The 67,383-nt window shown below is 47.4% G+C and overlaps 1 long non-coding RNA gene across 1 annotated transcript; it reads left to right on the top strand.

Annotated features, from left to right (window-relative positions):
* Positions 1 to 17,010: 17,010 nt before the first annotated feature.
* Positions 17,011 to 28,474, top strand: LOC139052725 (uncharacterized). The gene is made up of 3 exons (XR_011510031.1): positions 17,011 to 17,149; positions 25,017 to 25,259; positions 28,264 to 28,474. It is a non-coding gene; the product is annotated as an uncharacterized lncRNA (long non-coding RNA).
* The last annotated feature ends 38,909 nt before the right edge of the window (positions 28,475 to 67,383 follow it).

Below are 67,383 nucleotides of genomic sequence, written 5' to 3'. Positions count from 1 at the left end.
GCTCTTCCTGCAAGCTAGAACTCTGACACTCTAGTGCTACGCTCTCATTGAGCTGGTCAGCTGGCAGGCTCTCCTCAACTGTTCTTTTGTCCCTCGGGCCTAGCTCGGATTCGGGTATTGAAGTTATCCCCTTTTCTGCTTCCGCTGGAGGAGCTTGAGCATTTTCAGCCGAAAGCGCCGCGATCTTACGAGCTTGGCCTCGGGTCAATGCCTGTACTATGCCCTCTCCCAGTTTGAGCCCTCTGTCACGCAGTAACTGATTCGAACAATTCGAAAAGATGTAGGGATACTGCAGACACAAAAATTTGGAAACTGCAGCCTCAGTCTCTAGCTCCCCGAATGGTCCACTGATTTTGACTTTGGCCATGGGCAGACACACGCTGTGTTCTTCTACAACCGGTTTTATCCATGCTACTTCTCCGGTGAAGTCATCTACCATCACGTAAGACGGATGGACAATGTCCAGCGTGGCGGCACTGTCTCTTAGCACTCGGCATGGCTTTCCATTAACTTGAAGGTCGTGGAGATATGGACTTAAAAGTTCCATATTCTCATCTTTTTCCTCCACGTAGGAAAAAACTACGCTAGACTTCTCGCAGTTTACAGCTATATGTCCCAGTTTGTGGCATTTGTAACAGCGAATTGGTCTAACAGATTCGAATTTTCTTTTCTGTTCTTTTTGTGCGGTTTCTCCGTTAAGTTTCTCCTCGCTCTTTTCTGCGGGCTTTTCCGCCATGTCTACGGGCTCTGATCGTCTAGTTTGCGCACCCTTTTTGAACGGAAATGGTTTCCGCGGTCCATTTCGACCGTCCCAGTTTCCCTCCTCGGCGTTCAATTTTCTATGGGTTGCGTACTCTTCGGCTAATTCAGCCGCCCTTTCCACAGTGTTTACATTACCTCTGTCTTGCACCCACAGTTTCACAGCTTGGGGGATGGTTTTGTAAAACTGCTCTAGCCACATGCATTCAATGATCATGTCTCTGCTGTCGTACGCTTCCGCGCTTTTAAGCCACTCGACTAGGTTGGCCTTTAAGCTATATGCAAACTCCGGATAGCCCTCGCTATCTTTCTTGCCTGTGCTCCTAAACCTTTGCCGAAAAGCTTCGGCTGAAAGGCGGTATTTCTTCAGGAGACTAGCCTTAACTTTTGCATAATCATATGCACCCTGCACACTCAATCTGGCGATTACTTCCGCCGCCTCACACGGCAACATAGACAGCAACCGCTGTGGCCATGTACTCGGGCCGAAGTTCATCTTTTCGCAAGTCCTTTCAAAATTGCTGAGGAACAAGCCTATGTCGGTCCCGAACTCAAATGGCTTTAATAGCCTGTCCATGCGGTACGATTCTGCCTCACTTGATCGACCCAGAGCGCCTTCACTTCCTTGAAACAACTCCAAACGTCTTCTTTCAAGTTCAAGTTGCATTTTTCTTAACTCGCGATCTTTATCGCGTTCCTCTCTTTCTCTTTCCCGTTCTTCTCTGTACCGTTCTTCTCTCTCTCTTTCCCGTTTCTCTCTCTTTTTCAGAAGTTCCAATCCCATTTCAATATCTTCCTCACAGGCCTGATTGAAAATTAGCTCCAATAATTCTGATTTGAGCATTTCCTTGCGTACATCTAGGCCCAGTTCCTCACCAACAATCAACAACTCGTCTCTCAGCAGTGTCCTTAACTCCATGACTGCTGCTTTACTGCCTTGATTCTGCTCTCTAAATCTAGCTAGGAAAACACAACCTAGCTAACACACAACAATCTAGCTTCCCTACTGTTCTAAACAGAACAACCACAAAATGAAGCCTAGAGAGTCAAAGCAAAAACCAAGCACTCACCGCAGATACAGCACCATGTCGCAAAGTCCATCTCACCGCTGTCAGCCAGTTGTCAGGATTGGGGGCTCAATCCCATCGTCCGTGGTCCTTTGCCAAGATTGGAGTACGGCATGAATTCGAAGGTAGCTGGCCCATGCCGTCGTCCAACTTATTTACGCTGAGATCATTGATGAAGTGAAGAACTGTTTGTCATCGAGAACGAGGAAAAGGGTTTATTTACAGAAACTAAATCAGTCTAACATGACTACTTGAGAAAAAGAGTATTAGTCCAACAGGACTGCATGAGAGAAGTGACTCAGTCTAACATGACTGCTCAAGAGAAGTGTCCCCAGCATTCGCACAACAGTTTTTATACACTCGGTCCGCCGGCCATACGAGGCGGCGACTGTTCGATTACTCATCACCAACTCGCCGCTGCTCCACAGATCAGTTTACGTACACAAAGGCAACCGCGTTCTGATGCCCGACGCCGGCGTTGGAGGGGTGCCGTTCCGGGAAGTATCGGCGCCCATCGTGAGTAGCTCATTGTCTTGCGCCTGGACGAGCATGAGAAGCACCAAAATACGGCTTCCCCACGGCAGGTTGTTCATGCGTGTCATATCAGGTCCACGTTGGGGAACTCCGAAATCATTGTTCACACACCGAACTCGTCCCGTCAGAATGTCGATGGGGCTGGAGGAAGGAGGCGGTTTCCAGCACAAAGGCCGCTTCTTCGAACGCCACCTAGCTGCAGTGACGGAGAGGGCGCGGAATGCGCGTCTTGCCCCCCTTGTCGTAATCGGGTGGCAATTTTGCCTTGTAGCTCGCCATTCTTAACACCGTGTAGCGAGGAAGGAGTTTTTCAGAAAGGCCCGCCCGTCGGAACGGGGAAGGGCACTAGGAGCAATACGTTCGTTGTGGCGTCGCTGACCGTAAAGGTGCTTCTGATTGTATTGGGAAGCAGAAGTCTACTACGGGCTATGTGCCGCGCGTAATCAGCTCGGCCAATGGCGTTGCGTTCACATTCACTAGTCGAAGTGGCAGGGGAAGGAAGAAATGTGTTCAACGGTAAAGCTGGTTCACGTACGAGCAAAAGGTGAAAGAGAGAGTATCCAGCAATGTTGTGGCGGGAGAAATTATATGCGAATGTCACATATGACACAGCAGGGTTTTGACCACGGTGTCAACCGACACGTATTTGGAAAGCATATCTATTAAGGTCGGATTCAAGCGCTCGGGGAGCCTTTTCGTCCGGGGATGGTATGACTTGGCGATCTTGTACTGTATGGAGCAGCAGCGCAGGGCATCGTCAACGACTTTAGACAAGAAGGTACGGCCTCGGTCGGGCAGCAATTGTCGTAGGGCACCGTGTACTAAAATTATGTCACGAAGGAGGAAGTCCGCCACGCCTGTAGCACAGCTGGTCGCCGGCGCTCGTGTCGTTGCATAGCGCGTCGCCTAATCGGTACCGACGGCAACCCATTTGTTTCCTGACGCAGATGTAGGAAAGGGTCCGAGAAGGTCCAAACTGACATGGAACAAGGGCTCAGGTGGGACGTCGATAGGCTGATGGGTTATTTCTTGAAAAAAAAATGCATCGTGTTTGTCTTTTTTTTTGCGTTGACTATATGAAATTGAAATAAAGTAACACTTTTGCTCGAAATGTGGCGCATTGATAGCGCCAGCAAAGTATTACACAACTGCGCCAAGAAAGGCTTACTGTTTTTTACACCGCAAGAATTTCGGTAAACATTCGCGTCTTACGTCAACACGCATGGTGCCACGCGCACACAAGCAAACGTGAACGGATTTTAGTCGATGACTGCGCGCAGTCCCTGTAGGAACGTAGGCTCGTGGGGAGTGAGCTTGCCTGTCCAAAAGCGGGACACTGGTGATGGCTTCACCATTTCAACTGAGTCACCTCGCCAAACGTGACCCAAAAGTCTAGGCGCTTGGAAAGACATCGCCTGTGGAACTAACGACCATCTCGGCTCGTGCCGTAGCCCATGCCACCGGCCCTTAAGCATCTCCAGCATAAGGCGCGCAGGACGCGTATGGGCTCGGCCGTGCGGACAGCCATGCGCAGCCACGACCGGGTTAGATGACGAGATACGCCCTCCTTGCCTAGCGTGGTCTCGATAACGTGACCGCCAAGGTTGGGCGCGCAGTAGAACGGCACACATTAAGACACCATCTTTGTTGGCCTAGCTACAATCGCATGCTTGCCCTCGCAGCATGGAGGCACGCGGGCCGCTCATTTTCGTTTGAACTTTATCCCAATATTTATTCAGAATACTTTATTCAGAATATTCAGAAGACTTTATTCAGAAGTGGCCCGAGGACCGGTGTCCCCCAGGGCACGGTCCTCGGGCCATTTCTGTTTTTTGATATATATTAACGACTTACCCCTTCAAGTGTCATGGAAAGTGCGCCTCTCGCCGATGATTGTATTCTATACCGCCCCATAACAGACTCGACCGATATTTCTATCCTCCATAACGATCTTCATCACATTGAAGAGAGACGGAAAACTTGGTTAATGCTTCTCAACGTTAATAAAGCTGCAGTAATTTCATTTCACCGTCGTCGCAACTTTGCAAATCCTGACTGCACCATTAACAATTGTCCTATAATTCCCGGTGACTCGTTCAAATACCTCGGTGTACGCATATCTCATGATCTAACTTGGACCAATCGTGTTAATCAAGTTACTGATTCTGCAAACCGTGTCTTGGGCTACATCCGTTGCAATCTCGCCCTTGCACCTTCATCTGTTAAGCTCTTGGCATACAACACACTAGTCCGTTCAAAGCTAAATTATGCCAGTACAATATATGACCCTTTCCAAGTAAACCTAATTAAAAGACTCGAAGCAGTCCGACACCAAATGGCTAGATTCATCTTGAGTGAATATTTTTACCAACTCTAGCATCACAGCACTAAAATCACTTTTTCTACCCGCCCTGGCTCATCGCCGCAGAAATTCTCGACAAAATTTTTATCACAAGTTCTTTCACTGTTTGGTGTCTAAAAATAAACTCATCGTTCCCGCGCATCGCATGCCACGCCACACCCATCCAAACGGCGACGTTACTCCACGTGCCCACACTTCAACATTTCGTCAATCATTTTTTATTCCTACTGCGCGCGACTCGAATCGCCTTGCCGGACACATCGTTACGATCACCGAACCTGCAGAATTCAAGTCTGCCGTCGAAGAAATCACACACATTCACGTTAACCCATAGGATTACCGTGTATACTGCTACACATCGTTATATTATTTATCATGCATTGTATTCACTAACTCATTTGTATTGATTTAACCTGTATGCACCTGATTTTACGCTAATTACGTTATATCCGTCGTACCCACCCCTAATGTAATGTCCTTTGTCGGATCCTTGAGGTGTAATAAATAAAATATCACGGCGAAGGCGAAACTTCGCCTGTAATGTCCGTATATTGCTATTGCAATAACATCTACAGCAGCGCTTGACGGTTCAACATTAGATCAATTCCACCGACGGCAGGTTTAGCGCTCACGCTTCGCGATGTGACTATGGGTGTACAAGATTAGGAGCATTGTAGTACCTGAATAGCGCGTGACACTTTTTGTCGCCATTACTTACGCCACGCACCCTCAGCCTCTTACGACTCCCTTGGTTAGCTCATGCCAACAGGTGTACTCGGGTTGGCTGTTGGCTATCCACGCGAACACGCATACTTATTCACAGTTCCCGGTGTCAATCTTTCGCCGGCTGACAAATGTTCAAAGTTATCGCCTAGAGCAAGGCGAGTCTTTACGTATCGGAAGTTTTTCGAACGTTATCGCTGGTTCTATCTGTTGTGTAGTCGCCGAGCTAGAGCTGTTATCCGGGCACTCAGACGATAACATCCGGACATCGTTGCGAGCGCAACACGAAGTCATCCACGCAGCCAGTCAAAACTTAAGAAAATGCGGTCTCGCGTCCCGTATACCCTTTGCACAAGACCACATTAGATACGCTAGTTAATGCCCAAACAAATTACAAAAAATTCTGCCATTCCACTGTTTGAAGTTCGATCACCAGCGGAGCTGTATATATACGGTGATAAATATGTCTATAATAAATATATTGACTGCAGAAAAAAAGACACATACCGCAACGAATTTCGTTTTTTCACGATTTTTGTTGCTATTTTAGTAAAGTGCATACTCAATACTTTTCTTTATTTTAACCTTCTTTTTCTTTGCTTGCTGGATTTATTATTTGACCGCCAAGGTGACTATAGCTTTATTATCGCTATGATATACGGCCAGTGGCTCTGTGGAGACATGCGAAGGTTTTTGACCAACGTGAGGTCCATACACGACCGATGACGCGTCGTGGGCACACTGATATGTCTGTGTAACATTGAACGTCGACCATTTCCAAGAGAAACGCCACGAACCACTTTCCGTCTGGCCGAGATACGTTTATGTTGAAATCACCCACAATTACTGTGGAGTCGGCAGGGCTGATCCAACAAAAGCTGCATACGCTTGGCGTCTGCGGCACGATCCTCGTCCACATGCCACCCGTCGCCGCCGCGCACATTACCACTTCCGTTGACGACGGTGTTCTTGGTAGGCGCGCTGTTCTTCCGCAGTCTTCACCGCATGCGGCCTACCTATTGCACGGGTGGAAGAGAACCGAGATAAGATTACGTGGTTTGACCATAGAGAAAAAAATTTCAACCAGAGCGGACACTCCCATAGCGCCCAGCGGCCGAATTGACTGTAGCACACCAAGCGGATGGTATTAATTCCTTCCGGTTTCGGGCGCGCGCGTTTTGAACACCAGTTGGTACACGCCGCGCCGGCTCCGCTGTTCGGCGCGGCATTTTTATTTTTTTCGCTTCAGCTGAACCCCGCGTGGCCTTGGCGTGGAATCGTTTCATAATTTAGTAAAAATGATTGCGAACGACCTTTACAAGACTCCGCCGAATCCGTCAGGTGCAATTTCATAAAGAAAACGCAAGACGTCTTCTGAAATGATGAAATGTTTATTTTGCTCTGTATAAATACTCGTTCAGGGCTTCTTCTACATTCATCCAAAGTTGGGGCACTAGGTAAGCAGCAGTCGTTGCCGTACAGTCGCGATCAATTGGAAGGTGATCGCTCAAGCGGCGACAAACTAGGAGCAGCGCCACAGTACGTCATTGCCGTCAGTCGAGAGGGAAGCATCAAATAGCTCCCCTCTCTCTTTTGCTGTTCCCTGAGCAACTGTCCCTCCCGTCGCCCTTCGCGAGACAACCTGCGAATTCATTTCGATTACCTTATCAGCTTTTGTACGGAGGCGTCATTGTTAGCCAAAATATGCATGAGACATCGACGCACACACATCATTGCCATGAAAGGGAAACAAACAAAAATGTTGCGAGTTAGTCTTGGGGGTGACGGTTGCAGCCTGGAAGAGCATAAAAGGTGAAGAAGGCAGCGAATTTTTATCTTCGCAGTTCCGAAATCGGCCGCTATGCTGCTTCGAAGGCCCGCTGGTCGATGCTCGCGCGATCACCTTCAAATTGATCGCGACTGTACAAAGCTCCACCGGATGCCATCAGCTGAAAGAAAGTAAATTACAAGCATGTATCATTTTGGTATATTGGCCTAACAGGAGTATTGCATGTAGAGGCGAAACGCGCGTAAGTGCTGAATGAGCGGCATTACAGATAAATTCACTTTTACGTAGATTTCGCAGCAATGACTCCTCCCAAACAATGCAATAAAATCTGAACAAAACAACCGATTTTCAAGCATCCCTCCCTTCCCGGGCATTATTTCCTGCACTTTAAGTGCACAAATACACGGGTGACTGCGCGTTTCCAAATCCACTTGGCCTCAGTCGACGCGATGGTACGCCAAGTATACACAGAGGTGGCTACAACACAGGCTCAGCCAGACCATGGGCGCTATGCAGGATGCGCCGAGTTTGGCGAAACTCGGGATCTTCACGAGCTCTGGCGACACCCCAAAATGAAAGCACGAATGGTACCGAGACACAGTTTATCTTTCGACAAGCCTCCAGTTTCATTGGTTTATCTAGATTCACTCTGGCTGGCTATCATTTCTTGGGCGTTGCCTTCTGGGCGGTCGACAAACTGGGGCTCACGTGATCATACCGTCGGTGCATGGTCTTGCCTTCTTTCACTTGTTTGTCGTTCCACCGAGTGCATTACATGCAGAAGCAAGTTGTAAAACAAATGCATTTAGTACAATATTATTAGTTACTTTAACGTGGTTTAGAAGCATTTTGAAGCTTACGAGATGTGCACTGAATGCGTCTTAGACTAATTTGTAATTTAGTACGCTTCGCATTATACCACGAGGGAGCGCTGTAGTGGCGTCATCACATCCATTCACCGGGCAAGCATGGCGGCTAAGCATCAGGGAGGCCCAGTGTAAACAAACCCATACAACGAGCTTGCAGTGCGCGACGTAGTGATCAGGCTCGACGAAGGCCACTATTTCTTGGATAGTTCTGTTCCTCCGTGGGCAATCTTCCCGTGCACCCGGTAAGACTGCCAATAGCTTCGGCGATTTTACAGATCGCAACGCGCACCTACTGTTCACGGCGAAGTGCTGAAGAAACAACTTGTCCGGTGCTGCTTCTGCGAGTGCGCCGAGTTCCTCCACTCTGCGTGACTGCGAGCGTCACGAACATTACATTGTGTGGGCAAAAGGTAGACATCCTATATAGCTACGAAGCGACGAGGTGGTACCGACGATGGATCTCGCTACCAACACAGTGAAGGAGACTTCGACAAACTGCAGATAAGTATATTTCTACTGTTTCATATTTAGCATAATAAGAGTGCACGGATTAAGTCACTTTCGTAGTAACGAACTGAATGTCCAGCAGTTTAAAGAAGGCAGTGAGAACCAATGAGTGTTCGTGCTTTTACGTGCAAGTGGGCCCGCGAAAATATGGAATAGATGAAGGTAACCTCCACTAACTTGGTAAGGCAACAGAAATTCATGAGTGACATTAAGCTAGAAAATTTATGGAAGAGTATCTTTATCCAAGTGAAATATCAATAGCAAGTACTGATATAAAGCAGGAAACTTATACAAAAATTTCATGGGTTGAACAGCACATGGAAGGCATTACCGAATCGTGATCGCCACGTTACCGATATCCTTGAAAAAAGTCTAGAATCATTGCATTCCACCGGTTATGCAATATGGGACATAAACCTGGAGGTTAACAAAGAAACTTGAGATGTCAAGGACTGTGTAGAAAGCGAAGTAACAAAAATTGTTGCAGATAGCATTAAGGCAGGAAGACAGTGGCGTAGTAAACCGTGGCAACTGATATGCTAGTTGAGATTAAAAAAGAAAGGAATCGGCAGGCAGGCCATGCACGTATTCGATAACTTGTTGCCAATTCATATCAGGTGATTACATAAGCATTACAGAATGAATGTCAAGGAGAGAGAACTACAGCCAAGGATGGTAGAAAATTGCGTAATGGGACAAGAATATGATGTTTGTAGGCATAGGATGCAATCAGCTCGTATAAGACGGGATTGTAGGGTGAGGCATTTGTTTTGCAGCGAACAAAAATAGGTTTGTGGTGCTGACAGTAGAGACTCGTGAAGGTGCAGGGCCACCTCAGCTGCTGGCACACTAATCAACATGACAATTGGCTCTGAAAAAGAAAACCCCAGTTTTGAAAAATAAAGCAATGTTGTCCCAACGCATTGTTTTACTATGCATACTACACTAGAGGCTTCCACATTTAAGGGCACTTGGTACTAATAGTGCAACGAGCATTTTTCTTTGTAAATAATGGTTTGTACGTGGCTGATTCATTCCAATACACTTTTTTGCAGCAAAACATTCTGCTGCTGGAGCCACTCAACCGCCTGGTGGCAGTAGGCGAGCGCCAGGCACGTGCTCTTGAGAGTGTGGCAAAGGTCCAGAGGGCTGCTCCGCAACAGTAGTATCGGTGCCCTCACTGCTCTCCTGTCGAGCCCACAGAAGGCACCTTATAAAGGAGCTTTCAGTTTAATATTTTGTTTATTATTCAGGAACATGAATAAAATTATTGCAGTAAACATTGTGCTGTGCATATTAGGAGACTTATAACATGCACTTTGTGTCCCTTCAAAATAGGCAAAAACGTAAGACAACCTGTGCCACTCTTGGACCATGTAAATAAAAAATACACTAATGCAGCATACACGTCATCATGCTGTTTGTTCTTTCTATGTGCAAGAATACAGTGCGTGTTCATTAGCCACAAGATGAACGGTGTGTGTAATTCACAATGAAGAAAGGAAACAGCAGGAGCTTAATAATGCTATCACCTATAGACTGTGCATATGACTGCAACACTCCCCAATTCAAATGTGCCATGCATTTACAAATTACATGCATGTTCGATACCACATATTCTTTAACATTGTCTTATAATTGCATGTACCATATTTCACACATCTTAAGCCCTTGCATAGCACACTTCTGATGTATCCATTTCATAGGCCAAATAATTGTACACTTTGTCCTTTTGTGTTGTATGAAAAGCAGCATCCTTTACAGTCGGATAAAACTTCAGAAGACAGGAGAGGCCCCACCCAGATGACCAAAGCGCAGCAGCCGATTGCCTACACGTCTAAAGAAATAGTCCCTCTCCAACGAGAGAGAGAGAGAATCAACTCTCCAACGAGCAATATTAGTCTGTCTGGCGGCACGATATCAGTCTCGAGTGCGTGCCCATTGGTGCAGGCTTGTGTTCACCTGCCTTAAAGTGCAGATTCCGCAGCCTCCTAAAGTTGTATCCGACTATAGAAACACGTAATGCCTTGCACCAGTTGCATAGGCTTCTGCAATTTGATAGCACACAATGATCAGGAGCAGAAATCTATAAAGGCATCCAAGCAAAGCTGGCTGGCCACACTTCCATTATGAGGGGCTGAAAAAGGTCTCGCCAAATATTCCCATGACGTCCTTGAAAAAGAGGTGGTGTTTGGCACTTCTTTAGAATCAAAAACAGATTACACTGAATGTTGTGTAGCACGTCAAAACAAACTGAGCTTGGTTATTTGCACAGCATGTAATGGGAGGTCGAGCTTCACATAGGAAACAAACTGCTCTGTCCAGTACAATTTTGAGGCCGGTATGGCACCTATTATGGCACCGGTATGGCACCTATTATGTCAACAGTATCTATATACAAATTACACTTTTCACAGGCCATTGATTTCACCATTATTTTTGTGTGATGGTTCTTTCAATCAGCGCTTGTATTACATGAGCAGGTGGATTTGAAAGCAAAGCTTTGTTTGCAAACCTTCCGACTTCCATAAGTGTGTGGCAAGGCACTGGCATGTTGTCGAATAGCTCACACTTCCTCGGTCCTGCACCAAAGAAGCCCAATGCTCTATTTTAAGTTGGATCGCACAACAATTCAACGGCACACAAAGGAGTGTAACACACACAGCAAAGCATTCTGCTGTGTGTATTTCTCTTTGTGCCCCGTCGAATTGTTGTGCAATTAAACTTCAAGCTTCTATACCAATACACCGTCTTCAACCTCACCAATGCTCTAGTTATTAGGCCACAATGGTGCACATCTTTGAAATTTCCCAACACAAATTAGTTCTCCAAAAAATCACAAATGTTAAATTTTGCAGCACAGCTGTATGTATGGACGTGCCATATTCTTTACCACTAAACTCACAGGAATCAAAGAGGCAAGCATTAACGAGCCTTGCTGCCGCCGTTACCATTATCATCATGACACCAATGGAAAGACAGTGCCACGTTTCAGTAAAGGGAGTGCTGGAGGGAAAGGTGTGACAGCGAGGGCTTACAATAAAAATAACAGTTACGAGACATGTTCAATGCCAACATATGCTGCATGTCGCTCAGCCTACTTTGGCAATGCGGCAAGTGTTTACTCGTTTGGGCATATCACGTTTTGTGTAGTTATTGCTCTAAAGCTGTACAAATGGTCTATTTGCTCTGCAAGTTTTATTTTTATCATGGTAGGTTAAAGACCCACTTTTCATTGGCATCTGCACCACATTTCTCCCGATATGTGATAATGCCTTGGTGGTTCATGACATCTTCACGTACAGAGAGTTCTGCAGAGTATCGGATGTGCATTGTTCTAATGCTTAAGAATTATAGCCCCATTATGAGACGAAAATATACAATTTATCCATCCAAAATAACGCCGCCCCCCCCCCCAAAAAAAAGAAGATGCACTGAACCTCTGGCACATGCATCGACAGTGAACAGAGCAAACAATCTGAAGTATTTTCTTCATGCAAGCCAACACACTAAGATTCTCAATGCATTTTCATTTCGCCACAAATGCATAGGCACAACCGGCTTGGCGCAACATCCACATCTCGCGCTGCAACAAATTGTGCAATGCCTCGCTGTTTCATAGTGCGGCCGATAGATTACGCATGACCAAAATTCAGCATTGTGCATACTTAGTAACTTCACCAATGAAGAACCCCAAGTTCTTTATGAGATTAGGATTCATAGGTTACTTCACACAATTAGTGATATCCATTTATCTATTTATACTTAACCCCTTTCCCAAGAAAGTGAGCCATTTGGAAGGCACCCTGACAGATAAATAGAACAATCGACAAAAAGTGATCAACCAGCGAAAAAGTCTGTTAATCACAGTAACGCTGACATTGAAGGCGCCTTAATTCCTACGTGCGTTCCTTCGACACACCCGACTACGTTCGTAATGTTCCCACGAAGTGGGAAGCATTCTTTTATATATGCCAGCTCCGCCGCAGTATTCTGGAAAGCTAGCCACCGCTTACGCACTGCCGCATCGATAAGCGCGTCAGACACATCTCTGACACAGTGGCTAACAGTAGTTTGATGGCGTCCGATGTAACGCTCGGCGCCGACGCTTCCCTGAAAACTCCCAGTCCCGTAGAAACGGAGGGCACAGATGACTTGCTCTAAGACGGTGAGCGAATGAAGCCCGCCACGCTGTCACCGCAGACGAGAGTCTTCGCCTCGCTCGTCACACAGCCAGCACACTGATGTCTTCGACAGGCGAAAATGACGCTGAAACTCCCCGCCGGTCATGCAGGTGAACGGGTCCGGACGGTCATACTGACGCTTGCTGCCGCTGGATGCAATGCCGCTGCCGCTGCTGCTGCCGCCGCCATGTTCCCGAGTTGAACTCGGAGGGGGTTTCGCGATGTACGAGTTTAGCACGAGTTCGCCTGTCAATCAAAACCAGAGGTCACGCCCCGCGCGAGGCATGTAACTATTGCGCGCGCACCCACTACAGTTGGGCCACGCCCAACTTATCTGCCGGCAACAGCGACGCGGTGTCGAGCTGAGAGGCATCAACAATCTTGACCGCCGACATAAAACACGCACAACGCACTGTCATCGGTGATGTACTGAGCACCACTATCGAAAACAAAGCGTTGACTGTCGCTGGCACACATCTTCTCGGGCTGAGATGGCCGCACAACACGGTTTCATTGCCTGCATTGCGGCGCGTAGCGCACAGTAAATAATTATCGGCACGTCACTGTAGGTGCTTGCAAGGCGTCGAGGGGGACGACGATGCTGAGGAGGGCTTATTGCAGCAGTCGTTTCAGATAGCTGCTCTGTCATCGGTGATGAAACGGAGCCACAACGTCGTAAACACGATCAGCGTCCGAGAATCGCTCGCTCTTCTAGGCCCAGTGCAATGACATTTCTTCATCACAAGCACTGCGCACTCAACAGTTCCAACACATCTCTCCGTTCGAAATCTGATTTCATAACTGCACACAAGAGTCCTCACCTGCCAAAATGCGAGTGCTGCGGTGTCGTTACGATATCCATCTGCGATCGCTGCTGGCTCCAGCAGAGGTAATCCGCAAGCACCTTCGACTGCACAACACACTCATATACTGCGTACGTGCGCTCAGAGGCGCCTTCACTGGGCAAGCGATGACCAGCGATGAATTCTGTCGCTGGGGAAGCACGCACGTTTCGCAATGTATCGCAAAGGCTTCGCGCACAAAGATAAACTGGTACATTTTCACTGAACTGCGACACTACGCACTCTAAAATAACATACCGCCATTTTACAGCGACAGCTGTTGTGTCGTTTTTAGTTGGTAAAGCGGGGGCCTTAATAGCCTAGTGAAGCGCCTGCGATGAACAGCCGTACCGCGGCGCTGCGTTTCTATTCCCCTAATAGAGAAAGAGTGGCCATGACCCTCCATGGATCATGACCGACTTTATTGAGAATAGCACTGCAGCGCCCCTAGGCGACTTATCACCGTATGAACGCCCTCGTGCGTGCGACCCGTTTCAATGTACCGCTTCTAAGCTTTCGCCTCCCTGTCGCCACTCACGGCAAGATGTGCAAAATTTAATAATTTGCTCGATCTCCGTTTATCATCACAAATTTCTAGCATTGAAAACGAAAAACAGATACCTAAAGAAATAAAAATGTGCGTTATTTTATTTGTCGCATTTTAACGTATTCGTTTGAGTGAAAGTGTAGGTGCAAGAATGCGCCGCATGTACCCCGTTCGCATTCGATGGAGGATAGATAGATAGCGCCCGAAAGATGAGGCACGCCCTTGACGCGCCCGGGAAAGGCGTGGCAAACGGCTCACGGCAAGTGTGCTGACAGACAGCGGGGCAGTCACGGTATCGCTAAGTTGCGATAATCCGTTGATAACAATACGCGGCGCTGGTGCGTTTCGTTGTGCAGCCTTCTGCGCTTGAAACGTGGAAGCAGCGTGCCGCGCAGGGTGCGCTCATGTTGTCATACGCGACTTTCTGTCTACATATTTTTTGCCTGCACCTTCGGCCCGTTTCGCGCTATCTCCGTTCACTGACTGCCGTCGAGCAAACTCGGGCAAAACTCGGGTGAACGAGAAACTCGGGGCATCCTGCATAGCACCCCATGTTACACGCTCGCAGAATGTCTTCTAGTCGCACTCAAGACAGATTCGTGGGTGCAAAGCCTGTTTTCAGTCGCTCAGAATACGTAAGTTCTTGAGCTCCTCCGTGTTATCATTCACGCGTCCTGCCGGCGCATGTAACGCTCCCGTGTTATCTCTCTCGGCAATCGCTCGTCGCGTTTTCGACAAGCGCGAGTACTGAAATAAGGTATATGTTGTTGCAGGGCTATAAAATGCATCACAAACTTGTCCCACTAAAATTCAGTACACGCAAAACTAACTCACTATGGTCGGCTTGCTTTTTGCTAACAGCTTCACAACCTCAGGCGCGGTGAGCATGCCTCGAGATATCCCAAAAAGCTACCAATTACAATACTTTTTCGGGTCAGAGAATGCGTCACGAACTTTTACCAGTGAGATCCAGTACACGCGAAACTAACTGCGGCACACGACCGAGCTGCTTTTCGCAAACTGCCCCACTACGCCGACCGCGGCCACTGTGCTTGAAAAGTACTCCAAAAAGTAGTGAAATTAGTTACCATAATGTCTGGGGTCAGAGAAAGCGCCAAAACTTGTCCCGGTAAGATTCAGTACACGCGAAACTGCGTCACACAGCCAAGGTGCTTTTCGTCGGAAAGCAAGGTGCGGCGAGCGTGCCCAAAAACTACCGAAATAAGTTATAATAATGCTTTGGCTCATAGAAAGCGTCGCAAACATCTCCTAGTACGAGTAATTAGCTCATTAACTGGGCTTGAACTGCGGAGCTGTTTTTCGATAACTGCGTGACTATATAGGTTCAGTTTTGTGCAGTAAGCCTAAATGTGCTTGACGCGCGTCGCAGACTGTAAAACAAAATTCCTCACCTTGCTGTAGTCCAGCAGTGCAGCGGTGCCGTGTCGAAATGCAGACGGAACACAAGAGAATGCCGGGAGCCCCAAAAACGGTCTACATCCAAAACAGACGGGTCGCCGAGCACGCGAGCTTCACATGCGCAACCGGCCTCGCTCACTCCTGCGGCTTGTCTGGCGCATGACGTATGCACGCGCGTCTGGCGTGCCGCTAGCTTGTTGCGAGGCAACGCAATAAAAATAAGTTGCGAAGTATAAGTTCATTTACACGCAAAACTTTTTCACTTTTAGTGGGCAAGAATAAAAAAAAAATAAAACGTTGTCTGGAAGTTCATTTCACATCCTTTTTTCTGATGCTCGCGTCAGAGCTAACTAACGGATGGAGTTGAAACTAGGCGTGACGTGTTTCCTGTTGCCAGTTTTCGAAGAGTGTCCCCTCTTGTTGAATTTCTTTCTCTATGGTTCGACTACAAAGCCCGTGATATCAATGAATTTCTTTCTCTATGGTTCCACTACAGAGCCCGTGATATCAAACTGAAATCCATACTAAACAGTACGTATTCCGGTTTTACTTCTACATCTTTTTTTCATCACAGTACGTTTTGACACTTCTCACGATTAAACACAGCTAGGGCATACCAGGTGATACGCTTTTGCTTTATGCTATAGCTCTGGGGTGGCCGCCATCTTTTTTGCCTACGCACACAAACCGCGAGAACCTAGCGTAAAACAGCTCCGATGTAAAAATATTGCTTTCGACTCCTTCTGCAAACGTTTGTTCACAATATCACTCAAGCTGTAACTTGTAGTTTTATGTCATTTCTAACAGCGACGTTCAAAAGGCAGATACAGTGCACCATACACTGGATTGTCATCTTTAATTGCAGAGACAGGATTGCCTGTGCTCTTTTCAACGCCAACGACCCGTGAGTTGTATTCCGTGAGACCAGCGATAGCGCGTCGCAAGTACCCTTGCTGGGAGAGCGCAATAATCATCCAGCTTTCGTCTTCCGGTGCTATTGCCATAATGCATCCTTGCAGCTGCTCCTAAATCGTTGCCGCCACGAACCTATTTACACCTTGCTCTCGGAATCGAGGTAGCATACAGACTTCATTGCTTTGTACAACAAAACGCAAAGTAAAATGATATACGTCATTGTGCAACGTTTACCGTTTCACGCGCTTCATAAGCACGGCGGTAATCATCGGTACTCAACCACACAACTTACCCTTACACTCTCTATATTTGCACGTAACAGATGAAACGAAGCACGAAAAGCGTATCGCTGACGACGCAGAAGCCCACCGGTGACGTAAGACATGCGCCGACAGTCAAAATTCGCGAGTCATGTAATGCGCATGCGCTGCAGTATGGCACCTGAGAAAAATCTATTTAAATTCACGCGCTCGCGAATATAGTCCCGCGCTGTCGGATTAATACCGTCAGTAACAGTGCATCGACAATGGAATCGATGCTGCGCTGGCTGCACGTCTCACCGGCGCCAAAGGGCAGCAATGCAGCTGCCCTCACCGATTCCGTCGACGAGAATGTCATCGAGGTGCTGAGCGGTAACCGTAACAACAGGCTTTCCACAATAGCGTGCCGTCTTGTCCTTGCTACCGGGTCGAAATTACGGAAGGCAAGCAAATTGTAGGGGTTGTTTATTGATTACCCGGGCGAGTAAACGAGCTGACTGTGCCTTTTCTTACCCTTTCGGGCCTAATATTATACCCTCACGACGAGCTTAATATGAGAGGAAAAGAGAGCTAAACGTCCGGCGAAGTGGATATGCTGGGGCTTGCTAAATTCGGCGGCCGCATGTAGGGAAGAGCACTAGCAAATTAAGGTTGAGGCTTTCAGCAAAGATCCGCTCGGTGCCAATATTGATTCGGAGCCTTATACGACGGCATCTCTCATAGAAAAGTGTGCAGCTTTCGGGGGCAAAGTACAAGGCGGAGATAGCAAAGCAAGTGGGAGTCACGAAAAGACTGCTGCTGGCTTGTAGAGTTTTCGTGCCATCTTCCCGTCAAGCGAACAAAAAGCTTTCGCATGTTCCGGTAACATACGAGTAATTATCGAATTATGTCGTAATCGGTACTCTACCTGTGAAAGCACTTGGTAAATACCCTAACTTCAAAATTACAATGTGCATCAAGTGAAGCCTAAGAATAGTGTTCTGCTGTACGTCGAATGGTACAGTGCAAACCACTCATTGCCCCGACGTAAGCTTCACGACAGCACGTATGGGGACGAAATTTATGGTATCTACGACCGCGTACAGAACTGCATTCCTAGCGCACTCCACCAAAGCAAATTACTCTCTTCGGCACACTGCACTGCACAAGCTTCTCCGCGCTCGCTCGCAAGCTCAGGATTCCATTTTTCCCCCTCCTAATCTTGGTTGTTAACGTGCGCCCTCGGCACGAGCCTTCTTTCACTCCGCCCCATCGGAATGCCGCTAGTAATCGAATCCACGGCCTCGTATCCAGCTGCAGAAGGGCATAGCCACCGAGCTTCCCAGGCGGATCAAGTCCCGTGCATAGCACTGCATTTATTTACGCGTAGCTTTCTGTCGACGTTGCGCCGTCTCGTACAGCGCTCAAGCATAGTCAAGCTTCGCAGATTTCTCCGGTTGCTTTCACGTTCTCCGCTCTCGCGGGTTATCGACGTTTTGCCGTTTCTTTGCAATGCTTGCCTTCATTTCCACTTTGTCAGCTTAGCAATGCAGAGAAATGGCAATTGCAATGCGTTTCTACTTAATCGATAAAATCCTTTCTCACTATAGTCCATGACTGGCGCACCGCGATCACGACACGGTAAAATAAGACATGTCCAGTGATGCCTAACAACTTAATTGCTGGCACTGTGTGTTGTCGCCTCTTTTTTTGTAGGCCCGTCGTGGTACACATACACACACACACACACACTCGCGCGCGCGCATCCACACACCAGTCAACGGCACGGCAAGATCGGCGGCACTCTTTGCAGTCGACCAAAGGTTCTACCCGGTTGATTGCCGTCTGCTACGCTGTTCGCTTCACGAGTGCTAGCGCCGTGCCTTTGTATTCTGCGAGGTCCCATCGCGCACCGCCACGATCTAGCGAGGCCGCGCAACTTCAAGTATTCGCGATCGTCGCCTCTGCCTCTTTTACACCTCGCGTGTGCTAATAAATCCCTTTTTTTTTTCTTGTGATTGACGTTTACATATTTCGAAACATTCATGATTTGTGGAGAACTGTTGTCTCAATAATACGGAATATAATACGGAATATTTCCAATGATTCGATAAAATCGCAAACTTAAACCCAGTGGCACATACCTATAGTTGCTCCTGTGGCACATAATTTCAGACTGCACTGTCACCGCGATCGGCTCATTAGAACGGTGATAGGCTCGCCCGTTTTGCAGTGGCTGCACTGGAAGAATGCTCCCCCCCCATTAAAAATTGGCAGCGCATCGCAGATTCCCTATCTTATTCTACATTTATTAATGCGCCGCGTTTTAGAAAACAGGACTACGCAGATAACCCTGGCAGAGCGAGCGATGCGAATGGCGTAGCATATTATTGCGCATATTGGCACGTGTACTTATTTATCCTTTTCTCGGTGATTGCATTTCCCCCTCTAACAAATTCATGTTACCGCTCAGCGCGAGACGCGCCTGCATCATTGAAACTTGCATGTTATCGTTGGTTTTGTTCTAGCAAGTTATGTTCTAGCATTGGAAGCTGTGCAGAACCGTACTGCCCGATTCAATCATTCCTCATACTCATATGACGTCAGTGTTTCATCCTTGAAAGCTACATCCGGACTGTCACCCCTCTCTTTTCGTCGTCGCATTGCTAGCCTCACCCTTTATCACAAATTCTTTTATTCTCCTCTCAATCAAGCACCGTATATCGCCGCCGCGTCACGCATATCTCACCGCACCAGTCATCCCCTTCAAGTTGCCCGCCCACTATCACGTACTACTACGTTTTCAGCTTCGTTATTTCTTCGAGCAGTCACGGACTGGAACGGCCTACCCCATGACATCGTCGCCATCGTTTCAACACCTGCTTTTCAAGAACGTGTAACAGATCACCTTCAATGTTAAATCACCATCGCTGTTTGTTTTCCTCACTACAAATGTAATTCCACCCCTTATGTAACACCCCCTGAAATGGGGGCCTTTAAGGAATAAAACTGAACTGAACAAACTTTGAGTAATCAGATTGTAGGCGCGGTACGAATTGTGTAGAATGCTTTCTGGAACGCACGTTCTGGATAGCCTTGTGAAATGCGAGCGGAGGTTTTAAGGGCGTCTAACGCATCCTTTCCATTTTTGTCCCCACCCGTTCGCTAGGCGCTGTTCTGGTGCGACTGCAACTGTGGGAAGCTTCAGCACAAGGTGTTTACCGAGTGTCCCAGCTAAATTAGACCAAGACTTAAAAAAAAGAAAAAAAAACGATTTCTGGTTATCGTACCAACTGCATATTAGCGGTAGTCGTGTGTTCTTTACAACTATTGTTTTATCACTAATTATTTGTCTTCATTTGGCCAATTATAAATTTCCAGAGCGCCTTAATTAAGCTGGGATTGAAGTAGTTTGTGTGTGCTGAAAGTTACCTGGTTTTCGCCAAACAAAGACATGCGAAATACATAAAAACCACGTGATGTGGTGCTTGCGCAACTACTGTTTCGCTGAGTACAATCGACGAGCAAGCACGACGAGTTTCACTGTGCAAATTCACGCTCTCGCGTTTGGATGAGTTCACCCGACGTAGGAACTTCTCAGGTCATTTTTACCGAACGCGCACATTACTGTAGCGGTAGTCGCCTTCCATAGTTCTAACGAGCTCCGCCCTTTCCTTCGTTGCACTTGAAGGAAAAGCCGTTTCCTTCTCTTTCGCAGTCTTGGACGCTATATCGCATCCTCAGCGCTCGGTCAGTGGCATGCTTTTCCTCTATTATGCGACATGAGCCGAAGGCCCCGAGGCCCACAACCAGCGTAGCGCCCAGTCACTTCCCCGTGACCACAGTCGGGCTGTGGTCGGGCTTATTCACCCATTACACACGAGCACAGCACAACAGCAGTCGCGCAAGCGCCCCATCGCGTTTTTTTTTCTTTTTCACAGCGGAACTTGGATCCAAAAACTCGAAACTCCGTATCCAAAAACTCAACCAATCACAGCGGGAGGCGCGCGCCGTGTTCTCCGCGCCAGTGGCGCCGCCGGCCTGTGGGGGAAGAAAAAAAAACATCGGTACCCTTCCACTCTGTGAAGGATGACCAGCGTAGCTGGATGTAGGGCCCTTAATGGCGAACTGCACCTCGGCCGCGGGTCGGCCCGAGAATCGCAGTATCTTCAGGATCGGCCCGCGTATGCGGAGTGCTTAAAGCCTGCTGCTCCGCCGCTGCTCGCGCCGCGGCCCGATATTGCACTATCTCGTGGTAGTGACGGCCAAGAAAACGGTAGAAATTTCCAAAGAGCGTTGGTGTGCGCAGCAACTCGGACAGTTTTGCGCCAATCCGGGACGACAAATCGAAGAGCACTCGCTGCGAAGTACGTACATTTGGAGGACATACCGGGTGACGGACGTGAATGTTTAAGGTGGTGGCAGCTGTAGGTTGCGAGGTCTGCAAGCAACTGTCAGTGAGGCAGCAGGAGACGCGGATATGCTGCGCTAGCAGTGGCGGCGGAGGAGGCGGGCGTGGCCACCGATTCCTTGACCGAATTGTGCAAGCTCCCACTGGAGCTAGGGACGAGTGGATTCCATCTTTCGAAACGGCGCGCGGCACAGAAACACTTGCCCATCGCTTCACATCCTCGAGCCCTGCGAGGCCTCTCAGTGGTTGCCTCCTAAAACCCCTTAAACTTCGTAAAGTAGTGCCACGCTTTGAAGAATGCCGCCTCCTCCTCCTCGCCCGCTCTGGCCGAGGCCGCCATGGCGTCGCTATTGGCCTAATAGCATCATGGGGGGGGGGGGGGGGGGCCTCGAGCCTTGCTTCAGCGCCATTTTTGCTCGAGAAGCGTCTACGGAGTGGCGAGGAGCGCATGTTGGCGCCGTTGCTACGCTCAAGCAGTGCAGGTGGCGCCACGGTCGCGGAGGCAGCGTGAAAGTGAGAACGAGGAGGAATGAAGGTTATCTGGCGAGAGAGGTGCTCGCCAGTCTCTTCATAGATTCTGTGAACGAGTTCTTTTCCTCTAGAAAGAGCCCCAGTACTCTGATGGTGGTGACCTGAAGTACTTCTCTACCGATTACGATTTGCAGTGTAGTTTTGATTGCCTGCGTTGTTTTGCCGGCAATAAACAGTTCTGACTTGGTAGAAGAGCATGTGAGGCTGTTGCCGGCCACGTAGGTTTGTACCGTGTCGGCTGCTGTTTGCAATGCCTGTTTGACGGTTGCGGCATTGTCTTGCCTCGTCCAAATGGTAACATCGTCCGCATAGATGGCATGGTGGATGAGCGGGATCTTGTTAAGTTCTTCGGGTAGGTTCCTCATTGTACAGTTGAAAAGCAAAGGAGATGGTACTACACCCTGGGGTGTACCCCTATCGCAGAGATTGATCTGAGGGCTGTGGATACCTCCGATGTTGAAGGTGGCTGTCCGCTCGAGAAGAAAGCCAGTAATGTATCTTTGCGCCCGTGCCCCGGCATTCATGTCCGATAGGTTTCCGAGTATGGCCTCGTGTCTGACGTTCTCGAACCCTTTGTGCACATCGAGCCCTAGAATCGTGCGCACTGACCCCGGGATTCCGGCATCCACAACGTCCCTTTTGAACATTTACATGTCTTGCATGGACGGCGAGGCGTGTTAAAACCACGTGCTCTAATGGTTTGCCCAGACATGACGTAAGTGAGACAGGGCGGAGATTCTCCAGTTGCAGCGGTTTTCCAGGTTTTGGAATAAGGACTGCGGCAGCCTCCTTTCACGGCTGTGGTAGTTCCCCGGTGCGCCACACCTGATTGAAGAAGCCGGTTAGGCTTCTAATTGTCCGGTCATCGAGGTTGCGCAGCATTTTCTTCGTTATGCCGTCCGGCTCCGCCGCCGAGGTGGTTTTTAGATCGGCGAGCACAGCTCTCACCTCAGCCTCGGTTATGTCGACATCTATGCTGCCATTCGTTTCGACAGTGTACTCTGCGTACGCCACCTCATTTCTTTCTGTATTAAAATAGCGGCTGTTGAGCTCCTGTATGATCTCTTGCTCCGAGGCCGGATGCGCACGAAGGAGCCGATTGACCTTCATGGCCGTTACCCCTCAGCTGCTATCTGGATCGAGCAAATGTCTAAACAAGAACCAGGGGTTCTTCGAGCCGAGCTGGCCATTTAGCCTGTTGCACAGCTGCATGCATTGAGCCGAATTTAGTTCGCGTGAATACTCCAGTACTTCCGCCTCAGCCTGGGCCAGTGCTAGTTTGAGTGTGCGGTTACGTTTGGGCTTCATCCATTCTGCATGGATAGTCTGCTGCTTTCCCCAGAGGCTGATCAGCTTAGAGTCGGGCCTGGGGCCATCTTCCTCGGTGGGCGCCTCGATCGTGGCTTATTTCGCATCCTGGAGGAGCTGCGCCATCCGCTTCGCTTAGGTCTTTAATCTTCGTTGCTGCCTGACGGTTGCGTTTGAATCTGGTCCCACTTGGTATGTTTGACGAGCAGTTTCTTCTTTTTATTATACCCCACTGCAGGTATTCTATTTTCAGGACATAATGATCACTGCCCAAATTGAGGCCTGTATTGGACACGTCGCTCCCTCCACTTGCCGGACGAAGATCAGATCGGGAATGGTGTTTCGTGGCACGCTGTTGTCAATACGTGTCGGCTGCTTGGGATCTATGAGCAGGGTCAAATGGTGGTTGTTGGCTCCATTTGGTATCGACATTCCCTTCTTAGTATTTCGCGGGTAGCCCCACATGGTATGGCTTACATTAGTCTCCCAGGACGACGAGCTGGACTTGTGCCGCCTCTTTCCTCGCCTTTGTCATGATTGTGGGGAAGCTGATTGTATGGCACTTTGGCGGGCTATATATGTTTAGTATACAGAGGCATTTACGCTGTCTGTTTTTGGGCATTAGCTGCACAAAGATGTAGGCAGATTTTCGATTTTTAAGTCGATTTGCATTGCGGTGGTGTTTCCATGCACAGAAATGGCTGTTCTGGCAGTCGGTTTCTTGCTTGTCGAGAGCTCATTAAAGCAGGTATATCCCGTTATTTTGATTGCGGATTCTGTTTCCTGTAGCGCGATGACATCGACCTTGGGGTCGAGGTCCGCCATTGCAAACTGTAGCGCCTCCCTCTTTTTGGCAAACGACCTGCAGTTCCACTGTAATATCCGAACTTGTTCTGCCATTCCCTCTGCGGGATGCCCTGGCGTCGGGCGCATCTGTGGCGATGCTGTGCCCGTCGTGAGGTTATCCTGCGTGACTCGTAGCCATGTTCAATGGTGGGAGCGAGGATTGCGGAGTTTCTGTGTTGCTGCCTAAGGTGGGTAGTGTGCTGATGATTTCGGTTTTAAGCATGTCATGGAAGGCTTTGAGTGTTTCTTGCATTAAACACTGTATTGTGTTGAATGTTTCTTCCTTGCTTTTAGCAAGGCTTGTCATTCTTTGTTCTACCGCTTCGACTCTTTGTTCGAGGCTGTTCGCGAGTTGTGCAGTGAAGTCTATATCTTCCGTTAATTTCCTTTTAGCATTAAGTGCCTTATCCACCTCCATGCTCGCCTCTACGTTCCTGTGTACGGATCCATGCACACGACGCGGGCTACTGTGGCGTCATCTCGTAGCCATCGTCGCCGCAAAGCCCGCCATGCACTTCACTACGATTTTCTTCTCGCGCTTTCGTCATCCCTTCCGCTTCCGCTGCACCCTCCTCCTGCGCTTTCCTCCTCGCGCTCTCCTCTTCGCGCTCTTTTCGGTTTCCGTCTTCCATCTCGCGCTGTGCTCGTTCGCTCGGTTAGTAAGTAGGACGCCGACGCTCGCCGCAGGAACGGGCGCCTAAGAGCTGCGCTCTAAAATTGTGAATGTCTTTCACATCGTCGTGAGCGATGCTGCAAACGCTTCTTGATTTGTTCCAGAATACCAGCGTTTATTGGTAGTTACCTTGTTTTCGTTAGTGCCGCTCCTTTCATTATATTTCGGATAGTACACACATGCTAGTTGCACAAATGCCCATGCGTACAAACGGCGAGTCTGTCTTACCCGCTGCTTTTTCATACCTATTCCAGGTGACAAGTCATTCTTTACAATTACTTCTACTCAGTTTTCTGAGACTTACAAGGTTATGGAAATGTGCTCACAAGGATGGTATAACGCTGAAACATTCACTACAGAGCCGTAATTAGGTTAGGTGTGTTATTTAGCTACACGGCGAGCCCCTCTAGTTTTTACTTTCCTGTTTGATTCCTCCCAATATTTCGTGTTTTCAGCTAACGGCAACATTTTCTTGCCGTAATTCGTCGCAGCCCCCGTACCAGCAGAAGTGCGACCCGAACGAGCGCTTCACACTTTCCGAGGAGTGGGACAGTGGTTCACCGCACCGGAGTCATGTTGTTTCGGCAACACGTTTCAAGAAAAAGCAAGCCTGGCAGCGACTCCGGGACGTACTTTTTCATCAGAAAAGCAAGGATCCTTCGAAAGACGACAGCAGTGGCGAGTTCGCCTCCTTCCTCGCGGGTGTCACCTACACCTCCAGCCCTTGTTCGGTGGTATGGTTGAGCGCTGTCGAGCTCGCATATTTTTTCTTTATTTTTATCCCTGCTACCCTTCCTACCGTGCCAGGTAGCGAACCAGAAATCCCTCTGGTTAAACTCCCGGACTTTCTATACATTCAATCTCTGGTAATTTATCGTACCCCATTGCTTGATTGCTGGTTGAACTGTTCCGAGTGATCTTGTAAACCAACAGGAATTCATTGGAATTCAGCCGAAGTCGCAGCAGTAAGCATGGGTTTCTTTTCTACCCAAAAGTGCGGATAAATAAAAAGCTGATCGTGCAGTCCTACTTATGGCATCTTATGTGGGGCACTTGCCTCTCTGTTGACAGCCTCCTTTTCGTACGCATTGTGTATGTACAGAACTGTCATTTCTGAGTTGAATAGCCTCATTGGTAATTCAATTACATTTCATTCACTTCACAGCGGACAATTCTACAAACATTTTAAGCGCCGAACTGTGTTTGTGGCACTGCAACCGGATGAGACGTCAACTGCCTTTCCTTCTCGTATAAGTGAGATCACACAATAAAAGCATTCTGCCTCTAAACCTCCCGAGCTGTGTAAGAATTAATACTTTCGAACCGTGCAGTTGTCGCCTTAAAGGGCACGACAATAATGGATTTCTGATTACCCACCGTAGTAGTGCCGTCGATTTAAGGCACTCCAGATGCAGAAGTATTTAACTCCATCTGCTTTTGACGCGCTGGGATGTAATGACAAGCGTTGAGCAATTCTGCCCAAGGTAATTCCAGTAGGATGCGGAAGTTGCCGCTAATCGGAGGTTGGGGACTTCTCCTATTTGTAGGGGATGCCAGTCTTGCGTTTATAATTCATATGCGTGATCAAGACGTGGTGGGTGCAATAACAAAGCACACCACCGCTGGCAACAAAACCCTGAACCAGCGCATGTATAGTGTGCCTGCCAGTGCAACTTAAGGATGTTGCTGCTTCATTGGCTGCTTCATTCTATGTAATGCAAGGTGTCATATAAGCATTGCGAAGGTGCCTTGCCAATTTTGATGTGCAACATGCATTCATTTGCATTTCGTATGCGAAGTTGTTATTCTAATGCGATTACTTGTACATTATGGACGGCTTAGTGTAACCTCTTGTGTAGCGGGTGTTTCAGAAAACACTAAAGAATCTTCAAAGTTGCCTATGGCAGATATCGCATTTCTAGTTCATCAGCGGGTTTACTCGAAGCGGCGGACAATACTTGCACAGGAAATTGAGTCCCACAATCGAATAATTAATGAAAATTCACTAAGTTTACAACTAGTTACATTATGGCCCATATTGCAGTTTACAAATTCTAGCCGTGCAGTTCGCAAGGCGGATCCACATGGAGCGAATTTTGAAGATGACAACAGTTTCGAGATATAAATTCCCGAACTTTGCGGAGAAATGCATTGGCGTTCCAGTTATTTGTTAAAGAAACGTCGTTTCATGCACTGAAGCACACAAGTAACTGAAACGCCAATGCATTTCTCCGCAAAGTTCGGGAATTCATATCTCGAGACTGGTGTCGTCCTCAGATTTCGCTCCAAATGGATCCGCCTTGCGAAGTCCACTGCTAGAATTTTTAAAGTGCAATATGGGTCATAACATAATTAGCTAAGTTAGTGAATTACCCGCCGTGGTTGCTCAGTGGCTATGGTGTTGGGCTGCTGAGCAGGAGGTCGCGGGATTGAATCCCGGCCACGGCAGCCGCATTTCGATGGGGGCGAAATGCGAAAACACCTGTGGTACTTAGATTTAGGCGCACGTTAAAGAACGCCAGGTGGTAAAAATTTCCGGAGTCCTCCACTGCGGCGTGACTCATAATCAGAAAGTGGTTTTGGCACGTAAAACCCCATAATATTTTATTGGTGAATTCTTTTTAATTATAATTTTGCATTGCAATTTTGCTGTGCAAGTCGTGTCCGTCGCATTGAGCAGACCGGCTCATAAACTAGAATTGAGCTATCTGCCACAGGGAACCCCTAAAATTTTGAAAGCGTTCACTGAAACACCCTGTATTATAGATGGCTTATTGTAATGTCTTGTACGTTGTACGCGGCTGGGTACAATTTGTGAAGGCGTTTTGTTGTTGCAGGCTTTTTTTCAGTCTCCGTGCTCGCTCTGCTGCCTTTCGATCTTTTTTTTAAGCTACAAAATGAACACCTTCTTTCTCTGTGCGTTGGGTTTCTACCATGCATAATAGTGAGTAGGAACATTCGGTATCTCATGTACCAGTATCTTCAGTCACCGAGGCAAACAAATATTTTGAGACGTGCGGCGTGAGCAGCGATATCACACATACACTGCAGGTCTTTAACACGCCAACCAGACCTCCTTTCCCGTCTTCGAAGTGATTCGGTGGTCACCCGTCAACTAAATTTATCGCGAGTGATGAGTGCCCACCATCATAGGGATGCAGGTTAAAAAAATTACAGGGTCTCTTAACCTCTCTCGTAAGAGGTGAACAGCGAAAGCCGACTCTTCCTCCTATTGTCATTCAACTCTTCCTTTGTTTCCTATCTTTCTCTTTCTTTTACTCATTACTGCTCACTATTAAGCATTTCTAGACATTTCTAATCAATTCTGGTCATTACAAGCCGTGATTACACATAGTGGTCACATCGGAGTCATTACAAGTAATTAGTAGTAATTATGCGTCATTACTAGTAATCATTAGCCTTTACCAATCTGTTATAACTTTATCATTCACTGTCACTATCAGTCATTTTTAACTCTTTAATCTGGCTTCATATCGCGTGATGACACAAGCTTCACCGTGAGCCTAGAAAGACTTTCGCCTTAACTGCCTGACTAACCACGCAATGGTGCGAATGGCCCCAATACTCATGCCTTTGGCGTGTTCGAAGCCTCCAGCATCATAGGCAAGCCGCGCTGTCGCTGGTTCGGGCGCTTTAAATACTCCTTTTTTTTTGTTACGCCTTTTGAGGCGTGCAGTTTCCTGATTAATGCCGTACTAATTGTCCTTTTTTTCTCAGTCATGAAGAGGGATCACAGGCTCCACTCAAGGGGCCTGAGAAGAAACGCCCCACGGGATTCCTCCGACGATCTCTGCGCAGGGTGGCCACGGCTACGCGGAAACGCGATTCGCATGACATTGTAAAGACTGATGTTTAGGGCATGCTGTAAATGTTTTGTTTCTGTTTATTTTAGTTTTTACGAATTTTAGTTTTTACGAATTGTAGTTTTTACGAATTTTAGTTTTTACGAATTGTAGTTTTTACGAATTGTAGTTTTTACGAATTGTAGTTTTTACGAATTGTAGTTTTTACGAATTGTAGTTTTCACGAAATGCTCTGCGTGAATAAATGATTAATTCCCCCGCTATGTCTAATGCCCTGTCTTTATTTCCATGCTAGAGATCTTCGTCAGATCTGGGAAGAAAAAAATTGGCAAAAGCTTAGCTTGGCTAAGCCTAGTGGATTGCGAAGGAAATCTTCTGTTCAGGTTGTAGACTTCCATACTAATCATCGAAGGTGTAGATGCAGTCTCGTCGCCGTTTAAAGCATCCATAAGGCTTGCTGTCGAACGATCAGGTGTCGCCAAAGTCGCGTCAGCATTGAGAGCATGCATGATACTTGTAGATGCACCCAGATCAAGAGATGTTGAACGCATTCGCCTGGCGGCATAATATGCACGCCGTTTAGCTCAACGCTGTTCCCGCTCTTCATCCGTTTCTTCCGCATGCCGCCCTGCTTCTTAGCGGCAGCACATCGTTGCAGCTTCACCTCATACACATCATCCGACATACCGTGGAGGATTCGCTGGGACGATCGCGACGAGCCGAGTTGGGGCCCCGCTTTTCCACAGCTGGTATGACATCACACATAGGTCACGCTAAAGGTCAATGGTGGATTCTCCGGGACGACGGCCAAGAGCGGAAACCTCGAGCAGTGTTGCTTTCGAAATAAAAGTCCGCCCTATGACATAGTGCTGGATGCAAGCGCATAATCGGCATAATGTTTGGGTAGGGATTTATGAAAACTGGCCACTTTGAATGTGATATCGAGCGTTATACCATTCAACTTTGTTTATGTAATGGGTTTGTGCGGAACTGCTGTTCGCGATCTGCAGACTATAACGCTGCTTTAACTTACGGTTTTTCCGTGTCAATTTTTAATGCGGACTGTGTTCCAGTTTTTGTGCTAAGGCGCTGTTTTATAAACAGTGGTATGCGCTCATTCGCGGGATCGTCTTATGGTAGCTCAGATGGTGCACTGAAGAACTACCAGATGGTGTGTTCTTTTTTATTACGCGCTGGTAGTTCCCGGCTACAGTTTTTTTCACAGCAAAGCTGTATGATCTCCTGGATCGCGTCTTCGCGTATGCCGACCATTTTACACTCGTGGGCCGATACCGGATATAGTGCAATACCGGGATGGCACGCGGTAGAGGTGAGGCAGGCGTTAAGCGCTCCCTATACGTGGGCCGATCCTGGAGATTGTGCAGTGATGGGTCGCGACCCGCGGGGGAGGTGCAGTTCGGTATTAAGGGGCCCATACACGCAACTTTTCGCTGGCCATCCTTCAGAGGCGAAGACATCGAGTTTCCTTTTCTGTTTGGGGAGGGGGGCTGGGCAGAACATGATTAGCAGTAGTAGGCATCCGGTACATGATAATAATCGCCTTCAGAAGTTTCACAAAAACTAACTTTTAATTGGTGTCAACGCTTTTGTTTCATTTGGAAGAGGGATCCATGCAGGTGGGCGCTTAAGGCGTAGTCATTGGTTCTGAGCCTCGCAGCAGTTAAAAGATAGGCGTGTCGCAATGCTGCCACGAAATTGGCAGTTTTGTACTGCATTGTATTGTGAGGAAGTGCGTGGCGGCTGATGCAAAAGTGGGGCTAGTGTAGACTCGTTTTAATGCGACAGCATTATACGCCCCATTATGCGACAATCTGGCATTGTTGTCGCCGGCGCGACCGAAGGATGGTAAAAAAAATGGCCGACGGCACGAAAAGTAAAAATACGTCAAATGCTCGCAGCCTCACAAATTTCACGTCAATCCGAGCACAGTCAATTAATAGAATTGAAAATTTTTTTTTTACTGTCTGGGAATCGAACCCGAGCCTCACTGGCACGAGGCGAGTACGCTTCCCCGACGCCACGTGGCTTTTTTTTCTTTATTGCCGATTATTTCACGTAGCAAACACAAAGGGCATCATCTCTGCGGTTATAGTTGACTAAAGTTGTCTAATGCGTGCGTGATTGCGTACATCACCTCACTGCCTCCCATGTTTCGCATGCTCTTCGGATTTCATCGGTGCTGCGTCTATTGCGATGCACTCCGAAGCATCTACCTCAGTGGCATCTGTGAAACGTGGTCGCTCACGGAAGCACGCCGCCGAAGACAAAGCAAGGGAACAACAAAAGGGAATGCCGTGCAATATACAACGTACACGACGACATACGGATGCATACTTAAGCGAAAACATTTCTCCAAAGCGACTACAATGCTTTCGCATTCCCACACATAAGCAGTCCTAAGTGTCGCTGCCGTCAGCAGGTGTTTAGTGTGTTGCGACACCATGTGCCCGAGCACATGAGTGTTGGACCTTCCCACGCGTAGCCGTGCGCGGCTTATCCGTGTCTGGGGAAAGAGGATCCTGGGGTTGAGCTGATTTCGGGTGTTTGAACCTTTCAGGCCACCGGGCGGAAGCTAAACACCTCTTCGGTCTCTGCTTGACATAGACGGCAGCCGCAGGCTGACCACCTGGAGCAAACCGGCAGTCGCGTTTTCTTGTCCTCCTCTTTAATCTATCTTTCTATCTCGCCTTTTCGTCTGTCCTATCTTCTATTTCTTGCTCACTTCAGAGTTTCCGGACGGCAAGAATTAACGTTGTGGGGGTAGCCAATCTCGCAGTGGGTATACCACATTTGGTTATAGCACTGACATGCAGTTGGCGTTTGCATGACCTGTCTTTCTAGGACCTGCTTGAACGTGTTCTTGGTAGTGTTCTTCCTGCGCTTCTTTCCTGCGCGAGTCTATTTGATGTGGTTCCTTGTTTGTCAAGCAAAGCATAATTCTATCTCACAGGCGTATACCTGCGAGATACATCTTATTTTATTTCTCTTTTGCGGGATTGCGCGTTTTTATGGCGAACGGTGGGCATCATTCACATTTACACTAGTAAACATACCCCCTCCCCCCCTGCCTTATTTGCCCTGAAAAGTTACCTTAGGTTGCCCCCCCCCCCCCCGCCTCCGAAAAAAATCCTGCGTACGTGCTTGCTCGCCGGCTCACCCTCGCAAACTTTCACTCGCACATGCAGCGTACGGCACGCGGCGACGTTTTTACAGCACTGGGACTTTATACGGAACCTCACGGCGACGGCTGCGATGCACCTCGAGTGTCCATATAATTTCATCATCATCATCATCATCATCAGCCTGGTTACGCCCACTGCAGGGCAAAGGCCTCTCCCATATTTCTCCAACAACCCCGGTCATGTACTAATTGTGGCCATGCCGTCCCTGCAAACTTCTTAATCTCATCCGCCCACCTAACTTTCTGTCGTCCCCTGCTACGCTTCCCTTCCCTTGGAATCCAGTCCGTAACCCTTAATGACCATCGGTTATCTTCCCTCCTCATTACATGTCCTGCCCATGCCCATTTCTTTTTCTTGATTAGATGTCATTAACTCGCGTTTGTTCCCTGACCCAATCTGCTCTTTTCTTATCCCTTAACGTTACACCTATCATTCTTCTTTCCATAGCTCGTTGCGTCGTCCTCAATTTGAGTAGAACCCTTTTCGTAAGCCTCCAGGTTTCTGCCCCGTAGGTGAGTACTGGTAAGACACAGCTATTATACACTTTTCTCTTGAGGGATAATGGCAACCTGCTGTTCATGATCTGAGAATGCCTGCCAAACGCACCCCAGCCCATTCTTATTCTTCTGATTATTTCTGTGTCATGATCCGGATCCGCAGTCACTACCTGCCCTAAGTAGATGTATTCCCTGACGACTTCCAGTGCCTCGCTGCCTATTGTAAACTGCTGTTCTTTTCCGAGACTGTTAAACATTACTTTAGTTTTCTGCAGATTAATTTTTAGACCCACTATTCTGCTTTGCCTCTCCAGGTCAGTGAGCATGCATTGCAGTTGGTCCCCTGAGTTACTAAGCAAGGCAATATCATCAGCGAATCGCAAGTTACTAAGGTATTCTCCATTAACTTCTATCCCCATTTCTTCCCAATCCAGGTCTCTGAATACCTCCTGTAAACACGCTGTGAATAGCATTGGAGAGATCGTATCTCCCTGCCTGACGCCTTTCTTTATTGGGATTTTGTTGCTTTCTTTATGGAGGACTATGGTGGCTGTGGAGCCGCTATAGATATTTTTCAGTATTTTTACATATGGCTCGTCTACACCCTGATTCCGTAATGCCTCCATGACTGCTGAGGTTTCGACAGAATCAAATGCTTTCTCGTAATCAATGAAAGCTATATATAATGGTTGGTTATATTCCGCACATTTCTCTATCACCTGATTGATAGTGTGAATAAGATCTATTGTTGAGTAGCCTTTACGGAATCCTGCCTGGTCCTTTGCTTGACAGAAGTCTAAGGTGTTCCTGATTCTATTTGCGATTACCTTAGTAAATAGTTTGTAGGCAACGGACAGTAAGCTGATTGGTCTATAATTTTTCAAGTCTTTGGCGTCCCCTTTCTTATGAATTAGGATTATGTTAGCATTTTTCCAAGATTCCGGTACGCTCGACGTTATGAGGCATTGCGTATACAGGGTGGCCAGTTTCTCTAGAACAATCTGCCCACCATCCTTCAACAAATCTGCTGTTACCTGATCCTCCCCAGCTGCCTTCCCCCTTTGCATATCTCCCAAGGCTTTCTTTACTTCTTCCGGCGTTACCTGTGGGATTTCGAATTCCTCTAGACTGTTTTCTCTTCCATTTTCGTCGTGGGTGGCACTGGTACTGTACAAATCTCTATAGAACTCCTCAGCCACTTGTACTATCTCATCCATATTAGTAATGATATTGCCGGCTTTGTCTCTTAAAGCATACATCTGATTCTTGCCAATTCCTAGTTTCTTCTTCACTGCTTTTAGGCTTCCTCCGTTCCTGAGAGCATGTTCAATTCTATCCATATTATACTTCCTTATGTCAGCTGTCTTACGCTTGTTGATTAACTTCGAAAGTTCTGCCAGTTCTATTCTAGCTGTAGGGTTAGAGGCTTTCATACATTGGCGTTTCTTGATCAGATCTTTCGTCTCCTGCGATAGTTTACTGGTATCCTGCCTAACGGAGTTACCACCGACTTCCATTGCACACTCCTTAATGATGTCCACAAGATTGTCGTTCATTGCTTCCACACTAAGGTCCTCTTCCTGAGTTAAAGCCGAATACCTGTTCTGTAGCTTGATCTGGAATTGCTCTATTTTCCCTCTAACCGCTAACTCATTGATCAGCTTCTTATGTACCAGTTTCTTCCGTTCCCTTCTCAGGTCTAGGCTAATTCGAGTTCTTACCATCCTGTGGTCACTGCAGCGCACCTTGCCGAGCACGTCCACATCTTTTATGATGCCAGGGTTGGCGCAGAGTATGAAGTCTATTTCATTTCTAGTCTCGCCGTTCGGGCCCCTCCACGTCCACTTTCGGCTATCCCGTTTGCGGAAGAAGGTATTCATTATCCTCATATTATTCTGTTCCGCAAACTCTACCAATAACTCCCCCCTGATATTCCTAGTGCCTATGCCATATTCCCCCACTGCCTTGTCTCCAGCCTGCTTTTTGCCTACCTTGGCATTAAAGTCACCCATTAGTATAGTGTATTTAGTTTTCACTCTACCCATCGCCGATTCCACGTCTTCATAGAAGCTTTCGACTTCCTGGTCATCATGACTGGATGTAGGGGCGTAGACCTGTACAATCTTCATTTTGTACCTCTTATTAAGTTTCACAACAAGACCTGCCACCCTCTCGTTAATGCTATAGAATTCCTGTATGTTACCAGCTATATTCTTATTAATCAGGAATCCGACGCCTAGTTCCCTTCTCTCTGCTAAGCCCCGGTAGCACAGGACGTGCCCGCTTTTTAGCACTGTATATGCTTCTTTTGGCCTCCTAACTTCGCTGAGCCCTATTATATCCCATTTACTGCCCTCTAATTCCTCCAATAGCACTGCTAGACTCGCCTCACTAGATAACGTTCTAGCGTTAAACGTTGCCAGGTTCATATTCCAATGGCGGCCTGTCCGGAGCCAGTGATTCTTAGCACCCTCTGCAGCGTCGCAGGTCTGACCGCCGCCGTGGTCAGTTGCTTCGCAGCTGCTGGGGACTGAGGGCCGGGGTTTGGTTGTGTTGTTAATATAGGAGGTTGTGGCCAAGTACTGCACCAGGGTGGCCAATCCTGCTCTGGTGAGGGAGTGCGTTACCGGTTCTGTTCACCGGGATCAGGCCACACTCCAGGCCTGTTTTTATGCAATTTTATCAACACGCGGATTTTTTTTTTTTTAATCCGGTGGAAAATTGCCGGCACCGGGATTCGAACCACGGACCTCTTGCACGCGAGGCGGGTGTTCTACCTCTACGCCACCGCTGCGTCACCCGAATACTGTACTGTACCGCATACTGTACAATTCGATTCGAGGACCGAATCGAACAGTACAGTATTCGAGATGATATTGGAAAGTTTAGAATATGCGCGCACTCGCTACTCATTTCTTATACCACAGCATTTTGCCATTTGTCAGTGCACCGTTTTCTATAAGATGGCCATGTTCCAACTACAGGCCCACCACCTCCCGCCGCCACCTATGTGGCTGTGGCGCTGCACTGCTAAGGACAAGGTGTGAGGTTCGATTCATATGCGTGGTGGTCGCGTTCACTTGGGAAAGGAATGCGAAAAACTGCCGTGTATCGTGCATGGTGTGCCGGTTCAAGATCCTCAGGCGGTCAAAATTGTTCTGGAGTCCCCCTTGTTACGGCGCGCTTCATAATCATATCATCGTCTCATCGAGTAAAAATCATATTTTCTTTCCCTAAGCCTGCCACTCACTCTCTTTTATCTCATTCTTTTCCCTACTTCACGTGGACCCGTATTAGGAACAAATTCGTCGCACGAATGTCCACCATAAAGGCGGTTGTCGCTGTCGGGCTAGCGTGTACTCGCAATATGCTGTAACGTTTTCAAGTCTGTAATAAATATCTCTTCCCCGGCCATGGTTACCGCATTTCGACGGAAGCAAAATGCAAGAATTGCTCGTGTACAGAGCTTGATGAGCACATTAAACAACCACAAGTTAGTCCAGAGTCAACCGCCATACGGCGTCTCATAGCCGCAGTATTGCTCTGGGACGCTAATCCCCAAGAATAAATGCGCTCGGCTTCTTCGGACTTGGTGAAGACCCACAGAGGTGCACACGGCGCTCAAAACTCAAAGCTCTTAACAATTATCAATGAATCCTGGGAATCCAGACTAGTGCCAGATTCACTAAAACTATCTCTCATCTACCCCATACCGAAGCCGGGCAAAGACCACACGAAACCAGCTAACCTACGCCCCATAGCTCTAACGTCAACTGTCTGCAAATTGATAGAAAGAATGCTACACACAAGAATGCAGCACTAATCGTAATAAAAAGAAATATCGAATAATGTGAAACTTCGAAAACGCATGCATGCTCTGTACAAAGTAAACATAAATGAAATGAAATAAAAATAAATAAAAACGAAAGCTAATGAAAGCCTTCGAGAGCCGTTCGTGGCTCTTCTCCTTGCCCTCTGCTTTCGCTATCGCGTGTGATAGTTTTGGCGTACCTAAAATACTCTGCGGGAAAGGTCCAGAGCAGGTTTAGAATGCTGGGTGCCGTACGTATCCGCGCTAAAGTGACTGCATTTAACGTTGATCGCAGGAATTTGACTGTCGTTGTGGCAGAAGCCCCACATCTGTCTCGTCATCGTCACTGGATTAATTCGTTGACATTTCGATATTTGCCTGAAGCCAGAAAAGCGTTTGTTTCCTTATGCGTAAGGCGCTCCCATCTCCGCAGCACATAAAAATGACTTCATCGCCTCTCTCAAACTGTTGCGCGAGTGTCGGAATCTGTTCACGAATTGCTCGACAGCGTAGCAGAGCGCTTGCTTCAAATAGCTGAGTGAGATGCGGCCACCACGCAGCCCGCGCGAAGTCTGCGAACAATGGGTGGTGCCGCACACCATCCATTCTTTTTTTTTGCGTGAGCAAGTGGCCAAAGGCGAGGACGGATGCGTCGAAGCGCAAGAAGACTCCGCAGTGGTGGGTGTGTTTGTTGACACCCACTGCTGCTGCTGCGCGCCCACACCAACTAAATTGCTCACGGGCGGCAGCAAAATTTCCAATCCCCCCCAAAAAGTCAGGGCATAAAAGTCGCAAACCATTCCACTCTGGAAAGGGCAATGACCAGCGAAGCTGTTTAGCACACGACACAGAGGCGGCACAGAATTTCGAACAAAGGCACGAACTCGCTTACTGTGATTTTTCTCTACATTCGCGTGGACAATGTCACCGCCACCCCGAGCAGCCGGAGGAAACTAGTGTTGCGCATAGGTCCGGTTTATGATCCAGCTCTGCAGTGGAGCCACTCCTCGCGCGCGCAGGAGGCAAATGCCACGCGGTGTTCCACTTGCTTTTTTTAGTCTGTTGGTCGCGAGCTACACGCGGCAACTGTACGCAAGCGCTGAGCAAGATTACGCTTTTTAATGCAGGCCAAGCTCGAGCAGTTGGCATAGCCGGAGAGCTGTCTACCCCCCGAAATTTTTAATTTCTGTGTACACACGCACGAATGCACATATAAAGAATAGGAGCCCCCTCGATATAAAATCCTGACCACGCCAGTGGCTCGAACAGCTCAAAAGTTCGCGTGCAAACGCGCATTGCCTTGCAACAAAAAAGCGGTGCAATGTTTTTCAGCATGCATATGAAGTTTTCCCGCAGAGGTGGAAGACAAGAAATGATTTAAAGGGCATGTTAAAAAAAAAACCTTCATACACGTGTAGTAGACAATTATGTGAGCACATTTTGGCTGCCGAAACGAGACGAACAATGAATGCCGCCAACAGAACTATCGTGCCTGCAATAATGTCAGTGACCGTTGACCGACATTCATCACTAAACGTCGTTCCCAGCAGCTGCACGTTTTCAATGTATGCGGTGCAGACACGTAAATTTAAACGCATTTCAAATGTTCATATGCGCACATCTTATGCAAAGCTTATTTTTACGATTCATACCGCAAAATTAACAGCTGCTTCGTAGCAGCAGATCTTCAAGTGGAAAAAGATTCAACATGCACGAGCTTCTAGATGAAATTTATTTCGTGCAAGGGAATGGATGAGCAATGGCTGGTGGAGTCAAGGAATGAGTGCAGGTTCTTGGAGCCCTGGGGGGCAGAATTCAAAGCCACTGGAAGGAGTGACCAGTGACACAGTAACCCCCCGCCGGTACCGTCAGGTTTGATACCTCCCGAAGGAAGTGATTTGTGTCTTAAATGTACGAGGGGAATGAAGATGGGATGTCCTTGATGAGACTGTCAATAAAGCTAGATATTTTCTCGGTCGCTGTACCATTACTGGAAGCGATAGGCCAACCGGGATTGTTCATTTTGTGAATTTCGGGTAGTAGCTAGAAATGGCCAGAGCCAGAGTTTCTTGGGATCAATGCTTTGAACGTCTTATCGGTTATCTGCCCTGCCTTGCGCCGAGTGGTTAGGGCGTCCTTTATTTCGCTTTCAAAGTTCTCGGTAGGATCGCTTGGGAGTTCTGTGTAAAAGTTGCCTAGTTGACGGAAACCTTCGGCTATGTAAACACTCTGGTCAAGTACCGCCACTGCACCACCCTTGTCCGCTGGCTTAATGACAATTGTTTGATCATCACGTAGGGTTCGCAGCGCCTCCTCTTCCCCTTTTGAGAGGTTACTGCGGATGGGACGATGCCTCTCGCACTCTTTTATGTCTTTTTGAACCGCACAAATATACATGTCCAAGTATTTATCACGTGCCTCACCAGGTGTCCATGATTTTTCGGAGGGTTCAGGTAGCTGATCACGACACCCCTCTGTAGTTTTTCGATCATAAAAATGCTCCCGTAGTCGTAAGTTTCACGAGAAATCATTCAAATCTTGAAACAATTGAAACTCGTTCATCCTTTCGGAAGCCGGACAAAAAGTTAGACCTTTCGAAAGGAGATTTATTTGTGCACTCGACAATGGGCTACTCGACAAGTTTATGACATTTGAGGCATTACCCACTGCCTCGTGCCTTTTTTTTCCTGATTACTTCAGAACAACCGGTCGCTTCGGATTCAAGACTATGGCTTAGAGAATCACCTCTGATGGCCGTTGGAATATTGTCACGCTCCCGTTTCTTCCTTTGTTGTTCTTGGATGTTGACATTTTTCTTACCTCGTATTTTACCAGTTCCAGCGCTTCCAATTCTGTGAGCTTTGATTGACACAACAGCAGCTGCTCCTCATTTTTAAGCTGCGATGCACTACGTACGCTGTGCCACCAGCCGAGTGAGCCCAAGCGAGGCCTCCCGTAGTATAGCATGCCACTGCTCTCTTTCTTTTTCGTCAAATGTATCCATTGCCAGCTTCTGTTTTCCCTGAAGACCCTTCGGTGCGACGCCTGAGGCTATATATTTATTCATATTAGAGGCATGCATCTCAGATCCCACCCGCTTGTCAACTGTTTTACGCAACGTCATGAACACGCGGGACCAAAAAGTGCCGGATCGCGCTGTACCGGAAATGTTGGCCATTCAATCTCTCGGCAATGGCGCTGCGCAGCCGACAGCCTCGGCGTAGGTGGGGCGATCTCCACGGTGTCCGCTGCCCTCCCGGCAACTGGCGCCCCTGGTCGTGCCAGAGCTCCGGGCACGTGCAGCGTGTTTGTCAGACCCGTCACAGGGGGCAGCTTGGGCATCGCCCGGACGGGATGGTCAGCCCCGCCGCGCGGCGTAACCATTTGAGTTGTGATCACGCCAAAATCCATGCGACCGTCCGCCGCCCCGCAGGAGCACGCACCTCAGGTGACTGGCAATGATGGCCACCCGCTCGAAGCTGGGGCGCACCCCATCAGATGCGAGTACTCTGCCTGGGGGCAGCCACTGGAACTCGTGGTCAAGGTAAATGGCGTTCCTAGTTCGCCGGCAGGGATTTCGCAGCAAGGCATTGAAGTGACATGCCTCCTTGTTGAAGCGCTCGACGGACCGTCTGTTGCGACACGCTCGACGGCGGTTTGGTGTTCTCGGCAGCACCAAGGTGGCGAACAACTTCTTGATTTGCGGGCGCAGCTTGCGAATTGTGTCCAGCAGGTTTCTATACCGCTGGAAGACCATGCTGCCTGACTGAGAGGTGAGGTCGTTCGTGCCCACATGTAGCACCAAGGTAGTCACGGAGCGTGGCACAAAGTCCAAAAGCGATAACGTGTCCTCAATCGACGCACATGACTGCGTGACGAAGGCTGGAGCGTCGTCCTCGTGCGGGTCAAAGGGACTGAAAACATACTTCTTCTGCGAATCGCCGATGACGGCACAATGCGGTATTTTATGCGGGAATTTCCATGAGATTTGTTTCCCTGTAGCAGGTTTAGTAGCCATGAGTATAGCAGTAGTAGTAGGTAAAGGGGAATTCTTCAGGCTACCTTTCAAATGTAAATAACTATATGTATATATATATATATTGGGACTAAGGCACTATGAGTGACGAATGATGGACAAAGTTACTCATTAACACGTAAAGGTGAAAACGACTCAAATGGTTGATTATGATATCCCACCTAAGCATCACATTGAAAAACGAAAGCGAATAAAGATGAAGTTCGAGTCCATGCATACTTAGCACAAAGTAAAAATAAATGACATTAAAATAAATAAAAGGCGAATGAAAGCCACTTGGCAGTGCTTGGTACCTCTTCTCCTTCTGAGAGTCGTGGCGAAGCTCCATATACTCTGCCGCCAAAGGTACAGAGCAGGCTTAGAATGCTGGGTGCCGTAAGTATCCGCGTTGCAGTGAAGGCATTTGCAGTGACGGTATTTGAAGTCTGAATTGATCCTCGTGCACAGGCGGCGCCGCAGAGTCAATGAATCCCCTAATGTCTCTGTTTTACATGACAGCCCTATCCCTCAGGTGACTAGACTCCGTATCTTAGGGCTCCACATTCAATGTGACGGCAAAGCCTCAGACTCTACGCATCTTCTGAGTCAGCACATAACAGAAGCTACACCTATGTTACACCGCATTATTATTCGTAGAAGAAGCTTACGCGAGAAAGATGTGCTGCGCATTGTACAGGCTGTGGTAATCAGCCGCCTCACCTATCACCTCCTCGATCATAATGTCACCTTCATTGAGACTCAGAAGATGGTAGTCCTTCTAGGGAAGGTAGTGAACACGCCGCTTGGGTTGCCTTGGTATTCACCACATCGTAGGCGAGCTTCTCGAGGCTCATCGCGACGGTCAGCTCCAACATCTCGGGTGCAGCCGTCAGAACTGCGCTATACTCCCTCGTCTTGGCTACTCTGTCTCTGAGACACCCACACACGTCCCACAATATCGCCTTGCTCCTTCTCTAGACGCTAGCGTTCATGTAGCCCCGATTCCCCGCAATATATGCATACCAAGCGACACGCCGGCCGGAAACGCGCCCGAACTCAGGCCCTGGCACGCATTTTTGGAAATGGCACCACACAGACACCGCTTCTTTACACTGACACGGCCCGCTACCCCGGGATCCGTGCCATGTGTTTAGCTGTAATTGACAACACAGACGCACTTAGGGTGTGTACCACAGTTCGCGCAACGGGCAGCGGCTCGGCAGAGGAGTAGGGCGTATCCATCTTTTCTGGACACAAGGGTTTAGTTCGCGTGAATGCCACCACGTGGCGTACTCACCTTAAACTTTTCAAACTTCCCGCGGTGACGCATGATGACGTCAACCAAACAAAAATAAAAAAGTAAAAGCTATCCCTGCGCATTGAACTTCGCAACAATGCTTGTCCCGCCGGCGTTATCAGTGTTCTTGATCAAGCGTATTCGCTCGTCGCCAGGAAATTACTCGTCATCCAGCGTTTACTCGCGGCGAGCAATTGTTGATTCTGGGCTTTTGATTCGGTTCTTTTTTCTCTTATCTTTTCCTTCTCTTTTTTTTTTCATTCTACGGAGTAAAGAAGCAAGCCCAACCGTCAGAAGCGCTTCGGGTCAGCCTTTCTTCAATCGGCATACATTGTTAACGTCCGAACATCGCACAGCGCCTACTAGAGACGCCGTCGTGGATGGATTTTGATTTTCACATATCGAATGCGTTAAGGTGCACACAATTACTTCACTAGCGACTTTGCAATGCGCACTCATGGGCTATCGCCGCAGCTGCAAATCTAGATGTGCTTAAGTATTAAGACATATACATGGATATGTTGGTTTTTCATCTTGACACAAAATTCACGAAACAAGAGTTGAGAAAACTGTCCCTGTGTCGTCGCAGGGTGTGAGAGGGGGCTAGTTGGTATTCCATGCTAAAGTGACTAGCGCAAGAGTGGACACGGGACACTAAAGAGGCGACAAGGATAAGCGCAAACTTCCAACTGGGCGCTTGTCCTTGTAGCGTCTTTAGTGTCCCCTGTCCACTCTTGCGATAGTCACTTCAGTCTGTGTCGTCTTCCGTTAGCATGCTATGGCCGAAGCTGCTCGCAATATTACGTCACATTTACTGGCCACCAGGCCAGGTACACCCTTGGGTACGACATATACAGCACTTGCAGTTAGTTTCCAAAGCAGTCTCCTATAGCGGTTATCCACGTGCGTGAAACAAGAACGCTATTTAAAATTATTGTGCAGTAATATATGCGGGATTTGCATGTTCTCCACATTCTCTACCATGTTGCCGTTCCGCCTTCATTATATAGCCGCAATGTAGACTAGCAGCCATCGAACGCCATAAAGGCTATCCACATATTCAACCCTTAATGACCATCGGTTATCTTCCCTCCTCATTACATGTCCTGCCCATGCCAATTTCTTTTTCTTGATTTCAACTAAGATGTCATTAACTCGCGTTTGTTCCCTCACCCAATCTGCTCTTTTCTTATCCCTTAACGTTACACCCATCATTCTTCTTTCAATAGCTCGTTGCCTCGTCCATAATTTAAGTAGAATCCTTTTCGTAAGCCTCCAAGTTTCTACCCCGTAGGTGAGTACTGGTAAGACACAGCTATTATACACGGACTGGATTCCAAGGGAAGGGAAGCGTAGCAGGGGGCGGCAGAAACTTAGGTGGGCGGATGAGATTAAGAAGTTTGCAGGGACAACATGGCCACAATTAGTAGATGACCGGAGTTGTTGGAGAAGTATGGGAGCAGTCTGTGCCCTGCAGTGGGCGTAACCAGGCTGATGATGATGATGATGACATATTCAAAAACCTCACGCGCAACTCCTGACAATTAATTGTACTCAAGAGTTGCGCGACTGTCCAGGACATCCTTAACGAATGTTACATAACGCATTATGAGGTTTTACTTGCCAAAACCACTTTCTGATTATGAGGCACGCCGTAGTGGAGGATTCGGGAATAATTTAGACCACTTGGGATATTTAACGTGCGCCTAACCCTAAGTAAGCGGGTTTTCGCATTCCACACCCATTGAAATACGGCTACCATGGTTGGGATTTGATCCCGAGACCTCGTGATTAGCAGCCGAACCCAATAAAAGCTAAGCAACTACGGAGGGAAAGGAATGTTGGCAGTAGGAGGAAGGTGACAGCCGGCACGTGAGACAATTTGTTCCCATCCTCATTGCGAGAGAATGGGTACCATCTGTCCAAGAATGACCCCGTAGAATGCTCTGTATTCTATGTGATGGCGTACGCGTCCAATATTTCAGACCCGAATCATACTGTAATTACTGACGACCAGGCATCTCGCTAATACGTGCAGTCGTTTGACAGCTGCCGAGCGCTGGCGTCGGCCACAGGACCTACTTGACCTTTGTTCAACACTTGCCAACATTCTCGCCTTATTTCGCACCATTGCGTACAGCTGAACTGCTTCAACAGCCGATTTATTTGTGCCAGAATTTCGCCACCCTGTCAACGTTATGGTTTCTTATTTTTAAGTCATCTTTTATATTTAGGCTAAGGCTGTCGTGAAATTTCCAGCGGTTTCACCTTTCCCGAAATGCCCGCATTTTTGTCGGCCTCTGGTAATATTTCGGAGGATTTTTAATAGACGTGGAAACCATTGCATCGCCCCCTGACCAATCTGCTCAAAAAGTCATTTTATATTCCTGACGTCTTGTGCAAGCTTCCGCCTTCTTGCCGTTCATCAACCTCTTGATTTCCCTGTCGCCTGTATTCCATTGTGACGACTCCATTCCCACGGAAGTTGGCGACGCTATGTCCATGGGATTAAAGCCATTTAAATCAATCAATCAAATCAGTCATTTGGGGGGCTGGTGAGAGCGATGTGTTTTTATACCGTTGAAATATCCCTCGGACGTCTCTGATGTGCTCGTTTTTATTCTCAAGTACCCAATGAAAACTGTCATCGCTGCAACTTCATGATGTCCTGGTGGCAGGCCACCATGGCATGTCGCGCAAGTATGACCGCGCTGACTCATTTAGATTGGCATATACTATTTGGTGCGTCATACTTCGCCACATTCATTTTTCAAGCTATACCAGAGCTTGAAAAGGGCGGCCAACTCACTACGTCCCTTTCCTCTGTTTACTTCCGCAAACAGTGTGTCTATCGCTGTGGTTACGAAATACGCCCAGCGGCATGCTACCACTCAAGCCTTTCTGTCGGCTGAGCAACTGAAGTCGCAAGCTTTCTCAACACGGCGTCGACGTTCAATATGGCTACCCTCAATTACTTTTTGCGGACTTCGCTCCCAACCTTCTCTCCAATGTCATCTCCTATACTACTCGCTCCTGCTAGACACAACACAAACACGCAAAGACCTTAATGAAGTATCAATAACACGCTAGTTGACATGCTGTCGACGTATATTTCCGCTGAGCACCGGGATTGGAGCGTGGTCCTGTCTATGGTGACATTATCGGTCTACAGTTTCGCTCAACAACACCGCTCGTTACTCATCACTTTTTTTTTGCCAACAAACAGCGACACACAATGCCGGACTGATATACCTCCTAAAGGGGTCTCATTCTATTTTTCATCGTAGAACCGCAAGCACAGTTGCGTCGCGCGTGCTTGCAGCCACGTACTGTTGCCGTCCTCCTTTTCCTCTAAAACAATATGGCCGCCGGCGGCTTCAAGCGCTCCCGTAGGGGGCGGATTGGACTGTCACCCCAGAAGTTTAAATACATAACCTCTTTGCATAGAAACGACGGCATGATTGTTAACATCATTGCTCTCCAGACTGATCTTGATGAGCTAACTCATTGGTGAGGTAGGGCAGATGGTAATTAACGCAGACACTATACTTCTCAAGTTTACTTCCGCTGCTAAGGCGATTCCTAATGCCCATACAGTTAATAATACTATCATTGAAACTTCAGCATCGGTAAAATACCTCGGTGTAAATTTTAGCTCGTATTTATCCTGGTGCACTCATATTGAACTGATTACTACCAAAGACTTGAAAAAACTTGGTCTTCTTAAACGCCGACTACACCAAGCCAACCAGGACACAAAACTACACGCATTCAACATGCTAATCAGGCCTGTGATAGAATACGCACCCGTGATCTGAAACCCTCATTATACCTATCTTGTTAACATGTTGAAATCTATACAAAAAAAGGCTGCTCGATTCATCATTTTCCGTTACTCTCGGTATCAATGTGTAACAGTACTGAAAATATCGCTCCGTCTCCCGCCTCTTGTCATGCACAGAAAACACAGCCGTTTATATTTTTTCCATACTCTCTACCACAGCAACACACCATTCGCAAGTTCACATCTTGTCCCGGTGCCGCACACACTGGCTTGTGTAGATCACATGAAGAAGACTAACCCATTTTCGCTCGGACAGAACGATACAAATACTCACCTTTGGCCCTGGCTATTGAAGAGTGGAATTCGCTTCCTTCTAGCATCGCGGCAATCGCTGGAACATCATCATTACAGACAGCACTTTGGTGATACTTAGAAAATTCCACTGTAGAATGATCTGCGTTTTTTTTCGTTTTTTTTTTCATTGTGTGCCGGTGAGCCGTAACGTGCCGTGGAATATTAGATGACATGTTTTGTAACTTCTGAAGGTGCGATTTTTGTTTTGTTTTGTGGGATTTGCTACATGTGCATTTTTTCAGTACTTGCTCCTACCATTTTTTCCCCTGTCAACTTGTACCTGGCTTATTAACTTGTTTATTCCTGTCTTCAGCCGTTTATATTCTGTGTTGTATATTGTTAACTTTTCTTTCATGAATCCCCCCCCTCTACGTAACGCCCACATTGGGCCTTTAGGTTATTGAAATAAAATAAATATTGTTGGCTTGGATATGTATGGCACGAGGCCCAAGTCGGTACCCTGTCTTCTAACGCGTACTTTTGTTTTTGTCTCTGTCTTGAAGGGACGCGCACCGTAACATGCTGCAATGGTGCTTGTGTTGAGCATATGTAAGGTGAGAAACGCGGTTCTAAAACGTCTGTTCACTAACTTGTGCAGTAAACCCATGTTTATAGTATTCGCGCAATAGGGTTCACTGAGCTTGTGCAAGAAGAATTTGAAGTGCTAGACCGATCGAAGTAACTCAATTGGGTAACAACGGTCGTGCATAGATTCTACTTTGGCCAAGATTCTGTCTAAGGTTGTAACCGGGCCAACCCGTATATGTCACAGTAATCACAAGGCTATCGTCACTACCATTACCAAAGGGTGAAAATAAATGCATGACCCCTTGTCTAATCCTGTCTGATGTGCTACAGCTTAGCTGGTCATCCATCTTGACAGAGTGTAATGGCTCCTAATATATTTTTTTCTTTTTGCGTCGGTTTCGGTTTCAGAAAGTGATAATGGTATAAAGGGCGTGCCATTCAATCTTGTCTCTGTGAATATAAATAAGATTCAAGTAAACTCTATATCCGCGCCGTGCTTGCTTAGTGTCTGTGGTGTTGGCCAGCTAAGCACGAGGTCGCGGGATCAGATCCCGACCACGGCGGCAGCATTTCGATGGGAATGGAATGCGAAAGCACCCGTGTACTTAGATTTAGGTGCTAGTTAAAGAGTCGAAATTATTCCGGAGTCTCCCATTACGATGAGCCTCATAATCAGATTGTGAGCTTGACACGTAACAAGCCCATAATTTTAAATTCGATATTTCATTTGCATGCGAGAATAGGTACAAGTAAGGAAATTCTAGATTCTCACACAAACCTATACACACAAACATATTTTCACCACACACACACTTTCTCTCTCAAGCACACAGACGTAAAGATAACTGGCATCGTCACCTCCACGCACATTTCCACGCGCCCATGCATGTACACACGCAGAAAAATGTGCGCACGCACGCACATACACTGAAATGCACGCATACACAAATGCGCGTATGCACGCAGACGCATAAGCGCGCTCGTTCGCACGCAGATTCAAATACGGAGACACAAGCGCGGGCGAACGCACAAACTCAAGTACACGCGCATGCACACTCCAGACGTGCACACCCATATACACTCCCTCTTCCTCCCTGATGCCTCTCCAGACGCTACTGCGTGCAGAATGAATCACACTTGCACTGCAATTACAGTTCCAACGCCAGCTCTAATAAATCACCTTACAGTTTAAATTTCGTGCTTCATGAAGTCAATAGGGCTATATTTTTATCTATACTGACTACAAGAGTATAGTTAGTGTAGGAAGTCGCCATTTTTTACTTGGCCTAGAATAGTTTAGCTCCGCCTACCTACCTATCCTAACGCTCCTGAGGAAGTTCCCAGCAGGCTCTGCTTCGCTGAGCACTATCGAGTCGCCCCACAACCATGACCAGAGTGCTGCTTTATACATCTACACCTGTGCCTTATGGAGACTGTGTTGTGTCTCCTCTCGCGGAAGTCCTCCTTGTTCATCACGTTGCTCTTCAGCAAACCGTCATCAGTATCACCAACAACTCTACCAGCCTTCAGCTCGTCAACTTAGGAACCGGTGACCACGTCCTACCACAAGGCATAGCCTTAGGTACGCTGTCTTTCTCCCAAGATTGCCTATTTTCAGCCTCGGCTGCTTATATTACATCGTCTCCCGTTGACTCTTCTTCTTTCCCGGCTGTTCTTCCTCAGCTTAAAAACGTTATTGCTCCCAAACTTCCGCCTCACCACGCCAAGTAGCTGCTCTCCGCGTTCAGCAACATTTCCGACCTGGGCCGCCCTTTCGGCCAGACCTCTCTTACGACACACCATACTGACATGGGTGACGCACAGCCTATTCACAGGCGACCATACTGTCGGTCCTTGCACGAATGACAAGTCATTCGAACGGAGGTCGAGAAGATTCTCTCTCGATGAATCGTTGAACCATCATCCAGTCCTTGGGCGTTCCCTGTCAATCTAGTTAGAAAGGACGCCAGCTGGTGTTTCTGCGTGGATTACCGGCACCTCAACAAGATCACCAATAAAGACGTTTATCCTCTATCACGCCTTGATTACGCCCTCGACTGCCTCCATGGTGCGAAGTACTTTTCTTCGATCGACCTTGGTTCCGCTTACTGGCAGACTGCGTCGACGACATGGACCGAGAGAAAACCGCCTTTATAACAGCCGATGGCCTATACATGTTCAAATTTATATCATTCGGCTCATGTAATGCTCCATCTACTTTTGAATACATGATGGACACACTCCTTCATAACCTCAAGTGCTTCATCTGTATTTGATACTTAGATAACGCCGTCGTTTTTGTCCCTACATTTGCCACGCACCCGGAGTGCCTCTCGCTCCTTCTTTCTGCTTTTCCCACTGCTGGCCTTCAACTTAATTCGTCTAAATGTCACTTCGGACGACGCTAAATTACTGTCCTCGTTCATATTGTTCATTCATCTGGTGTGCGCCCAAACCCGGGAAAAGCTCGTGCCGTACAGAAGTTTCCCGTGCCAACATGTGCTAAATATGTCCGGAGCTTCGTGAGCCCGTTCTCGTACTTCCGCCGCTTCATGCACAATTTTTCGGAGGTCACTCGTCCTCTGCTCTTCTGAAGGCAGGTGCTTCATTTTCTTGGGGACCTGAACAAGCAACTGCCTTCTCGAAGCTTATCTCTCTACATACATCTCCATTTCTTCTAGCGCACTTCGACCAGACTGCTTCAAGAGAAGTCAGCACTGATGCCAATGGTCATGGAATCGGTGCCATTTTTTGCCAACGCCAACAAGGCCACGACCGCGTCATTGCCTACGCCAGCCATCTGCTTTCTCCAGCTGAGCGGAATTATTTCATTACTGAACGTGAGTGCCTTGCAGTTCTCTAGGCAGTGGCGAAATCGCGCCCTTACCTATGTGGTCGGCACTTTACATTCACCACAGACCACCATGCGCTCTGCTGGCTTTCGTCCCTCAAAGACCCTACCGATCGCCTAGGTCACTGGGCGCTACGCCTACAGGAATACCCGTACACAGTTGCTTACAAGTCCGATCGTTTATACCAAGATGCCGACTGCTTGTACCGCCACCCAGGCGATGTTCCTGCGACCTATGCTTCTGCTCTGTATTTTCTCTATCTGCTTAGCTCACCTTGCTACCGAACAGCGCCGAGATCCAAGCATACGTGGTATCATGGAAAAGTTTACATTTAGGTCATGTGACCATTCTCTTGGTATGTTCCTACTCAAGGACGGCATTTTATATCGGCGTAGCATGTACCCCAGTGGATTAGATGGTGCTGGTTATTACGCGGCATCTTCGCACTGCTATTCTGTCCAAGCTGAATGATGTACCCACTTTTGGTCACCTCGGGGAATCTGTGCGTACGACCGTGTCCGGCGACGATTTTTTGGCCTGGTATGCACCGATCTGGCCGCCGCTACGTCGCTTCTTGTGAGTTACGTCAACTCCAGAACAAACCATCTGAGCTCACTGTTGCTTTACCCCTACCTCTTGGCTTTCCTACCGAATCCTTCTATCGCGTTGGTGTAGATCTCTTGGTACCTTTCCCCAGATCCGACTGATGCAACAAGTGTATTGCCGTCGCAACACATTATACAATTTGATTCGCGTTCACTAGAGCCCTTCCAACTGACGTAACCTAATTATTCGGTTTAACGTGCCAAAACCACTTTCTGATTATGAGGCACGCCGTAGTAGAGCACTCCGCGAATTTCGTACCATGGGGATCTTTAACGTGCACCTAAATCTAAATCCACGGGTGTTTTCGCATTTCGTCCCCACCGAAAAACGGCCGCCGTGGCCGGGATTCGTTCCCGCTCCCTCGTGCTCTACAGCCCAACAGCCCAACACCATAGCCACTGAGCAAGCACGGCGGGTAAGCTTCCAACTTGCGTAGCCTACTTACTGTTGTAATGCACAACGTCCTTGTTCGCCCCGGCGCTCCTCGTCAACTTTTTACCGACAGGGGTCGCTCCTTTCTCTTTACCTCGGAGGACGAGGTCCTCCGAGGTAGGTGGAAAGGTGTAATGATTCCAGGACTTACTTTTGAAAAGGTGGTTGTTTGCTCTAAATCAGTGGTACAATGAGGACTCGATGGGAACCAAAGGTCAGTGGATCGCCTCGCATTGGGCGCTCACGGGAAGACTGCGTGCGGTCCCTTCCTGAGAAACGCCCGTTTCCCCATTACGATACTCCGATTCCGAAATGAAGCTGAATGAATGATTCCGAAATGAAACGATACTCCGAAAAATGAAGGTTTCAGCCCATTTTACTACCTTTCGTGGAGGTACGCATTTTGGGCTCGGGAGGTAAAAGGGGATGTCAGCTGCTAAAACGCCCACATGGGCTAATTTGTGTTTACAGTGTACAGGAGTCGCTCCTTCCTCTTTACAGATGTGGGCGACTTCCTCCGTCCTTATTCTACCAAGCACAAATTTACTAATGCATGCCATCCGCAGACGAATGGTCTTACGGAGCGGCTTAATTGAATGATAACAGACATGTTCTTCATATATGTTTCTGATGACCATCGTGACTGGGGTACTGCTCTCCCGTTTGTCATATTCGCGTACGATTCATCACACCAGGACACTGGACGTTATTCGCCATTTTATTTGTTGTGCGGCCGAGATTCAGTATTGCTTTTTAATACAATACTGCCTACCCCTCAAGAGTCCGTGTCTCAGTATAAAAGCGATGCCATAGCTCGAGCCCAAGAAAAACGCCAAGTTGCTCACTGTCGCCTTTGTGCTTCTCAGAACAAGAGTAAAAGCATTTGTGACAGTAGTCGCCGGGACGCCGATTATATTCTCGGGGATCTTGTCCCTCTTCGATCTCCCACCCGCCGTTTCGGCCTCTCGGAAAAACTGATATCCCGCTACTCCGGCGCTTACCGTGCCCTCTGTCAGGTAAGCTACGTAACCTACTATATGTCTCCGGTCACACCTACTACTCGCTCCATGCAGACTTCCCATGACGTCGTTCAGGTCAGCCGCCTAAAACGCTACCAGCCCTTTTCTGCCTAAAAAGCATCGGGATGGCGCTTCCACGCCAAGTGGAAATATGTTGCGCAGCTCCGTATCCAGCTTTTCTGGACACAAGGGTTTAGTTCGCGTGAATGCCACCACGTGGCGTACTCACCTTAAACTTTTCAAACTTCCCGTGGTGACGCGTGATGACGTCAACCAAACAAAACAATGCTTGTCCCGCCGGTGTTATCGGTGTTCTTGATCAAGCGTATTCGCTCGTCGCCTGGAAATTACTCGTCATCCAGCGTTTACTCGCGACGAGCAATTGTTGATTATGGGCTTTTGATTCGGTTATTTTTTTTCTTCTCTTTTCCTTTTCTTTGTTCCCTTTTTTTCATGCTACGGAGTAAAGAAGCAAGCCTAACCGTCAGAAGCACTTCGGGGCAGCCTTTCTTCAATCGGCATACATTGTTAACGTCGGAACATCGCACAGCGCCTACTAGAGACACCGTCGTGGATGGATTTTGATTTTCCCTTATCGAATTCGTTAAGGAGCACACAATTATTTCACTAGCGATTTTGCAATGCGCACTCATGGGCTATCGCCGAAGCTGCAAATCTAGATGTGCTTAAGTATTAAGGCATATACATGGATATGTTGGTTTTCACCTTGACACAAAAGTCACAAAACAAGAGTTGAGCAAACTGTCCCTGTGTCGTCGCAGGGAGTGAGACCGGGCTAGTTGGTATTCCATGCTAAAGTGACTAGTGCAACAGTGGACACGGGACACTACAGGCGACAAGGATAAGCGCAAACTTCCAACTGGGCGCTTGTCCTTGTAGCGTCTTTAGTGTCTCCTGTCCACTCTTGCGCTAGTCACTTCATGTCGTCATCCGTTAGCATGCTATCGCCGAAGCTGCTCGCAATATTACGCCACATTTACTGGCCACCAGGCCAGGTACACCCTTGGGTACGACATATACAGTACTTGCAGTTAGCTTCCAGATTAGTCTCCTAATGCGGTTATGCACGTGCGTGAAGCAAGAACGCTATTTAAAATTATTGTGCAGTAATGTATGCGGGATTTGTATGTTCTCCACATTCGCTACCATGTTGCCGTTCCGCCTTTATTATATAGCCGCAATGTAGACTAGCAGCTATCGAACGCCATAAAGGCTACCCACATATTCAACCCTTAATGACCATTGGTTATCTTCCTTCCTCATTACATGTCCTGCCCATGCCAATTTCTTTTTCTTGATTTCAACTAAGATGTCATTAACTCGCGTTTGTTCCCTCACCCAATCTGCTCTTTTCTTATCCCTTAACGTTACACCCATCATTCTTCTTTCAATAGCTCGTTGCCTCGTCCATAATTTAAGTAGAATCCTTTTCGTAAGCCTCCAAGTTTCTGCCCCGTAGGTGAGTACTGGTAAGACACAGCTACTATACACGGACTGGATTCCAAGGGATGGGAAGCGTAGCAGGGGGCGGCAGAAAGTTAGGTGCGCGGATGAGATTAAGAAGTTTGCAGGGACGACAGGGCCACAATTAATAGACGACCGGGGTTGTTGGAGAAGTATGGGAGAGGTCTTTGCCCTGCAGTGGGCGTAACCAGGCTGATGATGATGATGATGATAATGACATATCCAAAGACCTGGCGCGCAACTCCTGACACTTAATTGTATTCAAGAGTTGTGCGACTGCCCAGGACATCCTTAACGAATGCTACATAAGGCATTATGAGGATTTGCTTGCCAAAACCACGATTTCATTATGAGTCGCGCCGTAGTGGACGATTCGGGAATAATTTAGACCACTTGGGATTTTTAACGTGCGCCTAACCCTAAGTATGCGGGTTTTCGCATTTCACACCCATTGAAATGCGGCTGCCGTGGTTGGGATTCGATCCTGAGACCTCGTGATTAGGAGCCGAACCCAATAAAAGCTAAGCAACTACGGAGGGAAAGGAATGTTGGCAGTAGGAGGAAGGTGACAGCTGCCTCGTGAGACAATTTGTTCCCATCCTCATTGCGAGAGAATGGGTACCATCTGTCCAAGAATGCACTGTATTCAATGTGATGGAGTCCGCGTCCAATATTTCAGACCCGAATCATACTGTAATTACTGATGACCAGGCATCTCACTAATACGTGCAGTCGTTTGACAGCTGCCGAGCGCTGGCGTCGGCCACAGGACCTACTTGACCTTTGTTCAACACTTGCCGACATTCTCGCCTTACTTCGCACCATTGCGTTTCAGCTGAACTGCTTCAACAGCCGATTTATTTGTGCCAGAATTTGGCCACCCTGTCAACGTTATGGTTTCTTATTTTTAAGTCATCTTTTATATTTAGGCTAAGGCTGTCGTGAAATTTCCATCGGTTTCACCTTTCCCAAAATTCGCGCATTTTTGTCGGCCTTTGTTAATATTTTCGAGGATTTTTAATAGACGTGGAAACCATTGCATGGCCCCCTGACCAAGCTGCTCAAAAAGTCATTTTATATCCCTGAGGTCTTGTGCAAGCTTCCGCCTTCTTGCCGTTCATCAACCTCCTGATTTCCCTGTCACCTGTATTCAATTTTGACGACTCCATTCCCACGGAAGTTGGCGACGATATGTCCATGGGATTAAAGCCATTTAAATCAATTCTACTGTGGATACGACAGCCGCTTTTGCTCAATGTGGATGGAAATGTTGGGCTAATGAGCGCCATTCTGAAGCATCTAAATTTATAGTCACAAAATTATGCGTATCCCACGTATGTGCGAATCGATGTAAGCAAAGCTTTCTGTGTTTGTTGTCATTGTTAAACGTAATCTCCACAGAGTAGTCAGGCACCCTCTAATGAAATGCTGTCAATGTTTGCCTGATTACGCCCGCCATTGTGATGCAAATAAACGTAACTCCAACTCATTTTCTCAGAAATAAACGCTGAATGAAACGCTGACGTCATCCTGAACAAGATCAACAAGCGCCCTAGTGCTCGATCTTACGATGCCCTTATTTGTAAGCTTATATTCGTGATTTAGTTATTTGGGTGGAGGGGGGGCGAAGGCGATGTGTTCTTATACCGTAGAAACATCCGTCGGATGTTTCTGATGTGCTCGTTTTTATTCTCAAGTACCCAATGAAAACTGTCATCGCTGCAACTTCATGGTGTCCTGGTGGCAGGCCACCATGGCACGTCGCGCAAGTATGACCACGCTGATTCATTTGGATTGGCATATACTATTTGGTGCGTCATACTTCGCCACATTCATTTTTCAAGCTATACCAGAGCTTGAAAAGGGCGGCCAACTCACTACGTGCCTTTCCTCTGTTTACTTCCGCAAAGTGTGTGTCGATCGCTGTGGTTACCAAATACGCCCAGCGGTATGCTACCACTCCAGCCTTTCTGTCGGCTGAGCAACTGAAGTCGCAGGCTTGCTTCAACACGGCGTCGACGTGTTCAATATGGCTATCCTCAATTACTTTTCGCGGACTTCGCTCACCGCCTTCTCTCCAATGTCATCTCCTATACTACTCGCTCCTGCAAGACACAACACAAACACGCAACGACCTGAATGAAGTATCAATAACACGCTAGTTGAAATGCTGTCGATGTATATTTCCGCTGAGCACCGGAATTGGAGCATGGTCCTGTCTATGGTGACATTATCGGTCTACAGCGTCGCTCAACAACACCGCTCGTTACTCATCACTTTTTTTTTTGCCGACAAGAGTATAGCGTATCTCCTCTGAATGTACTTTCGGCTTTAAGTGGGACCTTGCACGCCCGCTTATTCTGTTACGTTGACGGCGACCGTTGTCGTCAGGCTGCCGCCTAATTCTGAGCGTCGCAGTCACCAGAATGCACAGAAAGCTGTCTTCCCAAACAAACCACCGGGATTCGAGCCCATCTCCCAAATGCAGTATCTTGCATTTGGGAGATGGGCACTCTAACCATTACGCTACCACCTGCCTCCACCAATTTCCTTTTATCTGCCTTCCCACTTCTCGTTTTTACCGCAGACGCAGGAAGAACGGATGCGGAAACAAAAAAAAAACTAAAGATTGCTTGAGCCGCCAGTGACGCATGACTTTAACTTTGGCAGGTTACCCTCATTGGAGCGCATGTAGGCTTGCGGCTTCGTGCAGATGGTGGGTCGCCTTAGCTTTATTGTAAATTTGCTTTCACCAACTCTTTTCAGCTAGAACTGAAACGCCGGACAAAAATGAGACCTACCGTTGAATATTTTTCTTGTTTTCTAGGTTTAAATCAAAAACGCTCATTAACACAAATAGTGATTTTTTTAAGAAATGGCATAAAGATACTATATCTCAAGGTCATGTTTTGCCAATACGGCCCGGCATCACGTATCGACGAAAGGGCATCACAGTGCCGATGCACGCGGCAGGTTACTGAATGAAGAAAACAGGAAACGACTGTTTTTCAGTTCTCGCAACATATTGTACGCAGAACACAAGGCACCCACCACCATGACATTCTTTTTTTTTGACAACAGTGACACTTAATGCCGGACTGATATACTTCCTAAAGGGGTCTCATTTCATTTTTCATCGCAGAACCGCAAGCACAGTTGCGTCGCGCGTGCTTGCAGCCACGTACTGTAACCGTGCTCCTTTTCCTCTAACAATATGGCCGCCGGCGGCTTCAAGCGCTCCCGTAGGTGGTGGATTGGACTGTCACTCCAGAAGTTTAAATACATAACCTCTTTGCATAGAAACGCCGACATGATTGTTAACATCATTGCTCTCCAGACTGATCTTGATGAGCTAACTCATTGGTGCGGTAGGGCAGATGGTAATTAACGCAGACACAACTATACATATCAAGTTTACTTCCGCTGCTAAGGCGATTCCTAATGCCCACACATTTAATAATACTATCATTGAAACTTCAGCGTCGGTAAAATACCGCGGTGTAAATTTTAGCTCGTATTTATCCTGGAGCACTCATATAGAACTGATTACTACCAAACACTTAAAACAACTTGGTCGTCTTAGACGCCGACTACACCAAGCCAACCAGGACACAAAACTACACGCATTCAACATGCTAATCAGGCCTGTGATAGAATACGCAGCCGTGATCTGAAATCTTCATTATACCTATCTTGTTAACATGTTGAAATCTATACAAAATAAGGCTGCTCGATTCATCCGTTTCCGTTACTCTCGGTATCAAAGTGTAACAATACTGAAAATATTGCTCCATCTCCCGCATCTGGTCATGCGCAGAAAACACAGCCGTTTATCTTTTTTCCATACTCTCTACCACAGCAACACACCATCCGCAAGTTCGCATCTTCTCCCGGTGCCGCACACCCCGGCTTGTGTAGACCACATGAAGAAGACTAACCCATTTTCGCTCGCACAGAACGATACAAATACTCACTTTTGGTCCTGGCTATTGAAGAGTGCAATTCGCTTCCTTCTAGCATTGCGGCTATCGCTGGAACATCATCATTTCAAACAGCTCTTTGGTCCTGCTTAGAAAATTCCACTGTAGAATGATATGCGGGTTTTTTTTCGTTTTTTTTTTCATTGTGTGCGTGTGGGCCGTAACGTTCCGTGGAATATTAGATGACATGTTTTGTAACTTCTGAAGGTGCGATTTTTGTTTTGTTTTGTGGGCTTCGCTACATGTGCATTATTTCAGTACCTGTTCCTAGCCATTCTTTCCCCTGTCAACTTGTACCTGGCTTATTAACTTGTTTATTCCTGTCTTCAGCCGTTCATATTCTGTGTTGTATATTGTTAAGTTTTCTTTGATGAATCCTCCCCTGCGTAACGCCCGCATGGGGCCTTTGGGTTATTGAAATAAAATAAATATTGTTGGCTTGGATATGTTTGGCACGAGGCCCAAGTCGGTACCCTGTCTTCTAACGCGTTCTTTTGTTCTCGTCTCTGTCTTGGAGGGACGCGCACCGTAACATACTGCAATGGTGCTTGCGTTGAGCGTATGTAAGGTGAGAAACGCGGTTCTGAAATGTCAGTTCACTAACTTGTGCAGTAAGCCCATGTTTATAGTATTCGCGCAATAGTAAGAGTCACGAGTATGGCAACCGTAACCGCAAGCGTCACGTTATAGTCGTAACTTGTATCGACAGCGCAGTTGACATCCACTGACCCTGCCACTAAGAAATACGTGGCGAGGTATGGCTGATGAATAAGTAATTGCGAAGATTGGTTTGCAGTAAACGTTTGTTACCAAGAACGGCGGGTGCTTATACTACCGTAAATGACGGATGCTTGGCGGTGACTCCAATCATTTACTCGCCACATCACAGATCTACACTAGAATTCAACTGGTTTCACCAACTCTTGCTTATATTCTCTCGCCCCTAAATTGCGACTTTGCCTGCCACCCGACCTCCAGCTTTTCCTCTTTGTCCCCCGCTTCTTTCCCAATCTGCTGAGACGTGCTTCCACTGATGCTTGCTCTTCTTTTTTCTCAATAAAGGAAGGCATTCATTCATGCATTCCTATGTTACTGCAGAAAATAGCGTGTCTTTGTCTACATAACCACCCTCTTTCTCACCTGGACTCTCCAATCGCAAAACACAGTTGCGGTGTTGCAAATCGCTGGACGTCACATATACAATTTTCTACGAATGACCAGTAGCACGGCGGGCAATTTTCGGTGGGTGACGAGACATTATATAGAACACCTTCTCTGCCATATCCACGTTCAGTGCTCTGCTTCGTGAGCTACTATTAGCCGCTACTACGAAGTACGAAATGAAAGAAACCTAGCTGGGCTGGTCACGGACAGCTCTTTTTCGATTCGTGATGCGTCGATATAAGATATATATATTTCTTATATAAGCCTAAATGACAGCGATATAAGCGAGGTGAGTTACGCTAGTTCGTTGGTTTTAACTAACGACGCTCTTCATGCAGCACTTTCGTCTTATGCGTGTTTGCGAACGGGAATGAAAGACAGGAGGGTAACACGCCTTCCTGAAATTAAACATTCGGAATAACTCTTTGTTTGACGGTTAGACATATGCTGAGGGCCCCCTATACGAACCACCTGCAAGTCTGTATCAGCTTGCAAAGAGGAACTCAGATTAAACGTTGTCAAGAGGATAGGCTTTTAATTATCATAAAGATATCTTTATTGAAATTCCTTACCATGAGGTGAAAGCCGACTAATAAGTATTTATATTTTCTGTGTTATTAAAACGTCCTGTTAATAAAAGGTTGCTGTGTTTTACAGCCTCCTAATTTAGGTTATAAAAAATAAATTGATGCGGTAAGTGTGTAAACGCAGACGGAAGAAAAGGCCTAGTCCGTTTCCAAGTATTCACTCAATGAAGATGGAGCGCCTCTATACTCTCACATTGTAGGGATGTCAAGAACGAAACACTTACAAAGAGTGATTCACGAATATATCTCATTATAAGGTGAGCTTGCGCTGGAAAAGAAAACGCTCAAAGCGCAACGATGGCTGCGCGCAAAGTGCTTCCTCTGATTCCGATCTACGGATCAAGGCGTCAGTTCGTCAGACTGAAATGCTCGTACATTGCAGCGCAATCTCGGGTCCTCAAATGTGACGGCGAATGTAGGCCAGTATTCGCTTCACGCGCGCAATCTGATAAGATAACGCTCTTTCGCCATGGAATCCGTGACAACATACTGGATATTAGAAACACATGCAGGCGCATCTTGAGCTAACTGATAACTATGGAACTGTGGTTAGACGCTAAAAAAAAAGCTCCCCCCCCCCCTTAAAAAAGGAATACAGTTGCTTTCAATATTAGCTGAAAAATAGTGGTTGTCGTTTAAAAAGGGCCTCCAACACCGCCCAGCGACGCCGACATACAGGAAATTCAAGCGCGAACTATCAAACCGGCGTATCGTGGTTCAATGTATCCCAATAGTCCAGGGGCCAGTTCCACCACGGCTACTGTGTCGGAGCTCATATTTCATGTCAGCATTATTTGTCACAAAATCACAGTATTTTTCTTTAGATCTTATTATTAGACAGCTAAAATACATCCAGCGAAAGCGTCATCCTAATATTTCAGTACTTTTCGTTCTAACGTGCACATCCGTGCTGATCCATATGTTACAAAGTACTGAAAATGTACCAAATGCTTTCCTCCAGGCAGCAGTTTTTATTCCCTATGATGCCAGGAAACCGAGCCTGATGCCACCAATGCTCAGGCACTTAATCGGGAGCGCACACAATGTTCTCGCACACCTTGTGGGATGTACCGTAGCGCTGAGGTGCTTCTTGTATAATATACAAGAATCGTTTGTAAAGGCAGTCGTGCAAGGTTGGGCACATGTGCTTAAGCTCATGAAGTTGCTTTGTGCCAAGATAACCTGTCCAAGCTTTCACACTTACTTTATAAGAAGTCTACAACACCATCAATATGCCGGCTGCCTTTAAGTGCACGAAACAAAACTATGGAAATGATACAAACAATGTTAACATCATTTTATCATTCGAGTGTTCAGATTGGTAATATTTAGATGCGGAGTAAGTTGAGAAGTTGTTTGCCTAATTAACAAAGCTACGTTAATTAAATTTTCAGTAATGGTTCTTACGTGGCTAAAGAAAATGAGAAGTTTGGAGCCCGTCCTCGAGATTATGCAGCCAATCGAAAAACTTTTGACTAAACATGCTTCTGTAAGAGCCATGCAAACGAACATTTTCCAAGTAAACACTCTTGGAAGGCGTAACTGACGCAGAAAAGGACATCTGTAAAGCCACAGAAAGAACAGCAGTTCACGACGGGACACAAAGGAGGAACCACACACAAATTGCGCTAACAACTTCAAGCGCTGTTTATGTGATAATGAAGCAGCTAGACCGTCAGTCATTCCTTCCAAACCTGTAAAGCCAACCTGACCACATCTAGCCTTTCGGGATGCTGTCATCAATAGTATGGCCCCGCGAACATACTCCACGTGGCCTTATAGTCGCCTTCCATTTTTACTCATGCTGTTTTCTCGAAAGCAAGCAGTTTAAAGTTTTGGTGTCAATGCGGCAGTGTACGTGTGCCGCCGAAAGCTTGCTTGGTCGCAGAAGCGATGCATGACGGAATGATGGTGCAGATTTAGCGCGCCGCTGGCATCAAGACAATGCGCGGCTGCCGAGGGAAGGAAGATAACGAAAGTGAACAGTTTGGTAGCTGCTCACGGAGCCGTGCCGATGGGGACGGTGCCATCATGACGAAATCTGAGCCGGCGATATTGATGGATGCAGCGTTTTTGTTTTCTTTTACTCTTTTATTCTTTTTTTTTACAGCGAAGTCGTTAAGAGGAAGCTTTAACACGGGCCCTACTCGGACTCGGCCTATTCAAATAGATGTAAAACGCCGAAACGCTTTTCTTAGATAACCCCTGGACCGATTTTAATGAATTTTGTTGGATTCGGGAGAGAAAGGTAAATTCTCGTGACTATTGGAAGCGGAATTTCTATTTAGGGCCTGAATTTTGGTAAAAAATATTCAACAATTCGAAAGTGGGAAAGTACACAAGCACGAAGTTTACAAATTATTAACTCCAGATCAAGAACTGATATCGCGGTTCTGTAAACAGCATCCATTAGACAATTCCAATATGCCGATTTATATCTTACGTGAAGTCGTTACGTTGTGAACAAGGGTTGTGGAAAAGCTGTATTTCCATATTACTAAATTTTTTTAAGATTCATGCGTAATATATCAATTTTGTCTGCTTTAGATGTGCTGTTAGATGCAATGTACATAATTTTGATATCAGTTTTCTTTGCCGAAAGAGAGTTGTAAATTTGATGGTTTCGTTTTCAAAAATTAGCAATTTTGGACAATTTTGAATAAACAAATGATGACCTAATTCAAGAATTCGAAACAAAAAGACACTGGATTTTAAGTTCTTGTTTTACATGCAACAAACCTTGTCAAATTAGATGCAGTGGCTGTCGAGAAAAACGAATTCTCCTTTTACATTTATTTAGATAGGACCACCAGAGCTAAAGCTTCCTCTTAAGGGCTACTTTCTCCACTATCGCGTCCGCGTGTAGAGCCAAATCCTGAAGGTAGCGTAATACCGGCCCGACCCGCAGCGGTGGTGAAGCATGCGTTCAGCGCTCCCCATATGTGGGCTGACCCCGAATGTAACGCCATGCCGCGGAGACCCGCGGCGGAGGTGAAGCAGGCGTTAAGCACTCCCCATACGTGGGCCGATCCCGAAGACAGTGCAATGCGGGGCCGACATACGGTGGAGGTGCAGTTCACCAATAAGGGACCCACATACACAGCTTTGCAAGTCATGTTTCTTCACAGAGTGGAAGGGCACTGAGATTTTTTAGTTACCGCGTTTATCCTCCATGCGTCTGCGATGAAAACAAGAAGCAGGTATGCCTGGAAAATCTAAGGTGGTGGAAGCAGGTGGCAGCGGAGAGGTTAGCATACTCAGCCCCTGCACGTACTTATATCTGCATTGACATGGGTTCGTGGTAGTAATCATCATCATCATCATCATCATCATCATCAGCCTGGTTACGCCCACTGCAGGGCAAAGGCCTCTCCCATATTTCTCCAACAGCCCCGGTCATGTACTAATTGTGGCCACGCCGTCCCTGCAAACTTCTTAATCTCATCCACCCATCTAACTTTCTGCCGCCCCCTGCTACGCTTCCCTTCCCTTGGGATCCAGTCCGTAACCCTTAATGACCATCGGTTATCTTCCCTCATTACATGTCCTGCCCATGCCCATTTCTTTTTCTTGATTTCAACTAAGATGTCATTAACTCGCGTTTGTTCCCTGACCCAATCTGCTCTTTTCTTATCCCTTAACGTTACTCCTATCATTTTTCTTTCCATAGCTCGTTGCGTCGTCCTCAATTTGAGTAGAACTCTTTTCGTAAGCCTCCAGGTTTCTGCCCCGTAGGTGAGTACTGGTAAAACACAGCGATTTTATACTTTTCTCTTGAGCGATAATGGCAACCTGCTGTTCATGATCTGAGAATGCTTGCCAAACGCACCCCAGCCCATTCTTATTCTCCTAATTATTTCCGTCTCATGATCCGGATCCGACGTCACTACCTGCCCCAAGTAGGTGTATTCCCTTACGACTTCCAGTGCCTCGCTGCCTATTGTAAATTGCTGTTCTCTTCCGAGACTGTTAAACATTACTTTAGTTTTCTGCAGATTAATTTTTAGACCCACTATTCCGCTTTGCCTCTCCAGGTCAGCGAGCATGCATTGCAATTGGTCCCCTGAGTTACTCAAGGCAATATCATCAGCGAATCGCAAGTTACTAAGGTACTCTCCATTAACTTTTATCCCCAATTCTTCCCAATCCAGGTCTCTGAATACCTCCTGTAAACATGCTGTGAATAGCAATGGAGAGATCGTATCTCCCTGCCTGACGTCTTTCTTTATTGGGATTTTGTTGCTTGCTTTATGGAGGACTACGGTGGCTGTGGAGCCGCTATAGATATCTTTCAGTATTTTTACATACGGCTCGTCTACACCCTGATTGCGTAATGCCTCCATGACTGCTGAGGTTTCGACAGAATCAACCGCTTTCTCGTAATCAATGAAAGCTATATATAAGGGTTGGTTATATTCCGCACATTTCTCTATCACCTGATTGATAGTGTGAATATGATCTATTGTTGAGTAGCCTTTACGGAATCCTGCCTGGTCCTTTGCTTGACAGAAGTCTAAGGTGTTCCTGATTCTATTTGCGATTACCTTAGTAAATAGTTTGTAGGCAACGGACAGTAAGCTGATCGGTCTATAATTTTTCAAGTCTTTGGTGTCTCCTTTCTTATGAATTAGGATTATGTTAGCGTTCTTCCAGGATTCCGGTACGCTCGAGGTTATGAGGCATTGCGTCTACAGGGCGGCCACTTTCTCTAGAACAATCTGTCCACCATCCTTCAACAAATCTGCTGTTACCTGATCCTCCCCAGCTGCCTTCCCCCTTTGCATATCTCCCAAGGCTTTCTTTACTTCTTCCGGCGTTACCTTTGGGATTTCGAATTCCTCTAGACTATTTTCCCTTCCATTATTGTCGTGGGTGCCACTGGTACTGTATAAATCTCTATCTCTGGTAGTGATAGCCACCAAAGCTCTACTTTTTCTGCGTACTCTAGCCATTGTGAAACTAAGAATGTGCTTAGCATGCCCAGCCACTGAATGCAAATTGCAGCAGTTACGAGTGGTGGAATCCCGCTGGGGCTGATTGCGAAGAAAGCTTCCTTTCTCTGTCCACTCTCGCGATGGTGAAGCTAAAAATGAGGGGGAGGGCTGACAGACACAATGTTGATCGTCACCATCACAGAATGGATGGACGACCTGCGGAAAGGACAAGGCACACCAAGTTTTTAGCACTTAATTTGTCCTACAGTAAAGCGCTACAATGGCTAGTATGCCCTCATGGGAATGGTAGACCGAACTGCTTCTCACTGCTAACACTGGACTGATACTAAGAAAATACTCCGTCCGCAGGCACCACGCTACACTGAAATTAGCAAAACAATGTCAGTTTATAAACTGATATTGCCAATTATCTGGTGTCCTTCTTGTGTGTGTGGAGGGCATAAAGGTCCTGGCAATGAAATGGTAGTATTTTCGTTTTTCCTGCAGTTGCACACAAACGAAATTCCTTGAAGTAATGCGACAGCAATCTACCGGCGGAGAAGACCAATCCACAAATTAAAAATAATTGCTGGTTTCAGATCTTCCAATTTACTTTGCTCTTAGCTACCATCTGTTATATTTTTCTTTTTGTGCTCTTATAAAAAAGAAAACTCCACATTATTACAATATCAACAACCGTACACAAAATAGACTGGCTTTGAAGCTGTGACCACGCACCGCACTTTTCTACATTTAGCACATGTAGTATTGGGTAACACGCTTGAGCAAAATGATTAGGTTTTCGGTCAAAACACTCTGACAGGCGGGAAAAACTCGTTGTCATGCCCGGTCGAAACAATACCATCTGAAATCTTATTTACTTATATTCATTTTTGAAAAATCACTATAACCGTTTATACATTTGCTTCGTATGAGTTATATACTAGCTTGCCTCGTCAATCTCAAAAATCTATTCTCTTTTCGGGAGACGGCCTTCATGAAAAACGACGCAACATGACAGTAAAACATCCAGCAAGGCTCTATCCAATGATTGGCGAAATAGTGCGCTGAGAGCGTGTCGACTAGCGTGCGACTGAAAGTTGAATTATGATAGTTGTCAGCTTGTGTTGCCTCTAGCACGAGCGAGTAGTGTTAGCAATGACATTGCTGTGAAAATGGTCAGCTCAGTCTGCGATTTGTTCATGTGATCTCCGCATTGAACGTCGCAGTTGTCACGATGAGAGTACTTCTGTGACATTATCAGCCCAGTGGGCTGGGAAGGCTCGAGTTGTAGCTCACCTTGAGGAGTATTAGGTAACAATTATTAATATACATACTTTGCGATGATGAAAAAGATGCAGAAACACCACTTGTGTTGTCTAACTATTCGTAAACAGGCCCCCCAAATTTCAATTGGCCCACCCCCAAAATATAGATAGGCCCACCCCCAAATTAAAATTGGCCCACCCCCCAATTTTAAGTCGGCCACGCCCGATTTTTTTTCGCCCAGCCTTAAACTTGGAGTTGGCCCATCCCCAATTTCAATTGGGCCACCCCTAATTTTCAAGTTGGTCCACCCACGAATTTCCATAAATCGTCCCCCGAAATTCCAATCGACACACCCCAAAATTTAGGTTGGCCCACCCCCTTATCGCCTCCAAGTTCAGATTGACCGACCCCGAGATTGCCCCCACATTTAGGTAGGACCAACCCCATATCACCCCCAAATACAGATTGGCCCGCCTCCACAACACCGCCAAATTTATATTGGCCCACTCCAATACCACCTGCAAATCGAGGTTGACCCACCCCCATATCAGCCCCAAACTAATGCTGGCCCACCCCTCGATCACCTCAAATTTAGGATGGCCCACCGCAAATCATACCCCAATATAGGTTAGTCCTACCATCACCTTCCCCCCCCTCCCCCAATTCAGCTTGGCCCAGCCAAACATCACCCCCATGGTTAGGTTAGCGCGTCCCCATGTTACCTTCAAATTTAGGTGGGCCCACCCTCATATCATCCTCAAATCCAGGTTGGCCCACCCCCATATCAACCCCAAACTAGCCTGGCCCACCCGTCTATCACCTCAAATTTAGGATGGCCCACCGCAAATCACTCCCAAATTTAAGTTAGCCCCCCTGTGGCACAGGTGGACGTCATTCGCTCGGAGTGTGTGCCATTAAGAACAGCTGAAAGTCGAAGAAAACGGACCTTCCAGAAGAACGCAATAAGAATAGCCATCTTGTTCTTGCAGGTTCCACGCTACAAAGCACGAAAGTTTTTTTTTTTCATAACACAGAGCCATGCGCAAGCTTCTAGTTATGTTGTCCAATGAATAAAGCCTTCATAAAAGCGATGACTTAACAAATGAACACGACACTGCTACGTTTTATGAAGGAAAAACAGAAAGCATAATATTTCAAGAGCACCACTGGAAAACCAGAACCGAAAGCATTTCTTGAGTTTTGTGTTTATGCCATTTGGTAGGAGACTATATGCCCTATGCGGCATTCAAAAAATGCGCTGCTGAAAAACCAAAACCGAAAGCAAATCTTGGGTTTTGTAATTCTGCCATCTAGTGAGACTACAAAACTATGTCCTATGCTGCTTAAAAAAAAAAAAACGCTGCGAAGGGGGAATCGAACGACGGCCGCCCGTGATGCGGGACGAAAGGTGCTCGCTATTCTACCACTCAGCTACGGCTAGCGAGGCTTCGCCAAGGGGTACGCTCATGTTTTTATAGATACAACGGCAATTTTCACGACAGTGTTACGAAAATCGCTTTCGGGAACAGTCTTACGCCATATGTGGAGAGTCGAGAGAGGCATCAATCGAAACCTGAGTCTCCGGACTACATACGCTGCACTGCGTATTACGATAGACGGGATAGTTTTATTACAGTCATCGTTCTTGCCTCAAAAACTGAGCACAAATTTTCGTCGTTTCCATAGGCTTCCGTTGCTAAAACTTTAAGTGCTGTGGGAACAAAATTTTTACGTGCCATAGAGTGATCACTGCATTTGGCTCGTGTGGACTGTCATCCAGAACACGTTTGTCACCTGCGTTTTTCAATAATCAGCCTGCAGCTTTTGTTATTCGCAAAAAACCCGCTCGTTCCATTAAAAACGCGCTAGCTTCGTGCCGGGCCCGCTTGGGGCGCTAGTTGGTACGTGTCCAGAAAAACTGAATATGCCAAGCATATGCGTTTGTGCGCACAATCACGTTCCTTTTTCGCAGACGATAAACGCTGTAGTTCACAGCCTCGTGGGTTTCATTCATAGACGGTAGCGCATGGTAGCGCTTCAATGAGTTGTACATCAAAGAAAATGTTTTGAGGGGACTGATATACACCGATAATGATAACGGCACAAGTGAACTGCCAAAGTGGAGGAGAAGGTTGCTTTATATCAGCGTCGCCTCACCTTAAGGTACCCGACAGGAGGCGCTGCACGAACTTTTTCGTAGGTGCCCGCGCGATCAGTGCGATCCCCTACATAAAGCCACGGACTTCCTTGCGCGAGCACAAGGACGGCGCCATGCCTAACGACCGGTACCAGGCTCTTCCCGAAGACGCGCCAGCACAATCACGAGCTGCCGCCGCACCATCTGGGACGGGTGCCCACTGTTCTCGGCTGCGGCAACTTGCCGTCCGAATACCGCGCAGCCGTGCGTGTCGAAGAAGGAGCTTCCACGAGGGTGACAGAGAGGCTCCGATACTCGACGAAGAGCAGAACTGCCACTTTTCTTGGTCGTCGTCCTCTCCTTCGCCGTCTCCAGAGCCCCGCGGTGCCAACCGGGAACTGCCCTCCGACATCGAGCCTTCGCCATTTTGTACGTCCCCGGGTAACCTTGTCTTTGTTGATTCGAGCCCAGAAAGCGAAGGAAAGAACAAGAAAATAGTTATCGTGCCCCCTGCGGACGTTTTCCAGGCCTCTTCTCCAAGCTCGAACCAAAGTAGCGACTTCGAAAGCGACCCGAAGTGGTCTGGCAGTCCTGCACAGACACCTGCCAGTTGTCTCAACGTAACGGCGAGTAGCGGACCCATATGCCGCATTTGCCACGAGGGAGACCAACAGGACTCGCTTGTGTCGTTGTGCAGGTGCTCGGGCACCATGGGCCTCGTGCATGTCATCTGCTTAGAGCGCTGGCTGAACACCCGAAACATAGACCATTGCGAACTTTGCCACCACCGCTTTCCTACCGCGGGCCAACCCTCTTGCGTACGCCGCTTCTTCCACTGGGCGCTGCACGGCAATTCGCAGCGGGCGGTGCTGGGAGACTTGTTTTGCTTCGCACTCCTGACGCCGGTGACCGCGCTGAGCTTTTTCTTGTGCACCCACAACGCTTCGAAGCAAGCGTTCGAAGGCCGCATCATTGAGGCGGCCAGCCTAGTCGCTCTGGCCGGACTCTTGGTCACAGCCTACGCGGAATGGGCGTTCCTCGCGGTTCGCTTCCAATACCGAGCTTTCGCGGCATGGCAGG

The sequence above is a fragment of the Dermacentor albipictus genome, unplaced genomic scaffold (assembly GCF_038994185.2).
Source record: "Dermacentor albipictus isolate Rhodes 1998 colony unplaced genomic scaffold, USDA_Dalb.pri_finalv2 scaffold_30, whole genome shotgun sequence".
NCBI classification, from domain to species: domain Eukaryota; kingdom Metazoa; phylum Arthropoda; class Arachnida; order Ixodida; family Ixodidae; genus Dermacentor; species Dermacentor albipictus.
Note: the sequence above shows the minus strand (reverse complement) of the source record. Positions and strands in the feature narration are given on the sequence as shown.